Source organism: Vidua chalybeata, chromosome 2, assembly GCF_026979565.1.
Source record: "Vidua chalybeata isolate OUT-0048 chromosome 2, bVidCha1 merged haplotype, whole genome shotgun sequence".
NCBI lineage: Eukaryota > Metazoa > Chordata > Aves > Passeriformes > Viduidae > Vidua > Vidua chalybeata.
The window spans coordinates 116176217-116241540 of NC_071531.1; the positions used below are offsets into that span (position 1 = coordinate 116176217).

The 65324-nt window shown below is 55.9% G+C and overlaps 4 protein-coding genes across 4 annotated transcripts; 1 reads left to right on the plus strand and 3 right to left on the minus strand.

Moving 5' to 3' along the window:
• The first annotated feature begins 12728 nt into the window (after nt 1-12728).
• Nucleotides 12729-13860, plus strand: TPBGL (trophoblast glycoprotein like). Its single transcript, XM_053935230.1, has one exon. The coding sequence runs from the start codon at nt 12729-12731 to the stop codon at nt 13791-13793; it is 1065 nt and encodes a 354-aa protein (XP_053791205.1). The 3' UTR covers nt 13794-13860.
• Nucleotides 13861-19751: 5891 nt separating this feature from the next.
• Nucleotides 19752-46691, minus strand: PGM2L1 (phosphoglucomutase 2 like 1). The gene is given in 15 exon segments (XM_053934531.1): nt 19752-23360; nt 24233-24366; nt 24546-24735; nt 25398-25527; nt 25917-26010; nt 27586-27766; nt 28709-28806; nt 29011-29200; nt 29854-29923; nt 29926-30046; nt 31663-31746; nt 33228-33312; nt 35281-35387; nt 38596-38763; nt 46375-46691. Coding segments are annotated over 15 exon segments (1866 nt in total). The 5' UTR covers nt 46486-46691; the 3' UTR covers nt 19752-23257.
• Nucleotides 46692-53356: 6665 nt separating this feature from the next.
• Nucleotides 53357-55381, minus strand: KCNE3 (potassium voltage-gated channel subfamily E regulatory subunit 3). Its single transcript, XM_053934532.1, has 2 exons — nt 55191-55381; nt 53357-54218 (listed from the first exon to the last, which is right to left on the minus strand). Exon 2 carries the CDS (start codon nt 54204-54206, stop codon nt 53895-53897), a length of 312 nt encoding a protein of 103 aa, XP_053790507.1. The 5' UTR covers nt 54207-54218; nt 55191-55381; the 3' UTR covers nt 53357-53894.
• Nucleotides 55382-56158: 777 nt separating this feature from the next.
• Nucleotides 56159-58429, minus strand: LIPT2 (lipoyl(octanoyl) transferase 2). The gene is made up of 2 exons (XM_053935015.1): nt 57702-58429; nt 56159-56811 (listed from the first exon to the last, which is right to left on the minus strand). The coding sequence occupies exons 1-2, from the start codon at nt 58177-58179 to the stop codon at nt 56579-56581; spliced, it is 711 nt and encodes a 236-aa protein (XP_053790990.1). The 5' UTR covers nt 58180-58429; the 3' UTR covers nt 56159-56578.
• Between the last annotated feature and the right edge of the window lie 6895 nt (nt 58430-65324).

Here is a 65324-nt window from a genome sequence, read left to right on the forward strand (position 1 = left end):
TGGGATAGTGGAAGGTGTCCCTGCCCACGGCAGGGGGTGGAGCAAGATGATTTTTAGGGTCTCTTCCGACCTAAGCCCAGGCAGTTTTGCAGAGGCCAATGCAGCACCTCCCGGCCTGTGTGGAGCATCCTCTCTGCAGAGGGGGCTGTTCCCTCCATCCTGCCCAGAGAGGTGTTCTGCACCCGGCATTTCTGCATGCCCTGAGCTCCGGGGAGGGCGCTGTGCCCAGGGGAGCACTGAGGAGCCGTCCTTTGGGACGGAGGCACATTTCCCAGCAAGCACACAGATCAATCCCTCCGGCTGCTGCTGGGGCTGTCAGGCTGATGCAGCACTTTCATTCCCACTGTGAATTGCTCCCTTCCTCCTCATCCCTCTTTATAATATGCAGGCCTTTTTATTCCCCCCCCCCCCACTTGCTTATCCATGCCCTAATGCCACTTGATTTCCAGTGGGCTCTCAGAGCCCCTTCTGTGCATGCTCTGCAACGCCACCGGGATTTTCTGCGCTCCCTAAACATCCTCTGCCCGCCTTTCCTGCAGACACACCTCACTGAGCCGGGGTTACACAGCTTCCCCTCCTGGATTTGCCATCCAGCTGAACGTGGCCATTGTCAAAGCGGAATGGGAATAGCAGCAAAGCCTTTGGAATGTATGAACAGGCTGAGTGAGCCCCTCTTGTCCCCCTCAAGAGCAGGGACACCTCCCAGCAGACCAGCTTGATCAAGGTTTTGCCCAGGTCCATAGCCTCCCTGAGCAACCTGTTCCACTGTCTCACCACCCTCACAGTAGAGAATTTCTTCATAATATCCAGTCTCAGCTTCCACTCTCTCAGTGTGTACCCATCGACTGCAGCTCCTGCAGGGTTGGGAGAGGTTTTTAAGCAGAGCTGGGTCCCAGGAGATGGGGCTAGCAGAGTCCTCTCAGCTGCAAACAAGGCACCCCTACCCCTGCCCTGCCTTTTGCATGTCTGCTCTGTACAAAGCCCTTTTCATCTCCCAGAGGTGTTTCCTGAAGGGATCTTGCTCCTTAAAGCTCCACATTTCCCTCCTCCTTTCCAGCAGCTGCTTCACCTGACTTCCTTTCCATGAAGAGAAGGAAGGAGGGATCACAAACCCTCCCGCGGATATTGATACTGGTATTTGCTGCTCCATTTAGCAGGCACTCTTTCCTTGAGCCATTTGCTTTCCAGGGGATTTATTTAGCTCTTGCTGTGAGGTCTGGTGCACCTCCAGCTTTCACTTCACAAAAAATCCTCCTATGGGAGCAAGAATTGACCCTTTGCACGTGCCCGTGGGTGTTGTTCCTCTTCTGTGGGGCTGACAGGGATGGATGAAGATAAAACTCCTACATAGGCAGCCAAAAGGCCTGTCTAGACTAACGTGATCTTGCAGCTCACTCAGTGAGGCTGTTTTTCCATGCCCAAAGCACAGATATTTTAACTTGCTCCTTAATTTGCTCCTTAAAGCAGTTAGCAGAATTCCAACCATCAATCAGTCGTGGCAGGCTATCCAGAAGGCCTGGCCAGGAACTGTGCATTAATTGTGAATGCTTTGCTGAATTTACTGCATGGCAGCACCGAATTTTTCATTCTGAGATGAAGCATGAATGTGCTGCTTGGCACAATCAATACTTTCCTAGGTTGCTAGGAAATTATCAGGGACTCGGTGCCCACGCGTGGGGCATCACCACCCTCCCTGGAATGCACAGACATGTGTCAGCTCCTTCCCCGCACTGGAGCGTCTGTGGGTCAGCCCTGGGAACGGGCTGGGCACAGAATGGGACCCTGCCAGCCAGGGCATCTCCAGCTGAGACAGAGGAGTCATTATCCCGCTCAGCACTGGCCAGGCCACTCCTGGAACACGGCGCTCAGCTTTGGGACATGCAGTACAGAAAAGGTGTGGGAGGGGGCCCAGAGGAGGGCCCAGAGATGACCCAAGGACTGGGAAAGCTGCCAGGTGAGGAAAGGCTGAGAGCCCCGGGTTTGTCCAGCCTTGAGAACAGAGGAACATTATCCCCATATTCTGGGGTGGCTACTGAGAAGATGGAGATTCCCTTGGACAGAAAAGATGAGGGGTAAGGGCAGGTTTGTTTTTTTTTTTTCCTGGGGATATTCCAGCTAGACACAAGAGGATAATTTTTCTCAGTGAGAAGAACCAGCCATTGGCATAATCTCCCCAGAGAAGCAGAGGATTCCTCAACTCTGGACACTTTCAAGATTCATCTGGAAGGGCTGGGCTGTCTTGTCCCAGAAAGGTTGGACCAGATGATCCCTGAGGCCCCTTCCCACCTCATACTCCAGGGTCTCCTGCACAACCTTTCCTTCAGCACGGAATCAGCTCCAGGGGAGCCAGCCCAGGCTGGGGCCAGCAGGGAGACCCTCAGCATGTGCCAGCCAGCCAGCCGCTGTCCCCAGAGGTGCCACAGCTTGGTAACAGCTTGCTGCACAGGGACTGTGGCACCTCTCCCTCCCAGCTCCGTGGAAGGATGCTTGGCCAGCTCGCCATGCCCCAGGAGAGACCTTGGAGGAGGCAGGACACGTGGTGTGGCCCTTCTCCTGTCGGGAGCTCTAAAAGCAGTGTCATTAGCAAGAGGCACTTTTCCTGCTGAGAGGTGAATCCGGTCCCTGTGTGGGTTATTGAGGAGGGCTTGAGAGAAGTTCCATCATGGCTGGGTTGGGAGCTAGAGAAGTTCCAGACATTTCTTGGTCAGAGCTGCAGGTGTGTTGGTTTTTTAGGACAGACAACAAAAACCTCTCACTTCGGGGAGAATTTTTTAAGGGATCACAGGTGACACGGCTGTGTCCCAGACACATGGGCTTATGCTTTTTTATCCTTGGAGCAGCTGCCAATCCACACTGCTCCAGTGGGAGATGCTCACGGGAGATGCAGAGGCATCACTCCCTTTAATCAGCCCTAGCTGGTCAGCTTATTAAATTTTGTTTCTCTTAACTGAGCTGCGTTCAGTTTCAATTACAATTACCCCAAGAATTTGCTCAGTCCTGAACCACGTTGTGACTCCCCATGGATGTCCAGAGCCTCCTGATGGTGTCACTATGTCCCAGAGGGAGCTGTGTGCTCCTCAGCAGCCCCATCACAGGTCTACTCTCTCAGAAAAGCCTGGCCAAAGTCCACGACCTCCTGCTTTGCCCCAAAACTTCAGTCATCAGAGCCTGAGGATTTTGCTGGTCCCATTTCCAGCACTTCAACGCTTTGCTGCTCAGCCTAACAGGACAGAGCAGGCATTTTTCATTCATTACAGTAAACAGAGCCTTAATCCAGGCCCTTAAATCTGTCTAGATTTTGAAATAATTACAAGCAGCCTCCTAACTTGTACGAAGTTTGATTTAAGCCTTAATTTAATGGTTTCTCTGGAGAGCAGGAAGTAAGCTGCACTGCCAATTAGGAGCCATCTGTTTTCTCCTAATCTTTTGCAGGCCTCAGCCCAGTAAACAAGAGCCACCACAGCTGGTGGCAGGTCTCTGGTGCCAGGTGGAAACAACCCACCAGGGCTGCCCCTGGGGACCGTGCCCTGGGGTCCTCATGGGTGAGTGACCCCTTCCAGCCCTGGGGACAGCGATGAGTGTGGCAAGGTGGGAGAGGGATGCTCTGGAGAGAGGGCCAGGGACCAACACGGGTCAGTGCTGGGCAGGAGGGAGAGCTTCCTCAGCAGAGATCATGGCTTTGAGCAGGACCTGACACCCTGGTACGTGGAAAAAAGCTTCTCTCCAGGGCAGATGGGTGGGACAACCCTGGCCAACAGGGGCTGGGCAGATTCCTCGGGCAGAAACAGCTGCTTCCCACCCCCGTCCTTGGAGCAGCCCAAGGAGAAGGTGCCAGGGAGCATCTGCCAGCCTGGAGAGGTGATTGCAGCTGGGAGAGGAGCAGGCCTGCCCGAGGCCAAACAATTCCCTGCCCAGAACAAGGACCAGGGACAGCCATGCGTCCCCAACAGCCAGCACAGGGACGTGGCTTTCCCTGCTCCCATTCCCTGCGTGCACCAGCCCCTGGCTGAGGATGGAGCTGGCAGTGGAGCTGGCTCTGCTCCTGGGCCAGCTGGTCCCTCAGGGCAGTGCCAGAGTCAAGTGCTTCCAGCAGCTCTGAAATTAATGACACCTCTGGGCAGGACCACACCCGGCTTGTTCATGTGGTGGCTTTTTTACAAAACCCTCTGTTCTAAGCCCAGCGTTTGGGGAGCTCTTTGGGGCTGCTCAGAGGTACCTGCCCTCCCTGGTGCAGGGGCCCTGCACAGGTGACGTCTCCCTCGGCTCCCAGGGCTGATCCCCGGGAAGGTGACTTGGAAAATGCCTTTGAAAAGTCAGAAGCTGGGGGCTCTCCTTGCCCCCCCTCCCACGCAGCAGCCTCAGAGCAGCCCTTTGCTTCTCACCAGGTTTCACTGCAACCTTGATGAAGCTTGTTGGGGTTTTATACACCAGCCATCCAAGCACCATAAAACAGCAATTAGAGAAGGATCATTTACCAGATGTTATCACCTGCCTTGTCTGCATTTTCTTCTGCACGACTTCTGGCTGCAGCGTTCTGCTCAGGTGCCACCTGTGCTGCCCTGCCCAGGGTGGCAGAGGAAAGCCCCCGCTGAGTGAGGAGCAGCACAGGGAGAGGATCCAAGGCTCTGCCTCAGCCCAGCCCCAGGAAGCTTTGGAGGTCTTTTGCCCGTTTTGGGCTTTAGTTCATCAATCTCCTAAAGTGCACTTTGAGCCGGCAGATTGCTGTGCTTCGCAGAAGAAAATGGGATGCATTTTTGTGGCTGGGTTTTTGCTGCCGTTTCGGCCAGCAGTGCCCAGCCAAGGCCCCGGTGCTTTACAGCCCTCACTAATGCACCGGTGCTTCCCAAAGCACGTTATTTACGGCCGTGCCACAGCAGGGAAGCTGGAAGGTCCCCACGGCAAGTTATTTATAATCCTGCTGAGCACTGGCCTCTGCTTCTCCCCCCGAGCATCCCCTCTGCAGGCAGGACTTCGACACATGCCAACGAGCTCTGTCATGGCTCAGGAATCGTCACCAATGCGTGGGAGTTTTCAGTTCCTCAGGGATTCAGGAGGAATTCACCATAAAGCTCCCTGCTGGGGCCAGGTTCCCTGCAGAGGAGCTGCTGGATGCTGCACACACACCGTCCCCAGGTAGACCCCAACCCCATGAAAGGGCTGGTGCCCACGGGAGATGAGGGAAAAAGGCTGAGCTACAATGTGGGGGTTTTGGGGACTGTGGGACACCCACGCCTTGTGCTCTTCTTTGCACATGGCCACATTTTCCCAGTCCGTGTCCAGAGCAGGACTGGGACTGGTGAGGGTCACCCCCAGTCACCTTCTGCAAAAAGGAGCCTTGGCAAGGCCATGCCTGCCCTTTTTTTCCCCTCTAGACTCAGGAGATTATTTATGTCACCTGAATAATGCAAAACCAGGTCCTATCACAGTGCTTCAGCAGCTGGAGGACAGAAATTCCTGAGGAATTCTCCATCCTGTCCTCACCATGCCCACAGGAGGAGCTCTGAGTTCAGCTCTGCCAACAGGTGTCAAAACCAAGCTCAGGGTGTCTGTGAGCGTTAATTTAATATTCTCCAGGTGCTGTGCACTATCCCAGGTGAGCGTGTCATTTGTCAGATCTCCATTATTAATTGCCAGCTCCAGTGTGAGTAATTGTGACCGTCCCCCAGTTCCAAGCTTGGGGAAATTTATATTTTTCCATTTGCTCAGTGTAGTGATGAGCTCAGCTGGCTGGCAGTGAAGAATACCCAGGGAAGCACATGCTGGAGCTGTGGAGGGGGCTCAGCAGCCCGTCAGCTGCCTGCTCTCTGACTGCATCACCCCCTTGGCTTCCACTTGGCTGGAGAATTTGGGATGCTCAAGCAGCTCTGCATCAGCCACCACCTGGGAACAAAGCTCAGTCCTGAGTGGGCTCTGGGGCAGCTCCCCCATGGGCTCCACTGCCGTCCTGCTCAGCCTCTTCTCAGCACCAGCGTGGCCCCCAACCCACACCTTCTACTCTGCAAGCGGACTTGAACCCTGAAAAGCAGGAGATGGCAGCTCTCCAAAGAAATGCAGGAAGATAAACAGGCCTGAAGGGCTCAGGGAGGAGGGTGGGAGAGGGGGATCAGTGATGGACAGAGGTGTCTGTTCCCTGCACTCCAGCAATCCAGTTTATTATCCTTTTGGAATGTATCTTCATGGCCTAGGTTGTCTTATTAAACAGATACTCCCTTGCCATTGCAGACTGGCCCTGGCGTTGGGATGGCTGGGGGAGATCCAGGAAATACAATGCGCATGACATTTTATGGGGATGTTTTTCTTCTGCTTTTAGCAGCTCAAAAACACAAATCACAGAATCCCAGAATGGTTTGGGTCAGAAAGGGCCTTAAAGATCATCCAGTGCCACCCCTGCCCTGGCAGGGACACCTCCCACTGTCCCAGGCTGCTCCCAGCCCCAGTGTCCAGCCTGGACCTGGGCAGTGCCAGGGATCCAGGGGCAGCCCCAGCTGCTCTGGGCACCTGAGCCAGGGCCTGCCCACCCTCACTCCCCTTATTAACTCTGTGGCCTCCTCTGGCCTTGCTCCAGCACTTCCATGTCCTTATTCCTGTGCTGGGGCACCAGAACTGCGCACAGGGCTCCAGGCAGGGTCTCACAAGGGCAGAGCAGAGGGGGAGGATCCAGAGGAACCACGACACCAGCATGTCCAGGTCAGCAGCCCCCCGCTTCGGGCAGCCCTCGGAAAGGGGAAAGGGGAAAGGGGAAAGGGGAAAGGGGAAAGGGGAAAGGGGAAAGGGGACACGTCGGCAGTGCCCCGTTCCCGTCCCCAGCCGCTGCTGCCGGCCCATTCCCAAAGCTGCCGAGCCCAGCCTGGCTGCTGCCCGCCCTGGGGCACTCTGGCTGGCCGGGCTCCCGGCCAGAGCCCCTCACAGAGGAAGGAGCCCAAGCAGACCGTGACACGCCGGATTTGCCGGTGCCTGACCCTGAGCCTGGCACAGCTCCCAGGTCCCGCTCCGCGGCTCCGTGTGAGGCTCCCGGGAAAGCTGGGCAGATGAAGGGCTCACCCCTTTCCTCTCTCTCGAAGCAGAGAGCTGTTTGCAGCCGGGTGATGAATTAATGCCCACTCTGGCAGAGCGAGGCTGCAGGAGGAGAGCAGCCAGCTGGTTTTCCAAGCCCTGTTCTCCTCTCCAGGAGGACGGTGGGCCCTGGGATATATCATTAAAGGCTGGTACCAGGAAGGTTTGCTTTTATTTGGGGTTCAGGACCCTTTGCAAGCAGCACAGGACCCCCCTGCTGCGCAAACCCTGCCTGACTCTGACCAGCCCCTCCTTCAACTCCCAGCACAAGTCTCCTCCCATGAAGGAGATGATCCCGTGTCACATCCATAAATTCATTTAATCCCCTTGCCTCTCTGCACATCAGGTGCGTGTCCATGCCACCCCTTGGGACCATCTGTGGGCATGGGCACCATGGTGATGGGGACAATCGCCCCCGGCTTGGGAATGGGGCCACCTTCAGCCACAGGGCAGTGACCTTTGGGGACCATGTCCAGCCGGCATGGCTCAACACTTCGGCTGCATCCGAGGGGGATAAAACCTCCCAGGTCAGGGGTACTCCCAAGCTGTGCGCCAGGGAGAGGGCTCTGACTCCTTGGGAGGGTCAGCCCATGCAGGCAGAGGAGCATCACGGGCAAAAACGCTGATGCAGGCAAATCCAGCAGGCCATCGGGAGGAAGACTCTGCCCTCCGGACTATTTTTGGTTTGTTTTTGCCAACTCTGGAGCCACTGATCTATGATATTGTCCCTGCTGTGACTAAGGGCTCTGCAGTTGGAGCAGCATCAAGGCGGACTCGGAGAGAGGGATGCGCGTGGCTCTCGGGGGAGCGGTAATGGGAGAGAGCCCTTCACCTCCTGTTTACACTTTAATGCCCATCCAGGTTATCCATTATTTATTGCTGATGTATTTATAGAGCATTACCAGCACACACGGGGCTCTGCGGGCGGCTGGGGAGAGGGTGCCCTCTCCTTCGGACGCCATGGTTTGAACGGAGCAGTCAAACAGCCCCTGGGCTCTGGGTGACACTCCAGAGGGGCCATCCCTCCCTCCCCTGCTGGATCCTGTGGCTTTGCATGAGGGATTTGTTGTTTCCCTGCTGGGCTGGGGTGGCGTTTTCCCCCTTGGGCCCTGGACACAGCAAAGCCGAGCCTGGCTTTGGGCAGCCTCGTGCCCAGGGAAGGCAGCACAGCCCAGCACTGCAGGGCTCCACCGATCTGGGGTGGAAAACCACCCCGGTGACCCCAGGTCACCCAGGGGGTGCCGATTCACTGCCCTCCCTCGTCCCCTCCACCGCTCTGCAGGAACCAGCTCCCAGCAGGGCTGTGACCAGGGGGAGCAGCGCCCCGGCCCTGCCCACCTGCAGCTGCCTTTGCCAGTCTGCAAATGCAGTGTTCAAACGCAAAAGGCTCGATACCATCTGAAAAGACGCACCGAGCGGCTCAGCCGCGGCCACTTCCAGCCGGCTCCCTGGATTAGCTCGAGGAATCCATTAGTGCGGCTGCAGCAGTGGCACTGACGGGGCCTGGGCTACCAAAAGGAGCCACCCCGTTCCCCAAGTGACAGATGGGACCTGGCTGCTGCCAGCTGGGACACGCGGACACGGGAGCTGTGGAGAGGGAAACGGAGGCGGTGTGGAGCATCCAGCCAGCAGTGGGCCTCTGCCAATCCCAGGGATGAGCTCTTCCTGCAGCGATAACCATGGCCAGCCACAACCCACAGGGACGTGCCGTCCCCATCTGCTTTTGTCAGCCCAGCCTGGCCTGGCTTTTATTGCCCACTTTTTATCTGCTGGTGCTGGGGAAGGCAATTTCTGCCAGGGCACAGGGAAACAGGCTGGCCGTGGGAGCAGGCAGGCCCAGCTGACCTCCAGCCCCAGCACCATCCCTGGAGCAAGACACAAAATCTGGGAGTTGGCCTCCATCTTCCTGCGCCTTGGGACTCTCCCATCTTGGCTTAAAAGCTGATTTCTACTAAACTTTTTGTAATCCCAAGACGGTGTGAGCAAGGGAGGGAAAGAAATCACCTGGAACAAAGCAAAACCAGGACATCAGTGCCAAACCTCTGCAAACACAGGTGGAAGGGGTTTTTTTTAAGTTAAAGGAATGTCATTTCCAACAGTTTTATGTGGGAAACGTCGAAAAAAATATTCCTTATTTTCCAGCATTTTCCCAAGCATGCTCCTGCAGGGAAATGAGCAGTTCCAGTGCCACAGGTGTGGGTTTTAAAGGATGCTGCTGCCAGCATTGGCTGGGCAAAGGTTAATGCTGGGTTCAAATGCGGCAGTGTTGGCAGGGACACTCCCACTGTCCCAGGCTGCTCCAAGCCCTGTCCAACCTGGCCTTGGACACTTCAGGGATCCAGGGGAATCCCTGGATTCCCCTGCTGCTGCTCTGGGCACCCTGTGCCAGGGCCTCACCCCCCTTCACAGGGAGGAATTCCTTCCTAATATCAAATCTAAGCCTACTCTGTCAGCCTGAGTCCATTCCCTGTGTCCTGTCCCTCCAGGCCTTGTCCCCAGTCCCTCTCCAGCTCTCTGGAGCCCCTTCAGCCCCTTTAGCCCTCTGAGCTCTCCCTGGATCCTTCTCCTCCCCAGGTGAGCACCCCCAGCTCTGCCAGCCTGGCTCCAGCCCTGGAGCAGCTCTGGAGCCTCCTCTGGGCTCTCTCCAGCAGCTCCAGGTGCTGCTGCTGTGTCCCCAGGGCTGGGGCAGCTCTGCAGGTGGGGTCTCACCTGGGCTCAGGGGCAGAATCCCCCTCTCCTGCTGCCCAGGCTGGGGGATCAGCCCAGGGTTTCTGGGCTGGCTCATGTCCAGTTTTTCAGCCACCAACACCCCCCAGGTTCTTCTCCTCAGGGCTGCTCTCCATCCATTCTCTGCCCAGAGGAGGATGAGGAGATCCCTCAGCCTCAGTTTGCAGCAGCAGGAAACAGAGAGGGATGGAGAGGGAAGGAACGATGCCCTCTACCACTAGAAGGAACCAGCCAAAGCATTCACTGTCTTTTTGTTCCAGCCTTCACTAAAAAGCCATCTGCAAACAAGAGCAGCACCAGCAGCAAAAAAAAAAAACAAACAGTGTGGGACATGGTGGGAGAGGAACCAGAGCTGTGCTTGCACATCTCCAGGGTGCAAAACCAAAAATAACCTGGGCCACCACTGACGAGGGGCAAAGAGCAGCAATGTCACAGAGCAGGTGGCCTGACAGCGGTCACCAAAGACATGGCACAAGGAATCAATGCTCCTTGGAAGCATCCAGAAGGTAACGAGGCAATGAGTGATGGTCTGTATGGAATTGTAGGAACAAATCACATCAGCCTGACCTAATCTCATCCTGAGACATGGCAATGGCAGACGCAGTCTCCCGGCCTTTAACCACAGGAAGTCTTCAATGCTGCTTCAAATGCAGAATTATGGCCGGGGGGGATGGTGGAGGAGGCTCTCAAATCGATCCAAACCCACCAGGGGTTCGAAGGTCTGTTCACAGCGTGTTTGAGGGGCTCCAGGTTCCAGCATGACCACTGGCAGCCGGGAACGGGTACCATCAACCTGGTGGTGGATGCTGGCACCTCGGGAACTGCTGCACACACTGGCACAGCCCCGGCTCCCCAAAGGCTCACAGCTCTGCTGAGCTGGGTGTGCGGCTTCACCACCCCCAGCCATCCCTGGGGAAGTCCAGGGTGTTTGCAGCAGGCAAGGAAGTCACCGTGGTGCCACCAGGCAAGAGCCCCCACGTCCCCAGAGTGGCCCTGGAACACCCTTCCCCTCCAAACCCTGGAGCATCCCCACCCTTCAAAGTCAAAGGGGTCAGCTGCAGAGAGCCTCATGCTCTCCCACACCCTCTAACGTCACTCAGCCGCCGTGTTTTATGGCTTTTGGATCGGGAGGGAAGGTGCCTGCCTTTTCTCGTGGCAGCTCCTTGTCCGAGGAGCCTGGAGAAGGACTGAGAGGTGCCGGGATCTCCTCAGCCCGGCTGCTGAGACTTGCCAGGACCTGGTTCACCTGGCCTGACCTCACCCACCCACTGCCTTGTCTTCCAGAGCGCTATCAATTCTTTATACATAGCAATTAAAGGTGATAAATGGGCTGCAAAGTGCTATTTTGGGAGAGAGGAGGCTCCATCTGGGAGTGCTGCAGTGCTGGCTCAGCACGACCCACTGCACACCTGGCTCTCCCCACTCCTCCGCCGTGGATGCTGCCCCACACTTCGGTATGTGATGGCACCCAGCTATCTGGCATGTTCCCAAGCCTCTTTCTCTCCCCCACCCTTCCACAAGCTTCCTTGATTTCTCTGGCTGCTGTCAGACACCGTCACTTTAAATACAAAAACAGAGTTTGCCCAATTTCTGGGAGTGCAGCACAGGGTGGTCAGCAGCAGCTCAAGCCACCCAGTCATAGCAGCATCCACAATTTACCTGGTCCCTGTAAAATTCAGGAGAGCTTCTGGGGAAAGGAACCCCAATAAGAGGGGAAAAGGTCAGGATGAGAGATAAGGACAGGGAGAAGGAGAAAAATCAAGATCCACGAGACTCCCATCCATGGAAGTGCCCCAGGCCGGGCTGGACGGGGCTTGGAGAAACCTTGGCACAGTGGAAGGTGTCCCTGCCCATGGCAGGGGGTGGCACTGGATGCACTTCAAGGTCCGTTCCAACCCAAACCTTTCTGAGGCTCTGTGTGCTCAGGATGGGGTTTATTTAATGCGACCCCAGCTCAGTCCCACGGAGCTGTTTAGGCACTGAGGGGGATCCAACTGCTGCTGCATCTGGCTCTGAGCACAGCGCTCCCAGTCCCTGGTTGTGCATCGCTCCAACATCCAAAAATCCCATACCCACCCCAACCCCACCCTCCATGCCCAGGGGCTTGTGATCCCCCCCTGTGCCCCCGGGATGCCCCCGGGATGCTGGTGGGGACCAAGCAGGGGGAGATAACCCTGCAATGCTCAGGGAGGCTGCGGGGTGCCTGGCTTGTGGGGAAGGTCAGGGAACGGGGACCAGGGCTGGAAGGGGAGTGGGACAGCCCCTAGATCCTCCGCGGCTGGAGGCGAGCTGAGACAACCCCCCAGATCCTCCCTGGAATGGAAGGGGTCTGAGGTAATTCCCCGAGTCCTCCCTGAGGGGGAAAGACCCCGTGACAGCCCCCATTCCCTCCCCGGGGCTGGGGGGGCACCCCGCAGCAGCCCCCCAACGCCCACCTTGCTGGGAAAGGACCGGGACAGCCTCCAAATCCTCCCCGGGCTTGACGGGGACCGCGGCATCTCCCAATCCCTCCTCGGGCGGCAAGGGGACCGCGGCAGCCCCGTCCAGCCCCCAGGACCCCGCGGCGGCGGGGGCTCGGTGGGTTCGGCGCCGAGCGCGGCTCAGCCCAGCCCAGCCCGGCTCAGCCCAGCCCGGCTCGGCTTTCCCCCGACGGCCGCAGCCCGCGGCGCTCCCCAGCCCATCGCGCGGCGCCGGGCAGCCCCAACCTGTCCCCTTCTCCTCTTCTTCCTCCTCCTCCTTCTCCTCCTCCTCGCTCTCCTCCCCTTCCAGCCCCCCCCCCCCCCCCCTCCTCCCCGGGCCGATTTGGGCAGCGGCGCGCCCGGCGCTGCCGGCAGAGCCGCCGTGTGCGGGCGCGGCGCCGGAGGCAGCTCGGCCCCGGGGGGGGCTGCGGCGAGGCAGGAGCGACGCCCCCGGCCCCCGGCCCGGCGCTGCATGCCCCCGCGGGCAGCATGGCCCGCAGGCAGGCGCGGCGGGCGGGCGGCGGGCGCTGGCTGCCCTGGCTGGGGCTCGCCCTGCTGCCGCTGGCCGTGCCCCCCGCCGCCGCCCCCGCCGCCTGCCCCTCCGCCTGCTACTGCGTGGCCACCCCGGAGCTGGTGCAGTGCCGCTACGAGAGGCTGGAGGAGCCGCCGAGGGAGCTGCCGGCCGCCGTGCACAACCTCAGCATCGCCGGCAGCAACCTGAGCGTGCTGTCCCGCGCCGCCTTCGCCGCCCGCCCGCTGCGCGACCTCCGCCTGCTCCGCCTGCGCCACGACAACATCCGCACCATCGAGGACATGGCGCTGCAGGGCCTGCCCGCCCTGCGCACCCTCGACCTGAGCCACAACCCGCTGCTCTCGGTGGCCGCCGGCGCCTTCGCCGGGGTGCCGCTGCTGCGCACGCTGCAGCTGAACCAGGCGCTGCTGGCGGCCCCGCTGGAGGAGCAGCTCGCCCTGGCCATGCGCAACCTCAGCCTGCGGCGCCTGGAGCTGGCGGGCAACGCGCTGCAGGCGCTGCCGGCCGCCCTGCTGCCGCCCGGCCTGGAGGAGCTGGACCTGCGGAACAACTCGCTGCGGCGGCTGGCGGCCGCCGAGCTGCGCAGCCTGGACGCGCCGGAGCTGCGGGGGCTGCGCCTGAGCCTGGCCTCCAACCCGCTGAGCTGCGACTGCGGCCTGCGGCCCTTCGTGGCCTGGCTGCGCGCCGCCGCCGCCCGCGTGCTCGACGCGCGGAGCCTGCGCTGCGCGGGGCCGCCGGGGCTGCGCGGCACGGCGCTGCTGCGCCTGCGCCCCGAGGCGCTGGCCTGCGCCCGCAGCGAGGGCGGCGAGCCCGGCGAGCTGGAGACCGCCTCCTACGTGTTCTTCGGCATCGTGCTGGCGCTCATCGGCGTCGTGTTCCTCATGGTGCTCTACCTGAACCGCCGCGGCATCAAGCGCTGGCTGCACAACCTGCGCGAGGCGTGCCGCGACCAGATGGAGGGCTACCACTACCGCTACGAGCAGGACGCCGAGCCGCGCTGCGCCGGCACGCCCGGCCTCTGACGGCGCCCCCCGGCCCGGCGCCCGCCTCGCCGCGGCTCCGCCGACGGCCGCTCCGCGGGGACGGCCCCAGCGCGGCTCCCCCTTCCCGCGGCCTCTCCGAGCCCCGCAGGGCTCCGGGCTGGACGGTTCCGAGCCCGGCCGGGCCCCGCGGGGTGCCGGCGTGCCCGGCCCCGGCGCTCCCGGTGCGCGGCTCGGCGCGGTTCGCTTGGCGCAGCCCAGGAAGCCGCGGGCAGTACCTGAAACTGTCCTCCGGGACGTTCCTGGAGCCTGGACTTGACTTCCACCGTGTACAGCTCTCTTTCCTATTAGATTTCTATTTGACAGGCGCAAAGTTTAACTTGGTTTCTTTTTTTTTTTTTTTTTCCCTTTTCGCTGCAAAGGGGAGAACACGTCCAGCTGCTCCCCCCACCCCGGGAAGCGACGTGCTTTTCCGAGCCCGGTTATCCATTAGGTTTTGTTCAACGACATTTCCAGCTCGTTCTAGGCACAAGGCGATGCAGCTGTAGGAAACGCCTCCGCCGGCTGCGTGCATGTTCCCCGGGGCACGCGGGGGCAGCCCTTTGACTCTAGAATGTAGCGTAGACCTGGCTGTCTCGGCACTTTGTAATTTAAAACGAGCCCAGCAGAAGCTCCCGCCCTAATTCCCCTGCCCGTGTTTGCTTTAGTGCCTGTTACTATATCCTAGAGCAAATATATTGAAAGCTGCACCCACTCCGTCGTCTATTTTCTATAAAGCTCCTTGCAAACGATTTCCGAATGTCCCCGCGGCTGAGGAGAAGCTATTGCGGTCGGTTTGCCAGAGGAAGGGAGCTCTGGGCTCCTCCGCTTTCATCGGTGCTTAGGAACTTCTCTCGCTGAGCCGGTTTGGTGGCCAGGGGTGCAGAGGGGTTTTCTGGGGCTTGTGCACAGATCTCGGGCTCTGCCAGTGCCGATCCTCCCCTGGCAGCGGCACAGGGGCTCGGGAAGATTATCCAGGTAACAGTTTTCTAAAGCAATTCTTCTCTCCCGGGTGGTTTGGTGCCCAATTCACGAGGTGCCGGAGCGCTGAGCATCTCCGGCTGCGGTGCTTCCCCAAAGGAAGCTGCAGCTTTTGGAATGTGGCGTCTTAAAATGCTGGGTTTCGGTGCCGGCGTGAACGCTGAAGCGTTGCGTTTGGAGGCATCTGCGTTTGCCGGTCCCCGCAGCGGGAGGCTGATGCAGGCTCGGCGGGCAGGGCGAGCAGCGCAGGGCGAGCAGCGCGGTTCCTCCAGCCGCGGCTGGCGTGCCGGCTGTTCGGGGAGGCCCGGCAAGGGGCAGCTGCTGCCCGGTGTGCTGCTGGCTTTGAGGTCGGGGGTCTGCGGGAGCCGCGTTCCGTGAGCCTGGGTGCGTGTGCGCTCCGCTGCCAGGTGGAAAGCACAGCTACTTCCATCCCGGCCGTGCCTGGAGGCGCCGGCAGGGATGCAGCCCGCTGCAGGATCCTTTGCATTTCCCCCCTTCGAAATTCCTGCCCTTCAAATCCCAGTGTCGAGGTGGGGCAGTTGGGAAAGGGGAGCGGGAGCAGAGCCTGAGGCTGGGCTGTGTTCGAATGGGGATACAGCTCTGGGGATCACAATGATTTTCCTGGGTGTTCTGAGCTGGTCCTGCTGAGTAGGGAGCTGGTTCCCTGCTCTGTCTTGGCTCCTGGGGAACCCTGAGATCCCCACGGCTCAGCTCCTTGTGAAACTTGTTGCATTTTGAGGACCTTTTCCTGAGGATTTCCCCTCGGAGCCTGTGGGCTCCGGTGCCACCTTGCCACTCCATGCAGTCAGCTACAAGGGGAGAAATCTCAGCCTGCCCTCGCCTTCCCCCACTTCCCCACCTCCTCCCTCCCTCCCCTTTCCCACCCCGGTGCAGCCACACCGCAGCCCCTGAGCAAAAGAAGGGGCAGCAGGGTGGATTTGCACATCTGGCAGAGCACAGCCCAGCTGTGACTCCAGGGGCGCAGCGTCTGTTCATGGGGACAGAGGTGGGGAGCCCTGGTGAGGGTGAGCACGGGGCAGGGAGAAGCCTGGGGACCCTGCGGGCACAAGGGGGTGTTGGAGCAGGGAGAAGCCTGGAGGAAGCAGGGAGAAGGGGGTGTTGGAGCAGGGAACAGAGCACCAGTCTGGCAGCAGGCGCCAGGCTCTGGCATAGATAACGGGAAGGAAGTCGCCTCCAGGCGAAATGAGAAGTGGCCAAACGCTCCCTGACCCCGAAGCCCTTTCTCTGAAGGGGTGGCTGGTCTGGACAGCTGATGGCTCCAGCTTTTCCTGAGGCCAGAGGGAGGGAGGTGGTGGCTCCTGGTGCCCAGGGATGAGGGTGCTTCTCCCTTTGGCACCAAAAGGTTTGGGCCATCCTGGCCTTCCAAGCTGGGTGCAGTGAGACCCCTCCAGGGATGCCAAGCCCCCCCAGGTGACGTGCAGGGGGTAGGATGGGGGTGGATAAAGCTAAAGCCGTGGGAGCACAATTCCTGTGGCTTGTTAGCATCAATATTATTCTGTACAGCGCATACCCCACACATGATGGAGGAGCAGGATTAGGGAACCTCAGGGTTAGGGCATTGTCACCGAGCTGAGACTCAAAATGTGCTTTTTGGGTTCTCGAAGAAGGCCCTGTGTTTGGAGAACCCCAGCTGCCATCACATTTACATGCAGTCCCTTTCCATGAAGGAATGTGGACCTCCCAGTGTCCCAAGCTCATGGCAGGAGCTGCTGCCCGAGCAGAAAGTCACCCCAGCAGCTCCTGGAGCCGAGGGAAATGCAGGATATAAACAGTATCTGTGATAGGAACCCTGCAAAGCATGCTCAGAGCCCCCTGCAGCGGCTCATCACCAAAACAGAGGGGGGGGGGAAAGCCAGAAAATGTCTATTTATATGCCCTGCATATGAAATGCCACCAGTGCTTTGCAACCGGCACAGGCTTTGAGATCTGCTTTTCCTTCCTTATTTTCCAAAGCTCAGATGTTCCCTGGGCCGATCCTGCGGGCAGGCAGGAAGGTTTGGCCGGGGAGGGGGATGTGGGTGCAGCTGGAGCTGGGATGGAGCTGGGATGGGCAGCCAGCCCCCAGAGCATCCTGGGGGCGTTCAGGTGCTCGTGTCACCGAGCCTGGGTATCCCCTGGTGGCCCAAGGTGCTCCGTGGTGCTGTAGGAAAGAGGCGGGGTATGGTTCTCCTTTAGTGCAGGAGAGGCCAAATCTCCCAGTGTGGTGGTGGCAGCTGGATTTATCCAGGAGAAGTTAACTGGGCTGGAGCATCGTCCTTGTCCTCGCTGAGCACAGGGCTGTGGTGCTCCTGCACTGGGGCAGGGAAGAAAATCAGCCACGAGCTGCCTCGTCCTTACAGAAACACACAAGAATTAATGATAATTATTTCTCCCCAGGCAACTTCACCCCTCAGAACCTACACACCAGGCTCCTTAGTCCTCACATTATCATAAATTAACCCAAAACTTCAGAGGGAGAAAAAATACCCTCTGCTTTTCATTGATTCCTTTAGGAAAAGCAAGAGAGGGACGCTACCCTCATACCTCAGGGAAACTGAGGCACAAACAAAGCAGGGTGGAGTCCCTGATAGCAGGGAAGGGTTTGTACAGGGGAAAAACCCCACAGAAACGGATGTCAGTCCTCAGCAGGACTTGAAACACTGGTGGCTCAGGACCACTACACCCAGGAGAGTGCTCTGTTTGTCCTTCCTGTGGTTCAGGGGTGCCTCCTGTGCCCTGCCAAAGAAAGTGGGATTGTTAGTGGGGGTGTCTCCTGCTTACCTATGGACGTTTCTAACTAGCCAGGTTGGGATATTCCTGGGACATGGGCGTTCCCTGCTGAGCAGAGCTGTCCCAGCAGCAAGGAGGGGCTGGAGGTGACACCACCAGGGATCGGGGACTCCTCCTGAGGGACAGGGGCTGGGGACACTCAGCTTGGCCAGGGGGCAGGTTGAAGTCCCTGTGTTTTCCCCAAGCCTGGCTCCGAGCAGCCACTCAGGGAGCTGGCACAGCAGTGCCCAGGCAGATGGGGAAGGACGTGTTTCCACTAATCTGCCCCAATCTGGATTATTTCTCCAAATAAACCTCTGTTCCCAGCTGTTTTAAGCAAGTTTTTGGCACGCTGGGGACAGGTGGGATTCTGGGGATGAGGGAGAAGCTGGCAGGGCTGGAGGAGATGGAGGGGATAACATCTGCTGGGTGTCCCTGGGCCAGCAGGCTCCCAGAGTCTGCACAGAGAGAGGGACCAAGCATCTCTGAGGTGGTTTTGGCAGCACAGCACCCAGACCCTGAGGCTGGGGTCATCCACAGGGCCTCAGGCCTTCGCTGATGTTTGTTCCTGTCAAAAGCCAGTGGGAAATGACTTGTGTTCAGGGCCCGGTGTCCCCCACCTGATCTCCCACCCAAAGCAGAGCTGGGCTCCTCTGCAGCTCCTGTCAGGGTAGAACAGCCACAAAATGCCTCTGGTGCTGCCTGCCCAGGCTGATCCACATCAACCAGTTCTGGGGGCTTCGGGGCTGTCCCAGGGAGCCAGGATCACCCCAGGGCAGATCAGAGCAGGTCCCTGGTGCTGCCTAAGGACACACAGGCACAGGCAGCCCGCAGAGCTGCTCCGTCCTCGCCGCACGTGCCCCAGCCACTCGCCAACCTGACATTTACAAATCCCTATTTTTAGATCATCTTCATCACGTCTAATTGTTCAGGCTTCCCAGCCTCAGAAATGCTGCTGTGCATGGGCAGGACGGGTCCCTGAGCCCGTTTCTCTCTTCCCTGTGCCTCAGTTTCCCTTTTGGCAAACTGCATTTGAGGCTCTCCTCCTAACTCCGGGGAGCAGGTTTTGGGGGCTGCTGGCCCCGCTCCCACCGCAGGCCCTCAGACGGGATTTGAGGTGCTCCAGAGCCCCAGAGAGCCCTGCTCAGCTTTCCCAGAGCTGGGAGCAGCCAGCCCTGCCCCAGCACCGGCCCCGGGGCACCAGCCAGCTCCTCCCGCAGCGGGAAGCAGCCGAGCAGGGTGAATCCAGGAGGGACTGGCCCCGGAGGTGCCTCAGGAGCCTGCGGAGAGCCAAGCCCAGGGAACAGCCCACGCGGGTTATTAATTTAGTTACTGAATTAACATTTAAATTGACAAGAGCTGGCTGGGAAGCCAGGCACTGCTGCCTGCCAGGATTCATCGGCTTCCAGCGACCCTGGCTGCTCCCAGGCGGCTGTCCCCGGGTCCTGGTGCTCTGCCAGCAGCACCCAGGGGCCCTGGAGCCTCCAGGGGATGCTCTGGTCCCCACACTGCTCCCACGAGCCCCGAGGAGGCCGGACCAGCCCAGGGCTGCTGTCCTGGAAGAAATGCCTGTGTGCAGCAGGGACAAGGACAGCGGGTGCCGGTCCTGGGGTCCCCCTCTCCCTGCTGAAGTGCACCCCAGCCCTGAACTGCCGGGGGCCCTGCCCGGCCTTTGGCTGTCCCCCCGCACTGAGGGGGACACGCTGGGACAGCCAGGGCTGCACCGCCCTGCACGGCCCGCTGGTGACAGCCAGTGCTGGATGCTGCAAGGACAGCGCGGCAGGGGCTCAGCCAGGTGTCCCCACTACCGTCCCTGCCGGGCCCGGGCTGCTGCCACCGCTCCCCTCGCCCCGTGTCCTCCGCAGAGGGGTAAGGTGGAGCCTGCTGCAATGGCCTGGAATGCAGAGGTGCTTGTGCTGAGCTGGGAGGAGGAGAGGGGCCCAGGGAGAGCAGCCTTGGCAGATAAAACAACAGCAGGTACACAGGGTGCCCTGGGATGTCCCTGCAGCCGCCACTGAAGGGACACTCTGGGTCCCCACAGCCCCAGGGACACCCTCCACCATCAGGGAGAGCTCAGTGCCATCAAAAGGAGGCGGCTCTGAACAGTCTCTTGTTCCCAGGCCTTATCCAAGTGGCACATGGATATTCCTCCAAGCCCAGCTCAGCTTCTAGGGCAGAGGGGTTTGGCTAAAGAAGACAAAGAAACCTGGATTGAGACTACGAAGGGAATATTTTATTACTTATAACACTTCATTCAGCTAAATCCACATAGCAGTACACAGAAAGTCTTCAGAAAAGTGCAAATTCTCACTCTGTATTTGTAATACGCCCTAGTTTTACAGAACAGACATCAGGTAAACAGGAGTACAGATCCAGAACTCCCCAAGATTCCAGGCAAGGGGAATGATGCAACTTGAGATACTTCAGTCACCTGTACAAAGCCATTCTTGAGTGGAGGGAACCAAGCTGGACTGTAACCACCCAGGTGTCACCATGCAAGGAGCCCCCTCTTAGTGGGGAGAGGACAAAAAGGGGGAGGGAAGATAAAACAAAGTGATAACAGTATCAGTTTTAGAATTAAGAGAGCATCCAGGTGCTTCCTGAGGCAGTGCACAGATCCCACCCTGCCCCAGTGGCAGAACCCACGGCTCCTCTCCTGGCTTCCACACAAACACGTCCTGCAAGGAAACGGGAGCAGAGTGGGGGCTACCCTGCTCCTCCCTGTCACAAGTGCAGCCCAGCCCTCCCTGTCACACACACTCCCTGCTCCTGTGCCACACCAGCGTTCACAATTCCCTCACACACCCTCAGAGGGGCTGGAACGGACGTGGACAGCGCTTGCACGTGTGGAATCCACACCCTGGATGCGCTATCACAACCTCTGTAAGAAACCCAGCTGCAAGCTCTGCCTCACAGCCAGCCCTGCCTGGCAAAGCCCTGCACTCCTGTCCCAGGCCCAGGGACACAGGACTTCACCACAGGGGTTAAACCTGTCACAGCCAGGGGACAAACCCAAGCCCTCTGGATTTTATCAAACACTGAACCCAACACCCCGGCTGTATGACCACAGCTTCAGCCACTGCCCAGCCTTTGAAAAGCTGTGTTTCACCTGGGAGCACCTCAGAAACAACATCCACAGCACCCTTTGATCTGTGACCTGCTTTCTACTCAAGTCAGAAAAGCCTTTGTTCTTATCTGAGGAGTGGGAAAGAGCAGCTGACGACTCAAAGAAGGTTGTGCACAAACCAAGTGAACTCTAACACGATGCATTACAAAGTTACAGGGCAAGGAAACGAGAATTCCAGTCCTTCACAGTAACAGAAGTAAGGGATGCGAGACCAGAGGGAGGAGATAAAGGAGTTCCACAAATGGAACAGTATAAATATATCAAACAGTTCCAATACAGTAGGAAAACAACAGTAGCAGCAGTTTCAAAACAGCAAAGAGTCATTATACCCTGAAAGTACATTCAACACGTTGTGCCTGCTGCCGTCCTCCCAAAAGCATCTCTACAGCTACAGCTCCCTGTCAGACCTAGCCATGGGGAAAACCCCAGACACAGAACACCCCACAGCTGGGTTTTCTTCTTCAATTAGGGACAGTTCGACTGTGAACAGTTACCAGCTTCTAACAAGGCTTCTTTGAAAACGTTGTCTCCACTTCCAGCACTTGCCCACTGACACAAAGCAGATCTCTGGGAAGCTGCGGATTCCTGCTCTCGGTGGGAGCACAACCATCGCTCACAAGACGTGACTGCTACAATAGCACACAGCTGGGCTCACCACACACACACTCTATGCTTTTTACAGTGTTTGTTCAAAATTATGTCCCAAGTCACTTGTTCTCTTCACTGCTTGGAGAACAAAATCCTCAGCGCCTCAGGGTTTGCTCTGCTGCCAATGCAAGGAACAGCAAGAGCTCCTTCAAGTTCAGTGCAGTGGGGATCCAGATCTGCACCCTTTTTTGGGAGAGCGGAATGCAAAGCAGCAGTCAGAAATGCTTTCCCAGCCCTACCCAGCACAGACAACAACACAAGCATCCTCCGAGTGTATCTGGGTTTGCCTGTTTTCCCCACCATGTCAGTCAAATGTTCAATCAAGGTAAAAAAAAAAAAAAAAACAAACAAGCTTTTGGCATTAGATACATTTCACTCACTGGCAGAACAATTTGGAGCTACTTTCTCTTAAAATAAAAAAAATAAATAAATAGCAGTGACAGGTCAGAACTTGTGCAACACAGACCTTCTCTAGCACATGTACACTCACAGACACTGAAATATTTCTCCATGGATATAGTGCAAAGCTGCTGGCAGCAGGAAACCCCCAAAGCTCAGGGCTCTCTGAAGCCATGGAGAGGCAACACACAAACCCACCCTGTGCCATCCTGTGGCATCCAGCTGCGAGGGCATCATCGGAGGGAGGAAGAATTTGGAGAGGCAACAATAGTGGCAAAACAACAGCTTGAACTCCAGGGCACCTTGGGTCCTTCTCCCATCATCTCCGACACAGACAAAACCCTGCACTGAATTGCTGCTGCTTCTCTGCACTTGCTGCCAGTGGCAGCAGGGAGCTTCCAGAGCCAGCTCTCCTGTGCCAAAACATGGCCTTTATTGCCCAAAATCCAATATAACCACAAGGAGAACTTGAGTATTGGTTTGGGTGGGTTTTTTTTTTTTTGGAAAATGTCATTACAAGTCCCACTTGCTACTTGAGCAAAGGGAGAAAACAAATGAAAGAAGCTGTTAAAAATTTACCCTTAAAGATAAGGAATAATAGTATTTGCAAAATTACCTGACAGGGCATGACAAAATTTAAAAAAAAAAAAAAATCACAATTTAGTAACTGTGTCAGTCTCATCTCCACTTTCTTCCCTGGTTTTGTATTTTTTAATACACAGACAACATAAATACAGGCCAGCAAAAAACAAGAAGTCGCTGACTGGCATTTTCATCCAAAATAATGAACACAGAAAATCAAGAACGCTCAAGACCCTTCAGAGATGTGGGACAAAAAGTAGCCACAGAGCCTGTGGTAGTCAGAAGGGGCAATTTTACCAAGGAATGACCAAGCTCCTGCTCCTTTGGAAGCCTTGGAAAGCACCAGGCAATTCCAACCCCAAGCTGAAGCTGTTGCCACTATTGTTTCACTGCCAATTATTTTAAGACACACACAGGAAAGCTACAATGCCCAAGAACACCTTTACCAACAGAAGAATTCTTAAGTAGCTGAAAAATGTTAGCGATTTGCCTAAAGAAGAAACGCTGAGCTCTGCTTTGATGCTTTTGGAAGTGCAGACCTGCATGGAAGGTCTCAGCTGCAGGGAAGAAGCAGCCTTTGTTGTCAGTTTGGAGTGATCACTCCTTTAAAACTTTAAAACCTTTCCACACACCAAAAAAGAGGTGTTTTAGGTACCTGAACTGAGTTTAAGACAAGATGTAGCAGCTAAGCTCAGCTGCCTCAAAGGTACCAGGGCAGTTCATTTGCATTGGTGTGGGTTAGTTAAACTTTTGGTCAAAAGGACTGAAAACTGCAACAAGAAATCCTACCCTTTCCTCTGACCTCCTCTCCTTACCCCAATCTGGTGAAGAGCCTGACAAAAGAATGCTTCTCCTTTACAGAAAAAGATTGCAGCTGTTTAAAACACACACACACACACAGAGATGAGCTGTCCTGCTCCTGGGTCCTTTGTTCCAGCCGTGCCTCCCCCGGCAGCGGGCTCTACGCAGAGCGCCAGGTCAGCCCGTTCTTGGCAGGCTCCAGGAAATTCCCAATCAGAGCCTCAATCAGCTTCTGGAGCTCTTCTTCCAGCACGCTTCTGTCACTGCAGGAGAGAACAGGCCCAGCTCAGAGCTCTGGGAGAGGCCCGAACATAAATAAACGAACAAACAGCAAGAGCTGATGGGGATGGACTTGCCCTGTTGTGTTTCCTACCCTGCCAGGTGTAGGACTCCTGCTTTAGCCAGGTCCTTTCCAGCAGGATTTTCATGGAATCACAGAATGGTCCCAGCTGGAAGGGACTTCTAAAGATGGTGCCCAGAGCCCTCTAGTGGCCTTTTTCCTCCTTTAATTAAATTAACTTCAATTAATACTGCAATGGTCAGGTGGTGAGGCACAGGATGCCCAGAGCAGCTGTGGCTGTCCCACCCCAAGGCCAGGAGCAACCTGGGATGGGGGAAGGTGCCCCTGCCCATGGCAGAGGGATGGAACAAGATGGTCTTTAAGGTCCCTTCCAACACAAACCATTCCATGGTTCCATAATCATGAAGAAAGAGGTTTCTGTGGTGTAAACACACCCTGGATTCCCCCCTCCCACTTTTAAACTGGAAGCAGCTCAGCCCAGGTGAACATCATCTAGTTCTCCTCCTGCAGCTCAGGGTAACAGCAGATTCCCAAAGGCAGTGGGAACCCAGCTGGCTGCAAACACACTCACCAGCAGCAGCACAACCTCAAGAGAGAAAGAAAAGCCTGGATGTGACAGCCCTCTGGTCCGGTTGACACGGTGAGGGCTGGTCCCAGGCTGGACTCTGGCTTCAGGGAGCTTTCCTAGCCTAGAGAACTCTGTGACTCTGTCACCCGAGCACGTTTTAACTCTGAGTAACTGGGGAACTGGGTTTGTGAGAGCAGCCTGCTGCAGCAGATGCTGGGGGTCCCCTCCTGGAGTCCTGAAGTGGGCAGCAGGGCTGGGGCACTGACCTGTGCCCGGGCAGCGCGCACATCTCGGCGTAGTACTTGATCTTGGGCTCGGTGCCGCTCGTGCGCAGCGTGGCCACGCAGCCGTTCTGGAAGGTGAACGTGATCATCTGGCTGCTCTTGCTCACTGGCAGCACCTACAGAACCACAGCAGCCCCTTACTGCCACGGCAGCAGCCCCTGGGAGCTCAGGAGCTGCGGGAGCAGCAGAGGTCGTGGGATCAGAATCACCAGCACGTCCCACAGCTCCTCCTTCTCCCTCCCCGTGCACTCCAGTTTCTGCAGGCCCTCCCCTGCACAAACACTCTGTAACTCACTGACTCCTTGTTCAGCTGGCTGCTGTCGTAGCCCGTGGTGACGTCTCGGACGTGCAGGATGCTGTAAAGGCCACAGCACTTGGGGTAGGACTGGGGGCCATCGAAGTTCCGCAGCCTCTCAAATATCCTTTTGATAGTGGGAGGGTCGTAGCACAGGAAATAGGAAGTCTTGGATATGTGATAGCCATACCTAGGAGCAGATTGATGCTTTCAGTTCCGAGATTCAGAGGGTTTTGGCACATTTGGTACCCAAAAGATGTCAGTACAGGGTTTAATTCTGACAAACACCAGCCTTGTTTTACCGCTGGGATTGCATCCCTAGCCATTCCTTCCTGCTCTGTCACACATCCAGTCCAGCAGTGGGAAGCCATTCCCTGTGTCCTGTCCCAAATCCCTCTCCAGCCCTCCAGCCTTTTATCACTGGGATTGCATCCCTAGCCATTCCTTCCTGCTCTGTCACAGATCCATTCTGGCAGGGGGAAGCCATTCCCTGTGTCCTGTCCCAAATCCCTCTCCAGCCCTCCAGCATTTTATCACTGGGATTGCATCCCTAGCCATTCCTTCCTGCTCTGTCACAGATCCATTCTGGCAGGGGGAAGCCATTCCCTGTGTCCTGTCCCAAATCCTCTCCAGCCCTCCTGGAGCCCCCTGTGATATCTGCCCCAGTGATGGGCTGTAATCCATGCTACAACAAACAGCCCCACAGCAGCTTACAGTGAGAAAACATCTGAGGGACACAAACATGTACTTTTATATATAAATATTTATTTATATTTAAGTAAATATCCCTCAGATGATTCCCAGCTCTGAAACAGTGGAGTAGAGTATTCCAGTATGAAAAACACCACTCACATCTCATAAATGTCAACGAGTTTCTGTGCCAGGGTCAGGCCCTGGCCCTGCAGGTAAGTTGCCATTTCAGCAATGACCACAGCTGCACTCACACCATCCTTATCCAGCACTGATGTGCCACACATGAAGCCTAGGAAGGAAAAAGGGATTGTGGAAAAATAACCTGACAGGTTATTACACTGATTCACCCAACTGAAGCTCTAACCTTTGAGCCTGTAAAGGAAAATTGGCCAGTACACAGAGGCTGCTTTATTGCTGCATATGCAGGAGAAATCTAATGAACTCGGGGGTTATAGGGCTGGGAAGATAAGCAAAACACCAGAATCAGCAAGTTGGACACAATTTATTATGGGAGTTGGCAGGCCAATTGGATGGGAGCAAAATATCTATGCCATGAACTACTATGATAAAAACATAGCATTTTTTCTGTGTGTTCTATTTCATAGTTAAGATCAGCCCCTCCTGAGCACATTCCCCCCCTCAGTTCTCAACAGTTTAAAGGGATACCAGCACTCATACCAATAGACTCCTCAAAGGCAAAGAGAACTTCTTTTCCATTGTCTAGGAGATTTTTTACTCTGCTTCCAATCCATTTAAAACCAGGGAGTGTTTCCTAAATCAGGGGAGGAAAAAAAAAACAAACAAACAAACAGGAGTGCTTAAAATACATACTTTCAATTCAAAGAAAGAATAGCCACTACTCACTTCAGACTAATTAAAAAAAAAAAATCACAAAAAACCAAAACACCAACCAAAGAGAAAATACAACAATGTATTTTGAATTTTAGGGTCAATGGGAAAGACTGCTACAGAGTCAAACACTAAAGCTTAAGGATAGTTTTTCTGGTTCTTTTGAAGTGTTTTCCTTGTCTGATGCTTCTTTACTGTCCCTATTCTGCTTGTCAATTAATTAGATTTAAATTTTTAAATTTAAATTTTAAATTTTTAAGCATCAGACAAGTCCTCTCTTCAGTTAGGATGAGGAGTCCAAGGCAAAGAGCCACTGGAAAGGATTTTCCTAGTGGATACTCAACTAGGACACAGGTGCCAAACCAAGGAAAAAGTGTGCCAGGGACCGTGGTGCTCAGATCACATCTGATCATCTGTGCTGCTCATCAGGTGAGACACAGTTATTCAGGAGGAAAAGCTACAGAAATATAAAAGCAACACTTTTAGGTGCTGGGAGGGGAGAGCACTGTTCTGGGGGGTTTTTACATAAATCATGCAAAAGCAGTCAAAAGCCTAGAAACAGCTTTTCCTGGAGGGAAGGAAGTTACAAATAAGAAGGGGCAGCTTTTAGAGAAGGCCAAGAAGTTGTGTAAATTCCTAGCTTCTCTTTTTCTTTCAGTCAAGTATGTCCTTCTCCAATTAAAAAAAACAAACAGTATTTAGAGAGAGAACCAAATCCACTACAAGGAACTGACAAGGAACCCTGAGTAGGATCATCTGGCCAGTCACTCAGAATGGTTTTCAGAGTTGCTTTCAATTTTAAGTTCCTCATTTTTTGGCTAAATATTTATTCCTGTTGCACATGGATTTAATTAAGATGTGTATAAACGAGGCCTGGCCTTTGTATGTTTGTGCTATGGTCTCAGGCACTTACCTCACTTCTGGCTAACATCCAACAGAAATCCCATTTAATTTGATGCAGGAACTGAACTGTCAGCCTGGGGGGAGCACCCCCAGTTTCTTTCTTAGCAAGTTCTTAAAGCTGCATATTAAAGATGTGAACACAGGAGTTCCTCTGCCTGAAGTAAACCCAAATCCAAAGCTGGCTGGCACAGGCACCTGAAGGGCCATTGTGCAACCCCCAAGTGCTCCCTACAAACCCAGCAGCACTCAGAGCGAGCAGGGCAGGCTGCACAAAGCTCCCTTCTCTCACACAGCAGGATTTCAGAGAACCACAGCTCTGGTTATCTGAATAGATGTATGATAGGTGATATCCTGTTATCTGCAGCTCAGGTGTTAATTTGTGTCCCTGGGACTGAGCTTTGCCCACGCTGATCTCCCAGTCCCAGAACACTGAGGAGATTGTTCTCTCACCCACACAGGCCTGATTTCACTCTCTGCAAGCTGGAATCCCTCAGAACTGCCAGCCAGAAGCCTGGGAGTCCCCTGCCCACTTCTCACTCCATGAGGTCACCAGCAGGGGTTCGGATGGAGACAGCAACACACAACCCACACCCACCTCAAAGTGAAATCCCTCTTTAAGTGCAATTGCCCTCAAAATCTTGGAGGAGACCGTGGTCGCCAGCATGTACACATTCTTCACGTCGGCATCCTGGGGGCAGTTCTCCTTCCAGCAGGAAAGCATCCACCAGCCAAACAGGGCTGCCAGCTCGTTGCCCGTGAACACCTTCCAGCAGCCACTGTGGGGAGAGGCAAGGTGAGGAGCCCTGCAGGCTCTGAGCACCCAGAGGGGCAAGGTGAGGAGCCCTGCAGGCTCTGAGCACCCAGAGGGGCAAGGTGAGGAGCCCTGCAGGCTCTGAGCACCCAGAGGGGCAAGGTGAGGAGCCCTGCAGGCTCTGAGCACCCAGAGGGGCAAGGTGAGGAGCCCTGCAGGCTCTGAGCACCCAGAGGGGCAAGGTGAGGGCTGGGGGACAGGAATCCTGCAGGCACTGAACACGGGATGTGAGCACAGCACTGACAAGCTGCTCTAGGCAAAGCCACCCTACTGACAGACTCCACACCTATCACACCTCACGGATTTACAAGCCCAAAGACAAGCCCAGGGTCTCCTCTCTGGCAGCTCAGGCCTTTGATGACCCCAGCAGCAGGAGAGCAGTCTGGAATTGATCCACACAGAGCAGCCTGAACACTGCAGTCAGGCAGGGCCTGCTCAGCTTTTACTTACACAACCATCAGAACTGGGGCCTGTTAGTGGGAGAAAAATAATTTCTGTTCCATATGAACAAGCAGGGGAAAACAAAGGGTTCAAATTAAAAATAAGGAAACAAACAAAAAACCCCACTCCACCAAAACAGCCCATGACAACCACCAAGGAAGGTTTGCCTGATGAAAACACAGCAAACAAAAGGATTTTACTGTCTTCAATAACCATTCTGTTTTCAGCTGAGCTTTATTTGGCCATCTACTATTACACCAGTAAGCATTTCATCTACCCTTTGCTGGGTGAACTGATTTAAAATGCATTTGGAGCTATACCAAAGGATAAAACTAGGAGGAAAAACATCCCTATAGCTAAGGAAAAGAGTGGATTGGAGGCCTGTGCCTGGCACCCATTTGGGGCTGTTCTGTGGCTCTCCCCACCTTTTCTGCAGGAAGACACAGGAAAGGGTCCCATCACTCACTTTTCCTGCTGTTCTGCCACTGCCAGCCGATCCGCATCTGGATCAGTGGCCACGACTACCTTTGCACCTTCTTTCTCTGCAAGCCTCAGTGACAGCTCCTGGTGGGAGAAGAAGGGATAAAAAAAACCCAGAACACCAGAGTAAATGAACCCACAGCCTCCCTACTTACACCTAACACCCAGTGAAAGAAAACCCCCCCAGGGATTGCCCACTGTGTTGGTAGAGCAGAAAGCAGGTTCTCCCTGTCCCCCCCTCAGTTTGCTCTTCCCCACGGAAATCAGACGAAGCAGAACCCAAATTACCAGCACAGATTCTCCTTCTTCAGGGTTTGGGCACTTGACTGTGGAGAAGTCTGGGTCTGGATCTTTTTGCTCCGGAACTGGGATGGGGGGCTGGAAGCCAAAGGCTTTGAAAGCCAGCTGGACGTAGTCATGGCCAACTCCATGGAAAGAGGTGTGGACAAACTTCAAAGTGCTCTGCACATTCAGCTCCCTGAGGAGGAAACACAGCTCCAGTGGGATCTCAGCTCTCCAACAAGGCTGTTGTCATGAGGGAAAGCAAAGTCAACTGCAGTCCCTCTGAGTACTGTTCTGCTGATTCCTGCATTCATTTCAAAGGAATGAGTGAAAGTGCTTATTGTGCACTAGAAAATGCTGCTTTAAAGCTGCCTCTCCTGGAAAATGAAGTATTTACCTTCCTCTGAAACAGATCAAAGTCTCCCAAGAATAAGCTGTTGATTTCTACATCAAACTCAAGTGCTTCCACCACCCTAAAATGGTATTCCAGATCTGCTTCATGCCACCCATCTTCTTCATTTTATTCTCACCCTCTGCCCCACCTAACCTTTAGACTGAATCTATTTTATGCATGTGCACCTCACTTTTACTCTGAATTCCTGCATTCTATTCAGAACTCTCAGAGCATATTCACTTGCATTAAATGGTATCCACTGGGATGTTTCACAGTAACTTAATCCCCAAGGGCAGCTGCTTTGTTCTCAAACTGTTTAACCCTAAGGATGGTGACCCCTGAATGTAATGACACCTCAGGGAGCACAGTGAAGTCTGTCTGCAGTCAGTTTTTCTACATGCAACCCACAGCTTACTCTAAAACAGAACTCGGGTGCCTTTTGCTTTATACAATACCTATGATAGCAGATCTTTGTCAGGTCCTCCATGTAGCTGTCACAAATTTTCTTCAGAGGATCCTGTCGGAGGGACTGGTGTCTACCAGATTTTCATTCCAAGAGCCATTCCATGGCTCAACACACTCCTCTATACATTTTATAATTTCCTTATCGTGAGGAGAGGTGATCTGTGCTCCATTTTCCCAATACACCTGGGGTAAGTTGAAGGAAAACAAGACACAGTTTATTTATGAGGATTATTAACCTGATACATTATTTTAACTATGGGATTCCACTTGCTTCCTGCCTAAGCCATACAGAGAGGTCAGGATCTGACTGGCTTGATACTCAAGACATCTGGAATCATCCAGCACGAACCTCTGAGTTCACGACTGATAAATGGAGCCACCACAGCAACACAACCTGCTTTCACACAAGTATTGGTATTGAACTATTACAGCTGAAATATCAGCATGTGAGAAACCAAAACCGGGCACTTGTATCTGGGAGTGCTGTGCAAACTGTAACAGTAGAAAAGGATCACCTTCTCCAAGGCTGGCATGCCTCTTGAAAAAGGAACACAGCTTGGTTTTGAACCCAAAGCAAAACAGATAAGCAGCGTGCCAAGGTCCGTGTTTTTCCACAGCTGAACAACCACAATCTCTGGGCTGGAAACACCCTCTGGAGTGGAAACACCGTATCTGAGCTCAGCTATAACAGAATAAAGCCTTTGTTAAAGATTTAGAGGCCAGCTTTCCCACACTCTGCTGCCAGCAGCACAGCTGGGCTCACAGTGCAGACTCTGCTCAGATCATCTGCCTCTGCTTTCTCACCTTCGGTTAACATTGCCCAAAACCTCCAGAAGGTGCTGAAATTCACTCGGGAAATTGTGACAGATGGAACAGCCCTTGGGAAAGACTAGGAAACACACCAGGGTCCTGGCTAAACTCAACCAGGAAACACGCCAGGGTCCTGGCTAAACTGAAGTGTGCATCTCTGTAAACTGCTGTGTATCAGAAGACACAAACATAAAACTGCTCCTTGACAAATGAAGCACCTGGGAAGTTCATGTGGCTTCTTTCCTGACTCATTGCTCCAGCTAAGCAGAAGCAAAGGCTGCTGAAGAACTTCACGACTTGTTCCAGGGAAGGTGAGAGCAGCTCGATCACCCCCAAGAGCTCTCTGCCTTTCCTCACACTGCCATCACTCACTGACCTGCCACAGGGCTTCCAGAGCGCTCAGCTAAAGCTGAGAGTTTAGTTCAGCTCCTTATAGAGCTGAGGAAGGAAATACCCTGTTAAAACTCTGCACTTGCTGTTGTGGATGGTTTGATTGTCCCAAGCTTTCCAAGTGAAGCCAGCCACCCCTCTTCAATGCCCAGAAAACCAGGGAACAACAATGCTCCCGTGTTTTATTACTCCACTCTTGAATCATTCCCACCTTCAGCACAGTCACCTACTCTGTGCATGAAATCACCTCAGTCCTGGCTTAGATTTAAACTGAGTTTTCAGCCTCAGCAGCGAACACACAAACTGCTGGAGCACTTCTTCAGCTGCTGATGGGACTCTGTGGAATGTCACTACAGATTTATGCTCAAGATACACAAACTGTGTGCTCCTGTACTCTCATCACAGAGGAGTGTGTCAGGCTGCAGAAGGACGAGTTATTTCCCATAAATTATCCTTCTAAAGGACACACAGGGAAAGGGGAGCCCGGGCACAGGCTGCCCCATCCCAGAGGGCTCCAAGGCCAGGCTGGACAGGGCTTGGAGCAGCCTGGGCTGGGGGAAGGTGTCCCTGCCAGGGCAGGGATGGGTTTAGGGCCTCACCTTGTAGCCGTTGTCCTCCTTGCGGTTGTGGGACGCGGTGATCATGACCCCGGCCACGGCCCCGAGCTGCTGCACGGCGTAGGGCTGCAGAGAACAGAGACCTCCTGCTACAAACAAACCCCTGCCACAAAGAAACCATCCCCTGCCACAAAGAAACCAAACCAACCCCTGCCACAAAGAAACCAAACCAACCCCTGCCACAAAGAAACCAAACCAACCCCTGCCACAAAAACAAACCAACCAACCCCTGCCACAAAAACAAACCAACCAACCCCTGCCACAAAAACAAACCAACCAACCCCTGCCACAAAAACCAACCAACCCCTGCCACAAAGAAACCAAACCAACCCCTGCCACAAACCAAACCAACCAATCCCTGCCACAAAAACAAACCAACCCCTGCCACAAAGAAACCAAACCAACCCCTGCCACAAAGAAACCAAACCAACCCCTGCCACAAAGAAACCAAACCAACCCCTGCCACAAAAACAAACCAACCAACCCCTGCCACAAAAACAAACCAACCAACCCCCTGCCACAAAAACAAACCAACCAACCCCCTGCCACAAAAACAAACCAACCAACCCCCTGCCACAAAAACAAACCAACCAACCCCCTGCCACAAAAACAAACCAACCAACCCCCTGCCACAAAAACAAACCAACCAACCCCCTGCCACAAAAACAAACCAACCAACCCCCTGCCACAAAAACAAACCAACCAACCCCCTGCCACAAAAACAAACCAACCAACCCCCTGCCACAAAAACAAACCAACCAACCCCCGCCACAAAAACCAACCAACCAACCCCTGCCACAAAAACAAACCAACCAAGCCCCTGCCACAAAAACAAACCAACCAAGCCCCTGCCACAAAAACAAACCAACCAAGCCCCTGCCACAAAGAAACCAACCCCCTGCCACAAAAACAAACCAACCCCTGCCACAAAAACAAACCAACCCCTGCCACAAAAACAAACCAACCAACCCCCTGCCACTAAACCACCCTAGGGCTGCCTGGAACCCTGCCCCAGCCCACCTGAAAACCACACACACCAACACTCTGCCTCCTGCAGCCAGCTGCAGAAAGCTGGCTCTAACTCTGCTCCATAAAAACATTTGGTTTTTTAATCAATTGCAAAAATCGCAGTCCTTAACTGGCCAGCTAAAAGTCTACACTGAGATTACAGGAGACCTCAGAAAGAGGCTGGAACAGGACGAAGGAATTCACAGAAAGGTTTGTGGAAAAACAAATCCCAGGTTCTCCAGGCAATCCCTCAAACCATAGAACACACAGCACGCTGGGAGAGCTCGTGGAATACAAGGATTTAGAGCCAAGGAAAAGCTGCTGTGACCAGAAGAGCCTCTTTTTGAAATACTGAAAGCAGAGGCACTGAGAAATTTGGTGACATCCTTGTTAGAGCCTCCTTGAAGAGCCAGCTGTACCAAGCAGCCTCCATTTTTGTGTTAAATAACAGAATTTAAGGAAACTGCAGCTCCCCTTTTCAGTAAATTCAAACACTCCTGTAACTGTGTGCTGCGACAATAGGAGAGAAGGTGACTCACCACAAAGGGGGTAGGGACATAGGTGGAGAAGAAGTACACAAGCACATCTTTTGCCAGCAGGACTGCTGCAGTGAGCTTTGCAAGCCTACCGACAGGAAAGAGAAAACATTCAGTCACCCCAGCTCCCCAGGGCAGCCCAACAGCCAGCTGGAATTCCTGCCACCTCCAGGCACTCCTTCCTTAAGGCACTCTCCTGCTTTTTGGCTTGTGCTTGGAGTGGTATCCCACAAATTGCACTGCAGTTTCCAGGCTGCAGGATGTGAGCCAGCACTTCCAGCTGCTGCCAGGGCAGTGCCAGGCACCTCAGCCCCTCACCCAAACACAGCAGCTATCCTACACCAAGATACAGAACAGCCACCCTCTGCTCAAGGACAGAACCAGCTTCCCGGGGAGTTTGAAGTACCAGACGTCTGCAACAGCAGGTTTGGAAAAGGATTTGGTATCCCACAGAAGGTTTCTTTGCCAGCCCTGCTCAGCAGCTTCAGACAATGCTCAGGAAGCAGATCTAGTGCTAAAAGATATTGCTGCAAAGCAGCACCCCTCATTCCAGAATGTTCAGAAACAGGAACAGTGCCCACAGCTCTAACCCTCACTTTATTACAAACTTGCCCTTTCAAGCACCAGGGAGGCTCATTCTCTTCCAGGTGGCTGATCCCAAACTCCCTTTGCTCAGCTCAGGAGATGAAGGGAAGTCTCAGAGGCAAAGCAGAGGAGACATTAAAGGGGCTAAGCTCACCTTGCTCTCACAGACAAGCACTAGTGCTGACTTGCTCCTGTCCAGCAGCAGCAGCCCCTCAGTCTCAGAACTCCCCCACAGCCCCTGTCAAACGTCACCTGAAACCACCGGGCTGGGTCTGAGAGCTCAGCTCGGGGCTGAGGCTACTGAAACCCTGCGTGGGTCACACCAGCTCAGCCACAGGACACAGCTGGGAGCTGCCACCCCACAGTGCTGGGAAAGCACTCTGCCCCCCCGGGAGCTCTCCTGGGGGAGTTCAGCTGGATTCCAGCACTGCTGGGAGGGTGCAGGATGCCAGGGGACAGGAGAAACACGCAGGCAGGGGCTGAGGACCTGTGAAGCAGCTGCATGAGCATCCAGGCTGAAGGCCAGGCTCTGGGGGGCTAGGAAGGAACAGCACTCTCACACCCCTCATTTTTAGACTGTGCCTAACCCACACAGTCCGGGTTTGCAAGCCCAGTGTCACCAGTGAGTTGAAACCCCTCACACCAAAGCCTGGGGAGAATGGGCCACACGCATCCTGAGCCCCAGGGGAGAGGAGAGACTCACTGCATTCTGTGCTCTACTGGACTGCTTCATCCCCAAAACATTAAATACTACTAAAAAAAAAAGCACTGTTAGTTACAACAATAGCTACAACAATTAACTCCTCATTACCTAAATGCTAACTAGGCCCTGGGTTGGCTTTTTTGCACAGCATGCCGTCCCCACATGCGTTTTTCTCCCCAGTGGCAAGGGATTAAGACTCCTTGGAGAATTCAGGAAGCAGTGTTCTCTCCCCTCTCCTTGCCAAGAGCACAGTTTGCCATTGCTGGAAGCCTACATTTTAAGCATTCCAGGTAAAATCCCCCTCAAAGTGAAAACCCACGGGGTTACAGCAGGCTGCAGGTGGAACTCTCCTCCCCCGGCAAGCTTAGATCAGGTGTGAAATACCAGAGAAGGACAGTGTAAAAAGTATGTTAATATTCAGGGCTTTCCAGCTGGATGTTAAGACTCTGAGTTTACCTTCATGTTCACATTTCTCTCCAGGCACATTAAGCCCCATGTTCTTGTGCATTTCATCTGTAAATTCTCTGAATTTACAGAGAATTCTGCGGAGTTCTGGTGGAGCAAGCAGCCTTGCACTCCTCCTTTGCTGGCAAACTGGCAGCACAAAGGATTTAGCCCCAGCCTCTGCTCATTGCCGTTTCAATGGACTGAGGGAGAGGAAAGAGTGTGCCCAGTTCACCCCAAGCAGACAAAGAGTGCTGACAGGACAGAACGCATTTAAAGCCACAATTTCATTTCTAGTCTTGCAAATGTAATCAATACTCATACTTCTTACTGCTGCAGTTGCTGGTGACCTGACCTCGTGTGTCATATCCAACAACAAAGCCCCTCTGCTTAAAGTCTGAAAAGTTCCTCTCCAGATACTTGTAGATCCCCTGGAGAGAAAAAAAAAAAGGAGAAAGTAAGAATTAGCTGGACTGCAGCACGCACAAACACTAAAGGTGATCTTTCACAAAGGATGGATAATGTCAGGAGGCAATACAGCTCAAACACAGCCATAATATTCACAAAAACAGCAGTGGCTTTTCCCCAGTGCTCACTGAAAAAGTAACCAGAGAAACTGTTGTGGGAAATAAAAGTGAGCAGGACAACGACAAACCCTCAAGATGAAAACACTCGTTTTCAATCCATTCTGTGGCTTCATTTATTCAAATCCTCTTCTCAAGACTGAAATGAGAAAAATCCCTGTTTTGGAAGTCCATCCCCTCAGGCAACACAAGATGTGCCAGCCTGGTCTTTATCTCTCTGCCCACAGCACAAGTCAGACATTTTCAACACTGTTTCCAAAGTGCTGGTCCTAAATTTGCCTAAAAATCAGGGAATGGTTTGGGGGGGGAAGATCAGCTGCAAGGAGGAGAGAGAGGAATGGGGAAAACTCCTCAGGTTGACTTGAGCAACCTGAATAACACCTAAAGACATGAACAGCAGATTTCTTGTAACAGGCCCCTTATTTAGGCTAAGGTTTTGTATGAAGAACAACAGGAATGTCTTTGCTTTCTGCTATGGAGCAGTTTGCTTCAAATGAGCCCCTTAAGCTCAGCCACAGGCTCCTCAGCTGAAGTTCACTCAGTCCTACAGGGCTTGCCTGCTACCCAAACACCGTTATGAAAGCTGCAGGAAATAAAATAAATCAATAAATGTCAGTGGGGAAGTGAGTGCAGAGCCTCTCCACTGTCTAAACCCTGAGTTCACACCAGTCTTCTTCCAGGTGCCCCAAGGGCAGTCAGGAATTCCAGCACCTCTGGGGTTAAGTCCTCTCTTGGAAAAGGCTCTCAATTTCAAGAATTTCTATTTCCCTTTAACAAGACTCAGGTTTTGATAGTGTCCCTAATTGCCTCTGCTATTAAACTTCCACCACTTCCAAAGGAGGTACAAGTGCATCTCATTAATGGCTCATTAGCAGGTGCCAGCACTCAGATCTAAGCCAAAATTCTCCTCAGGTGATTTCCTGATGCAAAATCCATGGGACAGGACAAGTCTACATCTACAGCATGTCCAGTGCCCTATGCTCGAGCTCAAGAGAGAAGTGAGGGAAGAATGATGGCATCAAGAATGAAACAGGTTTTTGGCTGATGAAAGCCAGAGAGGTAGGAACAGCTTTATGAAGCCCAGCATTTAAGATTTTCATCTTTTACCTTTAGCTTTGCTTTTTAAGCAGCAGGAAGCTCCTTGATGCAAAGCTGGCTGTTTTTGTCACTGTGGAGATGAGTGACAGGTTTCTTCCCCACTAATTAAAGCACTTGGACACACACCAAAGTCGGACAAAATCCAGGGAATCGGGGCTTTACACGGAGTTTATGTACCTGCAGTTTTCAGCAGGGTCCACAGCAACTGCTGAATATTCTGCACCTTCCTGGATCTGACTTTTCATAATATCAGTACAATCAAATCAAATGAGGAGCAAATGAAAAAAAAATCAGCTCAAATGAAGGACACAGAACACATGTGCAACTTCACTACGGCTTATTTTAACCGAAGGAAGTATTAATTACACCCACACCCGCTGTTTGACTGGCCATTTATTCCTGTCCCAGGCAAGGGCAAACCCAGAGAGCCAGGGCTGCCCGTGCTCAGCAGAACTGTTCCTGCCTCAGCTTCTGAGGAGCAGGAGAGCCCAAACAAAGCTGAAATCTGCTGCAGTTCGCCTCAGAAACAAGTTCCAATCCACTTCTCCCAGCCTGATCCACAGCTCTAATAAACAACTAAAAATAGCAGCTGCACAGAGGGAGCAGAAGCACACGCCCCCGGTCTGGAACTCCCAAAAACCAGCAGTGCCCATGAAAATGAGCCTGCCAACACGCTCCCTGCCCAGCAAGAGGGAAGCTTGCCCTCTGCCAGGAGCGTGGCCGAGCCAGCGGCGCCACGCTCCGCCACAAAGGGAGCGGGCAGCAGCCAGCCCCCCCAGAGCCAGCAGCAGGGAAATCACTCCCAAAAACCTCCTCTGCTGCCAAGGAAACAGGGCTTGTCACAGCAGTCCGGCTGCTTTTAGCCATGCCACTGCTGGCAGCACAATGCTGACTGTTAAATCCCCTCCTCTCAGTCTGCTCCCACTGCACAGTCCTCCTGGACCTGCTCCTGCCATCACAGCCTTTCCAGCAGAGGAGGCTGGCACACCTGCAGCAGAAGGGCAGAAGGGAAGCAAGCATCCTCCTAGGAGGTGCCCAGTCTGCAGGTCAGACACCTAAAGGAAGCTTTTTGCCAGAGCCAAGAGGATACTGCAGAGCAAAGCCGCCAGAGAAGGCCGGGTTGCAAACCAGCACTTCAACACAAAGCCTCCAGGAGCAGCACTGGAATTTGGCCTCTCCACGAGAGTGTGGGCTCCAGCTGTACAGCCCAGACAGCAGAGTGTCAAACAGCTTAGCAGAGTCCCAGCTGTCCCAAGCCCTAAGCACACCCCTCCACCCTGGGCCAGCAGCAAGCACATTTCAGTCACACGTCCTGAGGGAGGTCAGAGCATCAGCCTGCAAGAGAAACCAGCTGAAAAGGTTGGGTGCACAGTATTAAATGAGAGGTTTCACCAAGCCTTGCCAAACCATGTAATAAAACACCTTTGATCATAGAGCTGAAACATTTTCTACAAAAATTATCTGTCAAATTAGGTAAGAGTCAGTCTTGTCCTAACAAACATTTTATTGATTTCCCAAGCACAAGGGCTCCAAATATACCAGCTCACTCCATTCTCGACAGTCAAGGCTAGAGGTGGGCACAAATAAACTGTTTCAGCATATGTAATATGCTCAGTCCATGTTTGTCCACAACTTGTGCTGAAAACAAAAGAAAATGTTTGTTTGGCTGGGGCTTTGCTTCTTTCGTTTGGGTTCTTTTTGCTGTTTTGTTTTTAAATCACTCCAAGTATTTCCATACCATAGCACAAGTACCACAAGTCCTTATGGCAGCTCATAGGATTCCCAGCCCTGGGGCTGTGTAGCAGGATGACCACTGGCCAAATCCCAGCCCAGCCCAAGCTCTCCAAGCCACCTCATCCCCTGGGAGCCCCGAGCCCTCCCTGCTCCCACGCCCCAGCTCGGGGCTCCCGGCAGGACCCCAGCTGCTCCCACGGGGCAGGGGCTGCCCAGGGCTCACCTGGGTGGACTGGATGACGGTGAGGTCGTTGATGTAGCAGAAGCCTGCCCCCATGGCCGAGCGCAGCCCGGCCGTGCCGAAGCTGAGGCGGCAGCACAGGCGCTGCCGCAGCTCCCCGTGCTTCCCGTCCTGCAGCAGGCTCTCAATCTGCTCCTTCGTCTTCTGGTTCTGCAACAGAAGGTGAAGGTCTGCTTGAACCAGGCGCTGAACTGTGCGTGCTCAGCAGCTTGAGGTAATTCCCAGAGCAAACCCCTCCTATCCCATGAAAAGTGTGTGCAGCAGCCTCCACTGGAGCTCGCTTCTCACGTTATTCCCATATTATCATTATCAACAAAGGACTCAAGAGCTCCTGCTGCCACTGATGCGATTGTCTGGTCAATAAGCCACCTTCCAGTCCCTCTGCCTGAGGGGCAGAGCCTTTGGAGCAGGTTTTTCCAAGGCAGACAACACAATTCCATTCCCAATCTTGGCCCCTGGAGGACAGACAAAATCCAAACCTCGACGCAGCGTTTCCTTCCTCCCCACCCACGGGAAAGAGGCACAGTAAAACCCTGGGAACCAGGGTGGTTTGGGTTGGAAGGGAGCTTGGAGACCAGCCCATTCCACAGGCAGGGACACCCTGCACTGGACCAGGCTGCTAAGCCCCTCCAGCGTGGACAGGGTGTTTCGCAGCAGGCTGGATCCTCACCCAGACCCTGCTCGGGCAGGATTTCCCCAAATCCACGCCACCATCACAGCTTCGCACACCTCTGCCCGCTCCTCAGCTCCCCAACCAAGACTGCATTAGCCTGGCCACCAAGCAGCTCTGCCTGCCTGCTGACAGCCGCTGTGGCCAGGGCCCTTCCCAGAGGCCACGCGCAGCAGCAGGAGGCAGAGGCAGTGCTCACGCAGCTGGAGAGAGCTGCAGGGCTGGAAAACGCAGCTCCGCAGGCACAAGTGCTCCTCCAAAGCGGTGCAGCCTCCAGCAGGGTCGCAAGGAAAGGTTAGCAAAGGCAGATGGAATCTGCAGGGCAGGGGGGAGGCTCCCCTGACATTTAGAGGAGAGGTCAGCCAGCTCCAGCAGCACTGGGAACACGCTCCTCACGGACAGGGGGAGGCTCTTCAGCAGGACTGGGAGAAGCACAAAGACACGAGCTGTGCACCTTCACTGGGAGAAAAAAATCGCCAGTAAAACGCACTGAAAAATCTGAAATTATTCCTGCAGCTTGACAGCAGACCCTGAACACCAGACATGTGAACTTCAAATCACTTTTTATTTCTTATTTTTATTTCTGTGTGCTCTAAAATAAAAGGCAAGCCATTGTTGTCCAGGCTCCTGGATGGCCTGGCAACCAAAGCAAGGCATTGCTCGCTGCACAGCTAAACACAGGCCTAAAAAGAAACCAAAACAATGGGGCACAATAGATGTTAAACTGCAAAAGGGGAAGTTTCCCTTTCAGCTGTTCACAGGCAGCCAACCAGAAAACAAATGACTGATGTGAAAAGAGTCTAAGGCAAGAGTATTGAGAACCTCGTTTCACGCTGTGACAGCGCATGGCTTGGCTCTCAAATGCAGTTATTAAATTGCACAGCATCCTCTGCAGCTCTTCAGGACACACTGCATTGCCTCCCTGCAAAACCAGAATAGAAATCACACATCCCATAGTTTATGGAGCTTTGCAAAACTGAGGCAATACTCAAGACCACAAACATTTCTTTTAAAAATAGATTAACAAGCATTTTTGACTGAAGCTACTTAATTTCCTAAGGCATAAAAATGAGTTGTCCAAACCAGCACCCAAATAACATTTTAATTTGCTCAGGTCACACTCAGTTAAGCTGAAGCTGCAGAAAATAGAGGAGGAGAAAAAAGTTACAAGTGAAAATCTCCAAGCTTTCTACAGAGACCTGAAATCCCTGGGCCAACAGGAAGAGGGAAGTGTACAGGAGTGGGTGTAAATTCAGACGTGCTGAGGATGTGTCTCACACTCTGGGTTCTGAGGCTATTGAATGGATGAGCTTGAGCCCCTGACAGCCCCTAGCCCAGCCTGGCATCACCTTCACTCCTTCCTTTATCCCAGCCTGGCATCACCTTCACTCCTTCCTTTAGCCCAGCTTAGCATCACCTTTACTCCTTCCCTCATCCCAGCCTGGCACCACCTTTACTCCTTCCCTTATCCCAGCCTGGCACCACCTTTACTCCTTCCTTTATCCCAGCCTGGCATCACCTTTACCCCTTTCCTCATCCCAGCCTGGCATCACCTTTATTCCCTCCCTCATCCCAGCCTGGCACCACCTTCACTCCTTCCCAGCCTGCCCTTTTCCCCCAAGCTGGATTTTCACACCCTATGGCCCAGCTGAGCTTCTCACAACAGCCAGCCTGGCTCTGAGCACCATCTGCCACCCTGGCCTGGGAATTCCACTGCTGACACTTAACCCCACTGCACACCCCAAAAAAACCAAAAAAAAAAACAAAGAAACAAAAAAAAAAAAAAAAAAAAAAAAAAAAAAAAAAAAAAAAAAAAAAAAAACAAAAAAAAAACACAGAACACCAAAACCCCAGGGGTTGTTTTGCTGGTTTGCTTGGCAGTTATGAAATCAGGTCATACAGCTGAAGGTCTCACGGGGGCTTCTGTGATGCTTCACCTTCCCAAGAGCAAAAAATAAGAGTTCCTTAGAGATTTCAGACTACAGTGTTTGAATGATTGATTAATATCCTTAAAAAAAACCCACCTGACACAAAACTGCCTAAAGCTTCCTGTCTCCAGCAGAAACAAACGAGGCTGTTTGATACAGAAATAGCTGAAAACAGCAATGCCTGAAGGCATGCCTGCATCCCAACAGCTCTAACAAAGCAGCTCCAGGCTCAGGAGCACAGGGCTGGGAGGCTGCAGGCTCCCACCTGAAGGCAAGCACCAGGGGGATGCTGATGATGTGAAAACAGCATTTATTTCATTGCCCCAAGGTGCCAGATCCCTGCTCTGCTGGCCTGCCAGCCCTCCCGGGACGCTTGGGCTGGCAGGAGCTGAAAGGTGGGCAGGGAACTCCCCAGCACCTGGCAGGGCCTTTCCAAGGGCTATTCACTGACGGGAGGGCCTCACACCTGGCTGTGGAATATCCACCCAAACAAAAAATTCCATCACTGCTCGCTTTGCAGAAAAACAAACTCACACCTTCAAACCGTACCATCAGCACCAAAATCTCTGTAGAAAACAGATTATTTGTTTATCTGATCACCCTCCTCAAGCACCAGGAATACTCCATAAGACTTGTATAAATAAACACATGATACCTCTCTAGTAGACACATTTATGTACACAATAAATCTAGGATACCTAATATAAATGTGTATCTAATAAAAAATTGATACTGACCCACTACAAATGTGTATCTAATAAATACGTGATACCAGCCCAATATAAATGTGCATATAATAAATTATACCAACCCAAAATAAATGTGTATATCATAAAAAATTGATACTGACCCACCATAAATGTGTATCTAATAAATAAGTGATACCGACCCAATATAAGTGTGTATCTAATAAAAAAAAATGATACTGACCCAATATAAAGGTGTAGCTAATAAAAGATATTGACCCAATATAAATGTGTATCTAATAAATGATACCGACCCAATATAAAGGTGTATATAAAAAATCAATTATATTGACCCAATATAAATATATATATAATAAAATACATATAATAAAAAAATGCTACTGACCCACAATAAATGTGTATATAATAGATCAATTATACCAGCCCAATATAAAGGTGTATATAATAAAAAATTATACTGACCCTATATAAATGTGTATATAATAAATAAATTATACCAACCCAATATAAAGGTGTATATAATAAAAAATGATACTGACCCACTATAAATGTGTATATAATAGCTAAACGATACTGACCCGCTATAACTGTGTATATAATAAATAAACGATCCCAACCCAAAGTGCACAGTGCCACCTCCCCAGTGCAGGTCCCTGCTCTCCCGGGTGTGTGCAGAGCACACATCGGTAAGCGCGCAGCCCAGCCTGCCAAGGCCAGGCCGCAATCAGGAGGCAGCAGGCAGCAGCTCCCGCGGGACACGGCTGCTGCCGCGGCCAGCCGCACCGGGAGCTGGCAGATAAGGTGGCAGAGAAGGTGACAGCGGCCCCGGGAGAGGCTGGCGCTGCCGAACACGCCCTGCTGGGGCAGGAAAGGCACGGCAGGACGGGAGCCTGGCTGGGGCTGGGCTCTGCCGCAGGAATCCTGCTGCTCCCCGCAGCCGCCCCGGCCGGGATGGTCCCTCTGCCCCCCCAGCACCCACCCACGCCTGGCAGCGCCCCCAGGCCCCCGCCCTGCCTCCACAGGATGGCATCTTGGGCGGCATCCCGGTTTTCCAGCAGCTCTGAGGCTGGCCACGGCTAGGTGGGAATGCAGAAGGAGCAGAGCCCAGGCCGTGGCCAGGACCTGTCCCTGTGCCCAGGACACCCATCGGGGCTCTCAGCACCCCCAGGGAGCAGGGCTTGGCATCGCTGCCAGGCTGGGAGGAGACAGAGCCAGCCCGTGAGAGCCCTCCCTGCACTAATTCCCATTCCCGGTCGCAGAGAAATGGAAATCAAACCCTGGCGACAGAGACAGCCAGGCTGCTGTGTGGGTGACAGACTGAACACTGTCCTGTGCTCACATAAACACCAGAAAAAAAAAAAAAAAGTTCTGTAATTGTTTTCCCTCTAAAACTATTGCATTATATATAAAAAACAACTACTTATAGGAAGTCACTGCCAGATTCAGAACTCAACCTGCAGGAGACTCGCGACGCGTTTCAGAAAGGTTTAAGTATTATCAAGCAAAAAGAAAAAAATATATAATCGTCTCTGCCAAATCTTCAGCCTGCCTTGTGCTGCACAACTGCCTGCCGAGGCAGAAACGCACTTTTCTGTGGCTCATCAGGGTTCAGCATTTGGAACAAGTGGGGAAGTAAAGACAAGGGCATTAGCTGGGTATTTCCTCTGGCTCTTTCACACCCAGTCGTGTTAATCACCTGCACTTACCACCGGAGTTAGCTTTCAAAGCGAACACCCCGTCAAAATAATTTACTACCCACAGCAAATTTTTTTGTTGTTGTTTTTCACACTCTATTCTCCCTTCCGTCAGCATGTGTAGCTGAAGGAAGGGGGAAAAGCCTCAAGTTGGTTTGAGCTTCAACAAATTCTTCTGTGGCCTTCATTTTCCCCAGTGTTATTCTTAAAAATTCACTTAGAAGTCTTAACAAGCAAAAATATCGCAAGTAAGTAACTGCAGCAAGTTACTGGTCTCAAACTGTCAAGGCCACTTCCTCTTGGGAAGCATCTCAAAAGCCACAAGAACTAGAAGAACACCGAGGGACACCCCAGAACCACCTCATGAGCAAGGAGGAAGCCTGCACGCTGCAGCTGAGACAGGGATACTGAGCCCATGCAGGAGTAAAACCAGGGGAGGATGCAGTGAACGGGGCCTGCTTTAATTAACTAACTCCTGGGTAATTAATTCCAGCTTTCCCCGCCGTGTGGAGTCCCAGCAGTGCCTTGCAGGAGCCAAAGCCAGCCCAGGCAGGAGCAGGTGCCACACCAGCCAGGCTCCCTGAGGGAACTGGAGGCACGTGTGGAAGTACAATAGGGAAACCAGGAAGCGGATGAAAGGGAATTAAAGGGAGCAAGCAGAGAACAATGACCAATTGCTGACACGCTTGGCCGAGGAGGATTGCTCCAAAGCTCTGCCTTGTGCCTCCAAGGCTGGCTCGAAGCAGCGACCCAGCAGAGAGGAGGGCACGGGGGCACTGATGAGGATGCAGGGGCTGCTGAGAAGGGCAGGAAAGCAGGACACTCATCCCACAGCCAGGCTTCCCCCACCCACCCAGGGCTCTGGGCCAGGTGAGCCCCAACACCCCAGCCACGAAGAACACAGAGCACAGCTCTGGTAATTAATTACAGCCAGCAGTTTTCAATCAAGCTGGAGGACAAAAGCCTCCCACAGCCAGGAACGGAGTGCATAGATTTTTCCTTTATCAGAGGCAGCAAAAATCCCTGCAGCTCAGGAAGCTGGGGGTGGGAAGGGGGGGTCAAGGCTGATAAGCAGCAAAGGCCCCACTTCCCCAGCTTGTGGGGAAACACCAGGGCACTGACCAGCAATCCCTGCCTTCCCTCCCACACCACCTTCCCCTGGTTTCTAACACCTTTCCTGAACGACCCCTGGTCCCAGCAAGCAGCCCCCAGTCCTCCTCCTCCAGGTGACTTTGAGCCATCAGATTTCCCAGGAGCTCTCCTGGAAACCTCTCCAAGTAGTCCTGAACGCTCCACGTTGGAGCAGCTTGATAGGAAAGGTGATGTTTGCCACCTGGGGAAGCAAGGGCAAGCAGGTACACTCACACTGACCCTGCGTTTGCATTTTACTGGTTAATCACACCCCCGAAGGAGCTCTTGCAGTGGGCACTGAATTTTACTGCTGCCAGCTTTAACCTGCACATTGCTCCCCGGTGGAAGTTCTCTGACTTCACACGTTTTTGGGAATGACAAAACAACCTGTTAAAAAAACAACAGAAGCCTTTCAACACACTAACAAGACATCTCTAAAATAAAATATTCACTGGAGTTGGACCTGGCTTATCAAATGTGTTATCAGGAATGCTGTTTCCTTCCTGCACTCCTTCCCTCCCCCGGATATTTTCACAGCAGCAGCTCCGAGCACAGGAGGGGCAGATGGCACCTGTTAATTTCGGCAGAGCCGGCAGGAGAGAGCACGTTTCCATGCAGGAGAGAGCACATTTCTAGCTCATCCCGGAGCCATCAGGTGGCACCTGCCTGAAAGCAGCTCTCCCGCTTTCATCCTGGCAGGATGAAACTGAGCAGGGAACAGAACCGACACACGGGCAGTCCCAGTTAGTAAAAATAAAGGCAAAAGAGGCTCAGGAGAGAGAAACCTAAAAAACGAAGGAAAAGCAGTCAGGAGCCTAAACCACTGGTGCACGGATGGCTCACCCTCCCCCATCATCAAGGTATATTTTTAAAGCACAGGCCACGATGGTTGGACAAATCAGCTGCAAAAAAACCTAAAAAAAAAACCCCAAAGTAACCCTTTCAAGGACAGCACAAGCAAAGCACTCTCCAACAGCACGCTGTTGGGGTGGCTAAATGCAAATCAGTCAAGCAGCCAATCGAGGACGGCCCCATCCCTGCCCGGGTGAGCACCAGGAGAGCCCCATCCCTGCCCAGGTGAGCCACGGATGGTGCTCCAGGTGCCAGGACAGCCCCATCCATGCCCAGGTGAACACCAGGATGGTGTTCCAGGTGCCAGGACAGCCCCATCCCTGCCCAGATGAGCGCCAGGACAGCCCCATCCATGCCCAGGTGAGCGCCAGGACGGCCCCATCCGTGCCCAGGTGAGCCACGGATGGTGCTCCAGGTGCCAGGACAGCCCCATCCATGCCCAGGTGAGCCACGGATGGTGCTCCAGGTGCCAGGACAGCCCCAGCCATGCCCAGGTGAGCACCAGGACGGCCCCATCCGTGCCCAGGTGAGCCAGGGATGGTGCTCCAGGTGCCAGGACAGCCCCATCCGTGCCCAGGTGAGCCAGGGATGGTGCTCCAGGTGCCAGGCCAGCCCCACCCACGCCCATCCCTGCACCTGCCGGAGCCGGGGCCGCGCCGGGGGCAGGCAGGGGGGCAGCGGGGAGTCCCCGCGGAGGGACGGCGCTGCCGCAGCCGCTGTCGCGCCCGCCGGGCGGGGCGCGGGCGGCGCTCGCCGCGGAGCTGCCGGCGCTCGCCCACCTTGTCCCAGCTCAGCCACTGCCACACCGCCTTGTCCAGCTGCGCGTCCCCGGTGCTGCGGGCCACCAGCACGTTGGAGTTCACGTCCCCGGGGGCTCCGCAGTCGCCCATGGTCGCGGGGAGGAGGAGGAAGAGGATGAGGACGGAGAAGGCGCCGCTCCTTCACTTCGCCGCCGCACCGCGCACCGCCCGGGGGGCGAGGAGAGGCGGAGGAGGCCGAGGGCCGCCGCGGGGGTGCCGCGGGGCCGGTTTTTATGCCCGGCCGGCGCTGCCAGCGGCGATTAACGGGGAGCGGCCGCCCCCGCCGCCGCCTCCGCCGGCCCGGCCCGCCCCGAGCCGCCGCCCCGCCACGCCCCCCGCGCGGCATCTCGGGAAATGTAGTCCCCGGGGCGCGGAAGGGCGGGCAGGGCACGCGGGAGAAACTACAACTCCCGGCGGCCTCCGGGAGCGGGACGCGGCTCGGGGGCCGCGGGTTCGCGTCCCGCCTCGGCCGCGGAGCGAAAACAACGCCCCGTGTGTCCCCTGCTGCCACCGGCGGGCACTGCGCCACCGAGCCCAGCGACAGCTCCCCGGCACTGCCCGGCACTGCCCCTCGGGCTGCCCGCCGCACCGCGGCGTTACCCTCCGAGAGGGTAACGGAGGGGCGCTGCCCTGCGGGATGAGCCGCTTGTTAGACGCGTTTCCAGATGGCAATTCCAAAGCCATTAGGAGGAGGAGGATCGTAACCCTCCCCTGGCTGCATCAGCTCTAATTGGATTGCCTGGCCCTGAGCAGCAGGCTCGGAGTGACCACATCCCGCTGAGCATCCTCATCCCGCACAGCATCCTCACCCCACAGAGCATCCCAATCCCACAGAGCATCCCAATCCCGTACAGCATCCCAATCCTGTACAGCATCCTCACCCCACAGAGTATCCCAATCCTGTACAGCATCCCAATCCTGTACAGCATCCCAGTCCTGTACAGCATCCTCACCCCACAGAGCATCCCAATCCCGTACAGCATCCCAATCCTGTACAGCATCCTAATCCTGTACAGCATCCTCACCCCACAGAGCATCCCAATCCCGTACAGCATCCCAATCCCACAGAGCATCCCAATCCCGTACAGCATCCCAATCCCACAGAGCATCCCAATCCCGTACAGCATCCCAATCCCACAGAGCATCCCAATCCCGTACAGCATCCTCACCCCACAGAGCATCCCAGTCCCGTACAGCATCCCAATCCCGTACAGCATCCCAGTCCCGCAGAGCATCCCAATCCTGTACAGCATCCCAATCCCGTACAGCATCCCAGTCCCGCAGAGCATCCCGATCCCATACAGCATCCCAGTCCTGTACAGCATCCCAATCCCGTACAGCATCCCAGTCCCACAGAGCATCCCAGTCCCGCAGAGCATCCCCAGCCCACAGCATGTCCTCGCAGAGGTTGCCATAGTGACAGCAGGCACTGCAAGAGGGACAGAACCATGGAATCACAGATGGTTTTGGCTGAGAAATACCTTAGAGCTTATTTCCTTCCCACCTCCTGCCATGGGCAGGAGCACCTTCCACTGTCCCAGGCTGCTCCAAGCCCTGTCCAGCCTGGCCTTGGGCACTGCTGGGGATAAGGAGGTAGTAGGTGACCAGGAGTGAGGATGCTCCCAAGTCCTGTCCCTGCTCCTGGCACAGAGAAGGACAAGAGCCTGGACACTGATAAAGCGAGGAAATGGGATGCAAACCTTCCTGCTTGTGCATCTGGCAGCATCTGCAGCAGCACTGACGCCACCCCGAGCGCACAGGTCTGATGAGAACCACGTCCCTGGCACACTTCTCCAGAGCTCAGTGCTCTGCATGCTTTTGCTGCTCTTATCTCCTGCTCTGTGCTTTGTCTTCAAGGGAGAAGGCCAGAGCCCAGGATAACAGCAGCTCCAGCCCACAAGACCTTGGGTTTCCCCCAAAATTGGATGGAAGATGGAAAATTATCCTTCTCTCCGATGTCAGCACTCCTCCATGGTTATTCCCCTGGAGAACACAATAGTCTCATGGAGGATAGAAGCGACTTCCTTGCAGGAATAACTGCAGCACAGAGGGTTTGATACTTCCCAGGATCTCACCATCATTGGGAAGCAATGACTGGTTCCCAAATGTGTCCCTGTGAGAAGGCTTTGGATCTCTAGCTCCAAGGCAGCCCGTGGCAGATGCTCCAAGCAGCTCCAGAGCAGGGCAATCATGGAAAAAGATTACAGTGATACAGCTTAGATCCACTGATGGAGACGCGAGACAACAACTAAGTCCAGTGTGTCTGAGGGTTAATCAGGCTCCAGGAGAATTTTTAAAGCTGATTATCTTGCTCCAGGACGGTTCAATCCAGTCCCATCTGCTGGCACCGCGGGAGCGTGCGGGGGCCCAGCGCAGCGCTCCGGGGGACCCCACGCCTGCCAGCACAAACACCTCTCCTCATCTCATCCTCATAGCAACAGCATTTTCCAGTCCCCACGGTGGAGGGAAACAAGGCAGCCCGTCGGCAATCAGCCTGCGGGGGAAGGAAAGCTGAGGTTTCTGTGTTTTCCCCCGACGCCTCATTCTGCCCCACTGAGGTGCCGCACGCCACGGGAGCGGCAGCGACAGCCCAGGGAGCAGCAGGCCAGGCTGCCAGCCAGGGATGGGAGCCAGGCGGCGAGGAGAAGGGCTGCCAGGCTGCTGCCAGCCGCCAGCCCGTGTGCCGGGAGCTGCCAGGGCCGGCGGGGAGCGTGGCAGGGCTCAGCGGGAGGGAGCGGCTTCTCCCGGGCCAGAGGGAGAGGAGCGTCCGTGGCACCGTGCAGACATTGTCCCTCAGCCAGGGAAAGCCCTGCCCTCGGCCTGCCAGGGGAAACCCAGGGGCACAGCTGGGACTAGACCAATTCTAGTGCCAGCCCTGCCATGGGCACGGACACCTCCTGCTGTCCAGCCTGGCCTTGGGCACTGCCAGGGTTGGGGCAGCTTCTCTGAGCAAAGAATTTCCTCCTAATCTCTCATCTAGATCAATTCTCTGTCAGTTTGAGACAGACTTGTCCTGAACCCTTGTAAAAAGTCTCTCTCTCTTTTGTGTAGGTTCCCTTCAGGTACTGGAAGGCCACAATCGGGTCACCCTGGAGCTTCTCTAGTCTGAGCTAAACAATCTCCATTCCCTCAGCCTTTCCACACAGCAGAGGGGCTCCATCCCTCTGATCATCCTGGAGCCACCTCTGGGCTCTCTCCAGCAGCTCCGTGCCCTCCTGCTGTCCCCAGGGCTGGGGCAGCTCTGCAGGTGGGGTCTCACCTGGGCACAGGGGCAGAATCCCCTCCCTGCTGCCCACGCTGGGGGACCAGCCCACCAGAAGGGCTGAGGCATCAGAACCAGACGCGTCTGTCGCATCCCGTGAGCATCCCCGGGGATCTGGATCCACAGCCCAAACCCTGGCGCACAACAAACGGGAGCAGCCCCGTGATCTCCCAGCTGGGAAACGCTGGGAGCAGCGTTTCCATGGCAATTTGCACCGTTTATTCCGCGTCGCGTGCGAGCAGCCCGCAGCTCCCGTGCCGTTCCAGGCTGCTTTTCCACTCTCGGTTTCTGCCGGCTGGGATGACCCCCGTGTGCTCCTGCAGCTGGTGGTGGCTGAGCCTCTCAGCGCTGGGGCACGATTTTTGGTTTATAATTTTATTATTGATGTCTCCTAAACACCCTGCTTGTTCTCCCAGGCCCCTTGGCTCCCTGATAATGACACAGCAACTCCCAGCTTTCCCTTCCCTGCCAGAGGCACACGTTGAAGGGAAGGCAGGAGACACCTGCAGGCAGGCAGCGAGGACATCCCTGATAAACTGGGCAGGGGCAGGGCAGGGGCACGGGTGCCTTTTTGGGCTGGAATGCCCGGGTTTAAGCAGATCCGGGGCGGCAGCAGGAGAAGGGCTTTGTCCCGAAGGAGGGCAGGCGCTCTGCAGGCAGAGCATGGACACAGAGCACAGGCTGGCAGGTGGGAAGGAGCAACAGGGACTACTGGCATTAGGAAATGGCTTTTGAAGTTCTGCAACTGCCCCCGGCTCGATGCTTCATGATGTCTGCTTCGGGAAGGCCTGATCCCACATGCTCTGGCAGTTGCAGCACGCTCTTTAGCTTCCTCAGGAGCACAACACTAAACATGCTCTAAAAGCAGTTTGCCACGTGCAGCTGGAAAAACCTCTGCTCTGGTCCCAAAAAGGGAGGGCAGGAGCAGGTCCCTTCACCATTCCCGGATTCCCAAGGTGTTTGGATTCCCAAAACCCGCTTTCCCCATCGTGACCCCTCTGTCCCTCAGGCTGCACAGCAGCCCCGGTGGTGTGAGCCCAGCCCAGCACTGCTGAGGGGAGAGCAGCTCTTCCCTGGCTGCTCCCCCCAAGCACAGCACTCCCACGGAGCTCTGCCAGCCCTCCTGGAGGAGCAGCTCCCCTGGGACACAGCTCCCCACCGCTCAGTCAGGCTGTGCCGCCCATTCCAAACCAGCACCACCCGAGGCAGCCCGTGCTGGCAGCCCACATCCACTGCTCCCACCCCGGGCCGCTCTCATTTCACCTCGTGCCTTCCTTATCAGAACTCCCGGCATCAAAGCAGCCCCAGGAGCAGCTCCTGCGATTCCTGCTGCCCCGACAATCCAGCCGTTGATCCGCCAAGCCAAGGTCAGCCCGCACTTCCCACGCGGTTTGATATCCTTTCCCAAGCACCAGGCGCCGTCTCACCCGTGATCCATTGCTGTGTGCCAACAAAAAAAAGTCTTCAATTAATCGGCCTCCCAGGAGCCTTATGTTTTTTCCCAGCTGCATTGCTTGAAAGCCAAATGTAGCCAGCTACAGCTTGCTCAGCTGGATTTAGGGATTCAGCCAGGACCGGCACACTCCCAGCTCTTCTCTCTGCGTGCTGGGAGCGTCTCCTTGCTGCTAACAAAAGCTCTGTGAGTGTGACCCAGGCAGTGTTAGCCCAGGGAGGTGAGGCCAGAGCCCATCGGCTCCGAGGAAGAATCTCTGAGCTCTGGCACGAGCATCTAAAGAGTTGCCAAATCCTTCCCCTGGCTCCAGAAGCAAACCCATTCCGGGAGGCTCCCAAATCATCCTTCCCTCACATATCCCTGCTTCCGTAGCCCTCGGAGCAGCCCAGCACACTCCGCCGCTGAGGAGGTTTGTCAGGCTGCCCCGGACCGTGGATCCCATGGGGACACGGGCCGGGTGGAGCCGGGGGAGCCATGGGGACAAGGACAGCCAGAGGTCCCGCCGATACAAGTCCCCGCTCTTGCCCCAGGGGTGCCGGGGTGTCCCGGGCATGTGACACCGGGCCCCTGAGGCGGCTGCCACAAGGTGGCACTGGCACCTTGTCACCCAGCCTGGTGGCATCCAGCCGGCCACTCCAGGGCGGGGGCACCCGGGGCGTCCCCCTGCCCTGCCCTGCCCTGCCCTGCCCTGCCCTGCCCTGCCCCGCCGCAGGCTCTGCTCCGAATTTACCCGCAGGGCTGGATGGACAGTGCAGCTGCCAGTGGATCGCAGGTCGGCTGGGTAACCATTGCTGCAGGAGCTGCGTCTTGCAGGAGGGATTTTCACCCTCAGAATCTTCTGGATTAGGGATGAGCAGCATTTCCCCCCCCACCCCCTCAAATTTTTATGACATGCTGTCCTTCAACAGGGTTTTCCCCCTTGGGTCACAGCACCAGAAGAGATTCCAGGGTCACCGGATTCATCCCCCTCTCCCAAAAGTGGGAAAAGCAAGAATTCCAGATCCCTGGGGGGATTCTGGGGGGCCACGCTCACCATCCAGCCCCCATCCCACATCCTGGCGCTGGCTGCTGCACGGCTCATCCCGCAGCAGGGGCTGGCGTTGGAGGAGGACGAACCCCTCCAAGGGGAGGAGGAGGAAAAGGATCAGCACGGCGTGTCTCTGTCCCCGCCTGGCCCGATTCCCCTGGTTTATTTGCAGATAAAGGTTTATTTTCCTTTCCCAGGGCTGCAGGTGCCGGATAAACAGAGCGAAGCCTCTGGAGCTACTTCCCGCTCGGGCCAGGTGCCGGAGGACACCTGCGCCCCAGAAAGCCCTGCCAGGCTCGGGAAACGCAGCAGGACCAGCCCCAAAATGGGCTTCCCGTTCCCCCCTGCTCCAGGTTTTGTGCCCAAGCCAAGGGCACGGCAAACCAGGAATCGGTCGCTAAGCTGCTGCCGTGCCGGTGCCTCCGGTGCCAAGGTTTCCAGCCCTACCCCAAACACACTCACATCCACTATTATTTTTTGGATTAGGGTTTGGCGTCACTGTTTGGGCTCAGGATTGCAACTGTGTTTAACCTTGGAATGCAGGCGGAAAGGCCCCTGTGGGCCAGCTAATCTAGCTGCAATTAAAGACATCCATTATGCCATTACAAACAGGTTAAGGCGTGTGAGACACTGGCGCTGCCCCACAGCCTGATTTGAAGGACGGGGACGTTTACTGTCCTGGACACTGGCCACTCCACAGGCCAGGTCCAAACCCGGCCAGCTTCACAGCGGAGCCAAAGCCAAGGAGCCCAGCAGGACCCAAGAACATCCCCTTCCCGTCCCCCCCTGCACCCTCACCCCATGGAAAACACATTTGGGACCTGCGGTACAAAAGGCCAAAGCTACAGCTGACAGCAGGAAGGAAGCAGGAAAGAGTCCGGCATGGCCATCCGGAGCCCGCGGAGGCCTTGGGAGATGCTTGGAGCCACGCGCCTCCGGCCAGGCTCGGGCCGCGCTCGCAGCGTGCCCGCGGCTCCAGCGGCGCTGCCCGCACAGCAGCGGGGACACAGCGCCGGCTGGGACTGCGGCGCTCGCTCCATCCCGGGCGTCTGTCCCTCCCAGGGCCCCCCCCGAAGGGCTGCCCTCGAACCCACCCTGGCAGCACACAGCACACAGTTAGCCCTTTCAGCATCCCCTGGGCTCTGGCACAGAGCTGCACCCCACGGATTGCCCCAAACGCCCGCTTTGCTCGGAGGAGAAGCAAACACAAGTCCCCTGAACCCACCACGTCCTTTAATTCCCTGCCAGAAAAGCAGGGCCCGGACCAGCTCAAACATTACAGGGTTTCAGCACCAGAAAAACCCCCTGACCACTGTCACAGCTGCTGGGAGCCCAGGGAGGTCAGCACCGGCTGATCTGAGTAGGGAAATGGGGAAATATTCTCCTTGAAGCCTCCTGCCAGCCCCCGCAGGCCACGGTGGGAAAGGAGCTGCCCCTGCCAGCCCCACGCCCACAGTGGAGCCAAGGTGGGTCTGCAGGACCAGGACCTGCTTGCAGGTCACATTCTTCCAGCTCCTGCCAGCCAGGACATCCCGGCGCTGCTCACATCGGGACTGAGCTCCTCCATGGTGGGGGTTCCAGCAGCTCCGGGGGTTCCCAGCAGCTTTGGGGGGTTCCCAGCAGCTTTGGGGGGTTCTCAGCAGCTCCGGGGGTTCCCAGCAGCTCCGGGGCCAGCAGCACTGCCACACCCCACAGCGAGCGGGATGTGCACAGCAAGGTGACCCCGAGCCGGCGTGGGGACGAGGCGTGGGCCAGGCTCAGATCATGGAGACCCTGTTCTTGATGTAGACGTGGTAGGGGTCGCTGCGCTTGTCCACCTTGCGGGAGCGGGTGTAGCCCAGGATGAGGCTGCCCACGGTGGCGGCGAAGAGCGTCATGACGAACAGGATGTACATGTAGGCGTTGGCGTTGCGGCTGGCGTGGCCGGCGTGGCCACCACGTGTGGCCCCCGCCGCGCCGGCCGGGGCCTCGCCGGGGCAGGGGATGGCCCCGTGCAGCGTCTGATTCAGGGCGTTCAGCACTGCCTGCAGGCTTCGGTGCCAAGACTCCGTGCGGTTGCTCTCGTCCATGGCCTCCGCAGGCTGCAGGGGAGGGTGGGGGGCTCAGAGGGGGTTGCCCTCACAGCAGAGGTGCTCCCAGCACCGAGCCCGAACTGCCCCTCGAAGCACCTCCTCTGCCACAAAGCAGGGTGGCCAAACCCTTTGCATTCCCAGCAGCCCTCTCCCTAAATTTCAGTCCTTCCACGGAAGAGATAAATGTCCCAGGGCTCTGGGGCAGCTGCCTGGACCTCTCTCCTCCCCAAGGCTGGGGACAATGTGGGGACACAGCTGTCCCGAGGGAGCAGGAGGGCTGGGTTCAAAGTCTGCTTTCCCCAGGGACGTGTGGGGATGGTGGGCACATACCCTGCCCCACTGCAGGATGCAGAGCTGGCACAGCCCCCCACAGATCGCTGTGAACCTATCTTGAGGGGTTGCTGCCCTAAACCTCCCTGGGGATTTCCCTTCCCTGTGGGTGCCAGACCCCCTCTGACCTGCCGTCCCTCCCTTGGCATGGTGCCCCTCTGCCAGCCCCCCTGGGCTCCCTTGTGCACCTTTCACAACTTGCTGGGGCCGGGAAGGGACATGGGACACAGTCCCTCACGTGTGCCATCCCTTGGGACATGCCAGTCCCCACTGTAGTCCCCCCAGGTATTCCAGCACCCCTTGCCTGCTGCACCTGCAGCTCTCCCCGTGCAGAGGCAGCTGACCCCAAATGTGTCACCCTCAGCTCGGGGTGCCCCTCCCAGGGTGAGACCCCAGCTGCGAGGAGGAAGAGGAGGAGGAGGAGGGGGAAGGGGGTGAGCAGCCACGAGCCCACGGGCATGAAGTCGCATCTGGCTGCCTTCCTGACTTAAGAGAAGTAGGCTGAATTTGGGAGGTTTGGGGCAAGACCTGGGTTCATCCCAGGAGGAGACCCACAGATGGGGCACGACTTGGGGGGACCCACCTTAGGGGGGGTGTAAGGACAGGGAGAGGAGCGGGGGACAGGGCGTGGGAAGGGGGGCTCGCACTCACCTCGTGCGCCCTCCCTGCCCGCGCTGCTGCCAGGCTGAGCCGGGACTGAGCATCGCTGCCGGCGGGGAGGGATGCCGGCCGGGCTGGGAGCGCCGCCAGCCTCCTCCCCTTCCCGGGCAGAGCCACCTGCCGCAGCCGGCCGGCCCCGCCGCTGCCAGCAGCCCGTCCCCAGCCCCACGGGCGCTGCCCCGGCCCCTCGGCCCAGCGGACACCGTTATGGGCCGGCAGAGCGCGGCTCCCTCCGCGCTGCCCCGGCACACGCTGCCCGTCACGCCTTCCTGTCCCTCCTCGTCCGGCACCGCGCTCCCCGAGCCCCCACCCTGGCACAGAGCCCGCCTGGGCACGTTCTTCCTGCTCCCCGTTCCCTCCTGCAGCTCAGCCTGCTCCGTGAAATGGCATTTCCCCCCTTTCCAGCCCCGCTGGGCACCCACGGGGGGCTCACGAGGAGCTGCCAGTGCCGTGCAGCAGCGGAGAAACCCCAACGCTTGTGGGGCAGAGGGAAAGCCCAGAACAGCAGCGAGGGGCTCTGGGTGGGGGTCAGGTCTTGCTCTGAGCAGGGTGTGGGTACTCCAGCCTCAGGCTGACTTCTCTCTCCGAATAAACCCGCCCGTTAAATCAGCTGCGATGCTGCAGCTGGGACAGCGATTTCAGAAGTGCTGACAGCAGCACCTCCTCCAGCACCACAGACCCGGTGGGAGCAGGTCTCCACTGCCCAGCTGGAATGTTGTGTAGTCCCACAAGATCCATGACAGCCGTGGCTCCTCTCCTTCCAACCCTTTTCCCTCCTTCGCCCCCTTCTCCGCCGCATCCGCGGCACTCCAGTGGCCTTTCCACCAGCGTTTACAGCCATCCTCCACCCTCCCTGGCGCCAGGATCTTTGCCATGTGAGATTTCCCTGGGCTCGGGGTGAGAAAAAGGTTGTCACTGATAAAGTCTTGGGGTAAATAAATGAGAAAAGGATCGGCAGCCAAAGTTCCCAGCAACTCTCTTTATATATAAAATCTGCCTCTCTTTACCCGTCAGCAAGGGAAGGATGCTCGACCCACATGAATTCATGAGAATTCACGTGAATTCATGAGCATTCACACAAACCTTTAATTTTTGTGGGGCAAAAAGCAGAAAAAAACCCCACAAAAGCACCTGTTTGGGTACTTCCCCAGCAAGCAGTACCCATGGAGGTCTCAGCCGAGGGATGGAGACTCACAGGGCTGGAGAGGACAGCCCCAGTGGGGGTTTGGATGGTCGAGCAGCAGCCTGAAACCCCGTGCCACGGCCCACTCACAGTCCACAGGCCAAGGCACAAGAAGTTATCTCACAACAGAGGCCCCCAAGAAAGCCGGCTGCGCCGTGGCTCTGCCAAAACACCCGGCCAAGGCACCAGGACAATCCTAATCCCCAGGGTCCTCTGAAGAGACCAAAGTGCAGTCAAACACCTCCTGGAAGGAGTCGAGGAAGGGCTCGAGGACGTGGCTGACGGCGACGTGCTGGCCCAGCTCGCGGCTCAGCGAGGTGACGCCCTTGCCCTCCAGCCCGCAGGGGACGATGTGCTCGAACCAGGAGAGGTCGGTGCAGCAGTTCAGCGCCAGCCCGTGCGAGGTGATGTGGTTCCCGCAGTGCACACCTGCGGGGCCAAGAGCACCCACCCGTCAGCGCCACCAGGGCTGCCCTGGCGGGAGAGACCGAGTGACCACGCTGCCCAGATCGCTGTAAACATCCTCCCCACACCATGCTGGGCCCCCCAGTTCTGCCAGGGAAAACCCACAGACAGGCTCCCCAAGTTTGGGGCAGATGGGGCACAGCATGTCCAGACCCTCCACCCCAGCCCTGCACCCCCAAACACCTCCCACCGCTGCAGTTTCCAACGGGCTCGGACATGGGGAGAGCTGCAGGAGCCTAAATCCAGGCTGGCGGGTCCCAGGAAGAGGTGCAGGATGTGGAGGGGTGCGAGGGAAGGGGGCAAGGCTGGGGGCTGGGCTGCAGGCAGCCAGCCAGCCCTGGGAGCGAGGGGTGCAAAGTGCCGGGCTCTGGGTGGGCTGCAGGGGCTCCAAACTGTGCTGCCCCCTCCTCCCGGACGCCAGTCCCAGCCTCCCCGGTGCCTACAGCTCCAGGGCAGGTTCCCGCCGTGCTCTGCCCCTGTGCCCGGGCAATCCCAGGATGGGTTGGGCTGGAAGGTGTTCCATGGGCAGGGACACCTCCCACCGTCCCAGGCTGCTCCAAGCCCCGTCCGACCTGGCACTGGGCACTGCCAGGGATCCGGGGGCAGCCACAGCTGCTCTGGGCAGCCTGTGCCAGGGCCTGCCCACCCTCACAGGGAAGAACTGCTTCCCAACATCCCATCTAGCAGTGGGAAGCCGTTCCCCCTCGTCCCCGGTCCCCGTCCAGCCCTCCTGGAGCCCCTTTAGGCCCCGGAAAGGGCTCTGAGCTCTGCCCGGAGCCTTCCGTTCCGCACGTGGAGCGCCGCGGGCGCTCCAGCGCGGCCACCCCCGCGCTCCCGGCGCCGTCCCCGCTCACCGATGGCGCAGAGCTTGCTGTCGCCCATCCAGACCCCGGTGAAGGGCGGCGGCAGGGCGCGGGCCGCGCCCAGCCCCAGGCGGCGGCACAGCCGCAGCACCAGCGCCTCCAGCCCGGCCACGTAGGCGCGGAGCGGGAGCCGGCGGCGGCGCAGGTCGAGCACGGGGAAGGCGAGCAGCTGCCCGGGGCCGTGGAAGGTGATGTGGCCGCCGCGCCGCGCCGCCACCAGCGCCGCGCCCCGCGCCCGCAGCGCCGCGGCCGCCGCCGCGCCCGGCGCGCCCCGCAGCCCCCAGGCGTACACGGGCTGCGCCGGCTCGCTCAGCACCACGCTCTCGGCCGGCAGCGCCTCCGCGCCGCCCCGGCCCGCCGCCGGGCCCCGCGCCGCCCGCGCCGCCGCCACGCAGCGCTCCTGCACCCGCAGCGCCTCGGCGTACGGCACCGCGCCCAGCCGCAGCACCCGCACCGCCCGCCGCGACATGGCGGGGACAGCGCGGGGACAGCGCGGGGACACGGCCCGGACGCGGCCCGGACAGCGCCGGGGCCGCCGGGAGCCGCCGGGCGGGGCGAGCGCACAGCGGCGAACCGGGCAGCGCCGGGGCGGCGGGCACGGCACGGGGACGGGGACGGGGACAGGGACAGGGGCACGGGGACGGGGACGGGGGCACGGGGATGGGGATGGGGATGGGGGCACGGGGACGGGCAGCGGATACGGGACACGGAAAAGCGGCGGGCACGGGGACGGAAGGCGGGGACGGGCAGAGGAGGCGGGGTAGGAGCGAGAGGCGGGGATGGAGGCGGGAGGCGAGGATGGGGACGGCGGAGTCATGTGGGCAGTCCTGGGGAGCGGAGCGCGGCCGCCGCGAAAAGCACGGCGGTGGACACGGCGTGGGGAGCAGGGGCAGGGAGGGGACAGAAATGGATGGGGGACGTGGGTAGGACACGGGGACAGGGTGGAGAACAGCGCTGCAGGGCCGGGGGATGGGGAGAGCGCACGGACATGGAGGACAGGGCAGAGGGAGCAGCAGGACGGAGGGTGGTGGTTTGGGGCTGGAGAGTGGGGAGCAGCGCCTTGGGGACATGGGATATGGCCCAAAGGAGGGGACCGGGGATGGGGCCTGCGGTGGGGGATTGGAGATGGGATAGGAGATTGGGAATGGGAGCTAGTGCCCTGGGACAGGGCAGAGATGGGGGACAGGGGATAAGGCACGGGGAGGAGGAGGAGGCCTGCGGGTGGCTGATAGGGTCAGGGCTGCAGGACGGGCACTGGGAGGAGAGACAGGGCCCCTCTCACCACAGGGTGAGGGAACATGTGGGACATGGGGCACTAGGGTGGGGAACAGGCAGGGGGTGAGGGCAGGCAATGTGCACATGACGTCCCAGTGCCGCTGGGCAATCACAGGCCTGCTCAAAGCAGGCTAAAATCAGGATTCTGGCGTCAAATTAGGACAGTTGTGGATACTCAAACCCTGGAGGTGTTCCAGGTCAGGTTGGATAAGGCCTTGAGCAACCTGGTGTACTGGAGGGTGTCCCTGCCCATGGCAGGGGTGGAACAGGATGAGCTTTAACCCCTTCCCTTTGTATGATTCTGTGCTGGCACCTCAAGGTTCTGCGCTGTAAATAAAGTTCTTGTATTGCCGAGGTGCTGGTGAGAGCTGCAGGTCATCACCGTGGGACTGTGAAAGAGGAAATGTTCCCACCTCAGCTTCTTATTCCAAATGTAGAAAATAGACAAATCTGGTCGAACCGCTAATGAGTCAACCATTAAAACCTGAGCAAACTGTTCCCAGGCTGCAGCCCTCGCGGCTTATCGACCGGGTTAGGCGTGTGAAAGTACGTCCTGGTTTTGTGCAGCAGCCACTGTGTTACTGAGCTCTTGCTTTTATCACAAACACACCTCGGTAGTCATTTGCCCTTTGTCACCACAGGTAACTCAGCCGTCGGCCGACAAGGTCAACTCTGGTGTTATTGCAAGGAAGGAAAGGTGCTTCCCTTTGTTAGGCCCTTTTCTCAATGAAAAGGAGGAAAAAATGGGGGGAAAAACCACCATAAACCTCATCAGGAACTGAGCAGCACCCAGCCAGAGGATCCCACTTGGGGTGGGATCATCGCCTCAACCAGCTCCTGGAGAGCAGCTCTGGGTCTCTGCCTTGGCAGGAGAGACTCGTATTTTGCACCAACAGCGTGTGTGCAGCGAGTTGTTTCCTTGTTTTTATGGCTAAGCCCCCGGTTCTTGCCTGGAGATCAAAGGCCAGGGCTCTTCCTGCCTGGCTGGCAGGACGGGGAGCGTGTGTCACAGGGCTGGGACCCTCGTCAGCAGCGTCACTGCCCTATTTACTGCCCACATCCTGCTTTTCAGCCAGGAAATGGGATGGAAGGGGCCGCGGAGGGCTCACCTTTCATCCTTCTGCCAGGGCTGGGGCGTTTCTGAAGCACGGTGGGGGTTTTGTTGTGTCCATTGTACCTTCTCCTCTGGGTGCCTTAAACACCAGCAGAGCCTGTGCAGTCCTCACCAGTTCGTTGGAGGGCAGAGCCCGATTTTTTCTGGCAGGAGAGCCTCCCTCGGGCAGCTTTAGGGCCAATGCAAGTCGGGGCTTAAGAGCAGGAAGCGGAGGGGAGGACAGAGGCGGTGGCTGTGAAACAGGTGCCTGGCAAGAGGGGCTGTCACAGCTCACAGAGAGCTACAGGAGAGGCAAAGGGCAACATCTTGGCTCCGGTGAAGGCCGGGACAAAATTCTTGCTGAGTTCAGCAAGGCTGGGATGTCACAGAGAGGTGACAGAGCTGTGCTGGCATCAGGGGCAGAGCTGAGAGTGGAGTGCCTGGCTCGGGCTGCCTCTGGCACCCCCCGGCCCAGCAGCCCACTGCCCACTCTGCCACAAGCCTTTCAGCAAAATCCCTTCTTCTTTTTTTATTTTTTTTTTTCCCAGGAAATTGTACTGGGGGGCCACTTGCAGGCACACGATATTTGCACGTTCTATGACATGAATTGTTTGGAACGTGCAGGAGGTCGGTGTGTGGCCAGGAGCACCCCTGACCCTGTCTCTGGAATGTGGCTGCCTGCCTCCCTTCTCCCACAGGGGATCACCTCCTGTGTGCCCCTCACCCCGGCCGGGTTTGATCCTGGCTGCTCATCCCCCTGATACCCAGCTGGGTCTCCACGGCCTCACCTGATGGAGAGGCTCCTGGCTCGGTGCAGGAGGTGGTGCTGGGATAAAGCCTTCAGCTGTGGCTTTATTTTGACTTTATTGATGACACCAGCTTCCCACGTGATGCTTGGAAGCATCAACCAACCTCCCCACAGGGAACAGCAGCATCGCTCAGGCCCTACGAGCAGCAGCCACCTTACTAGGAAGGACAAACATTTTGTTCCGGAACACACCTGTTATATATGAATTAGTCAATTTAATAATCAAAGGAATTTATCAAATCAAAGTGAAATTGGAAAAGCCACAAGCAAATCAGTGCTGAGCCAGGCGATCGGTGCTGGGTGAACTGGGTCTGGACTGTGCAGCTCTGTACCCCTGGCAGTTCACACGGTACTGATTTCACAGGGGTTTTTTAAATACTGTTTCCAGACTTAGCGGGATTCTGGGGGGGTCCTCCTGTTTCCTTTTGTCCTTTTTCACATATTCATGCATGTTCTTTTCTTGTGGTGCTTCTAAACAGAGGTTTTCCAGGAATACTCTGATTGCTGAAACCCTGTTAGACAGTAATCACCTCAAATATCTTGTTCTGGCAACGAATATTCATCTTGTCATGCAAGGCATATCTTCTTGACAGAATAATCCTTCAGAATAATCATCTTTTGAGACAGGAATTCATCCTGTGTATCTTGCTCTTTCCCGTCACTTGGTTCCATTAAAAAGGATACTGTATTTTTTAGTCCTGAGCACGAATTTATTCTAAATCATATATTACACACCTTTCCCTGGTGTGAGTTTGTGGGCCCCAAGTTGGGCAACTCCAGGAGGGCTCCCCTGGCTCCTCCTGGAGCAGTTCTGTGTCAGGAACCAGAGACACATTGGACTTTTTTGGTCTTCAGCTTCTGTTTATTGTTATCTTATCAAAACTTCAGCACACCGTGTGCATCAGATTCTGTGTGCAGGAAAAACAGCACAAAAATGGCAACGACCTCGTGCTGCAAGGCCTTTTGAGTCTAATCAAAAACTAAGCTGCCCAATTAAGAAGTGACACCTAAATTATTTCCCTTTCTAACCCAATGACTGACCCCTACAGACCCGCAATGCGGATTTTTCTACACAATTACAAGGTACCACCCAAACCCAAGAGGAAGGAGCAAGAAGAGGAAAGAAGAAAGGAACTTGAGACAACACCCTCTATCCTCCATCTTGTATCCATCTATAGCATACTAAAAATCCTAAAAGCTAAATGTCTTGCCCATGTGACACACTACACTGCTCTCTACAATCTCCACAATCCATTTCACACCTTTGTGGTCTCTGGTTCACCTTGAGGCTTTGGAAGTTTTCTCCATGAATAAGGGTCAGGGTCAGTGCTCCCCCGGGGGTCAGGACACCCCAGAGCAGACAGAGGAATATTCCCGGTGCCCTGGGCTCCCACACCGTGGGAGGGCAGGCGGGGAAGGGCTGGGGCTGAGACCCCCGGCTCGTTTGGGCAGGGTCTGGGGGCTGTGTCCCAAGGCAGGGCTGCTCTGCCCCCAGCCCGCTCCCTTCATTGACGCGGAGCAGCACGTTCCCGAGGCTGTGCCAGAGGGGAAGGAAAGCGGGGAAACGCGTGTGGGGCTGTGCCACGGGCTGTGCCCCAGGGGTGCAGTAAGGAAGTACTTAAGGAAACTCCTTGCTGGCCTGGGCAGAGGGGTCAGAGCCGGCGTTTCTGTGCTGATTGTGCTTCTCTGGGCAGTCGTCGTTTCTTGGCCGTGTCTTGGAGCAAACACGGCAGGCCTCACGCTCCTCTGAGCTTCCCAGGAGCTGGCGCTCCCACTTGTGTTGTTTGTCCTTCATCAGCGCTCCTGAAGGTGCCCAGTGGCTGGCCAGACCCCCAGCCAGGGGCCACCCTGCCATCTGCACAGCCAGCACCACTCCAACCGGCCAAAACCACCGCTGCTGGGTCACACACCATCTCAGCACTGCTCGGGACAAAGATGCCCCAGAAGGGCTCAGTGAGGGGAGGGACGGCAGCTCTTGGGGAGCACCAGAGAAATGCCCAGGTGAGACCTCACCTGCAGGGCTGCCCCAGCCCTGGGGACACAGCAGCAGCACCTGGAGAGAGCCCAGAGGAGGCTCTGGGGCTGGAGCCGGGCTGGGAGAGCTGGGGGTGCTCAGCTGGAGAGGAGAAGGCTCCAGGGAGAGCTCAGAGCCCTTGCAGGGCTCAAACTGTGCCTAATTACAAATCCCCAGGGCGCTTCCACAGAGCCTGGCGAGGGGAGGGCAGAGGCTGCTCCGAGGCTGTTCCGCAGCCCCGGCAGCGAGGAGCCAGCCCTGCCTGTCCAGAAACTTGGCTCTTTTGGAGCGGCTGCGCCGTGTTGACTCTGCCTTCCACGCCTCAGAGGAGCTGGCGCTGAAGCTTCAGAGCTGGCACAACTGAGGAAGGAAGAGAATGAAGCAAGCCCACATTAAGAGATCTCAAAATATTTCACCAAGGAGGTCAGGAGCAACCTGGTCTAGCGGGAGGTGTCCCTGCCCATGGCAGGGGAGTGGAACAGGGTGGTCTTTAGGGCCCCTTCCAATCCCCTTCTGTGACTCTAATAACTTCTTATGTACACTCCGAACCCCTCTTGTTTCAATTTGTGCCCACATAGCTCCCTCGGAGTATAAAGCAGGTGTGAGTGAGTGCAGATGCAGATCCCACATCATTTTAATAGAGAGGAAAGATATCCTCAGCTGGAGAATTCTTACACTCATTCATACCCTCAAGCCAGCCTGCAGCGCCAGCACACACCATGCCCTGAGGGTGAAAAGTGCAATTTTACAGTCATCAGACACCTTAGCCCAGGTCATGAAATCATCCAGAAAGCTCAAAGCAGGAAGCTTAAGGAAGAAAAAACAAAAGATGAAAAGAGACTTAAAACAATGAAAAGATGAGTAACGTATTTAAGAGCTGCACACTCCTTCCGTAAACCAGGCAGAAACGCCAAGCCAGGAATGTCACAGCACAAGAATAACTGCAGTGAAATTAAGAAAAAGGGACAACAGGAGTGTGAGAAAAGGCACCTGGCACACAGGAGGAAGAGGATGTGGATAGTTCTGTTACCAGCAAAACAAACCCGATGCCAGCTGAGTAATGAATGCCATTGTGAGCCCTGAGAAACACTCCAGCACGGGGACGCTCCGAGTTTATTTTAACACTCACTGAACGGGGCCAGTTTCCTCCCCCGACCTTTGCCAGGTAAAAAGCTGTTGTGCTCCAGTCAGGATCTGCATCCGCTTGCAGTTCTCATGGAACGAGTGGCTTTGGCCAGGGCCAGGGCTGCTCCTGGCCAGCGTGGCTACCCCGCGGTGGCATCGCCGCTGCGCTCCCCACCACGGGCTCTTCCCTGGGGCTCCGTGCCCGCTGGAGCAAGGGCATAGCTGCTCCGGGGCTCGTGCAACCCTGCTCAGCCAAGCCCCAGGTATTTGCTGGTAGCTGGGCATTTTTCAGCGTGCTCAGCTCCTTCTGGCACCTCCTTTTGGAGGTGCTGGTGCAGGCGGAGCAGGGGGCATGAAGGGGATTGGGACCTCTGCTCCCAAGGAACGAGGCACAGGACAAGAGGAAACGGCCTCAGGCCGTGCCAGAGGAGGTTTGGGCTGGATATTAGGGGAAATTCCTTCACGGAAAAGGGCTGTCCAGCTGAGTCCCCCTCCCTGGAGGGACTTAAAGCCGTGTGGATGTGGCACTTGGGGACACGGGTTAGTGGTGGCCTTGCAGCACTGGGGGAATGCCACCAGAGGACACAAGGAAAAACGGCGCACCACAGCTATGGTCACGATGAAGAGACTCATTTATTTCCTGACTCCAATCATTTATAGTTCTCAAAAGGTGCCAGTGGATTGGAGGGTGAACGTGCCACCTCTCCAACAACACTGGACAAACTACCTGTACATCAAATTTCTCCTCCTCTGTGAAGGAATGCAAAACAGGTATTTACAGACAGTTGTGTGAGAAAGCTTTCTACAAGAACGTAAACTCAGAAGGCTTTAGAAAATCTTAAAAAATCAGGGCAACAGGGGAAGGATTCCACTCAAAGATCCTGAAGGGCTTTGGGATCTCTCCCGTGTGGTTCTGGGGTTTGCCCCGTGTGGTTCTGGGGTCTCTCCCGTGTGGTTCTGGGGTCTCTCCCCCCAGTTCTGAGTCTCTCCCCCGTGGTTCTGGGGTCCCTCCCCCGTGGTTCTGGGGTCTCTCCCCCGTGTGGTTCTGGGTCTCTCCCCCGTGGTTCTGGGGTCTCTCCCCCGTGGTTCTGGGGTCTCTCCCTTGTGGTTCTGGGGTCTCTCCCCCGTGGTTCTGGGGTCTCTCCCCCGTGGTTCTGGGGTCTCTCCCCCGTGTGGTTCTGGGGTCTCTCCCTTGTGGTTCTGGGGTCTCTCCCCCGTGGTTCTGGGGTCTCTCCCCCGTGGTTCTGGGCTCCCGCGCCGCCCCCAGCGATAATTGCCGGCGGCACAAGCGCGGGCCGC

What these genes read in the sequence shown, in the direction of transcription:
- KCNE3 (XM_053934532.1), bottom strand. Translation starts at nt 54,206, where the DNA reads ATGGACGAGAGCAACCGCACGGAGTCTTGGCACCGAAGCCTGCAGGCA.
- LIPT2 (XM_053935015.1), bottom strand. Translation starts at nt 58,179, where the DNA reads ATGTCGCGGCGGGCGGTGCGGGTGCTGCGGCTGGGCGCGGTGCCGTAC. An exon ending in CAGCAAGCTCTGCGCCATCG is followed by an intron (nt 56,812 to 57,701) that starts GTGAGCGGGGAC and finishes TTGGCCCCGCAG; the next exon opens with GTGTGCACTGCGGGAACCAC.
- TPBGL (XM_053935230.1), top strand. Translation starts at nt 12,729, where the DNA reads ATGGCCCGCAGGCAGGCGCGGCGGGCGGGCGGCGGGCGCTGGCTGCCC.